The following is a 71,279-nucleotide window of genomic DNA, read 5'->3' on the forward strand; positions in this document are numbered from 1 at the left end:
ACAACAAGATAATAAGTCAATGATATATGTTAAATCATACGGCGGAATGGAATAAATCAAGAGAGTGAATTTAATGGGTTTTCTAGTTGTCATTTTACTTGGAGCACAACATCCCTTGCTAAGAAGCAAGCTAACGCTGCTTTGTAAGATTAACAGTTTGACCAAAGTAATGAATTCCTTCGTCTTTTATTAATATGGGACATTTACTGTGTAGATAAGGGATAAAGCTATACAAATTTTAACAAAAGTAGTACATTGTACTAAGCTACTTACCACCACATATCAAAGTTGTGTTTTAAATGTGTTTTATTAATATATAGTTAGACTATAAACCCAAGTGATACACTATAAAGTGGACTTTCATAACGGATGCAGCCGATGCCGTTTAACAACCACTCAATAAGAATGAGTTCAAATTAGCTATAGCCTATGGGTATAGTATTACATTGAGCACCAAGCCACCAAATCGTCTTCCTGTTGTAACATGATTGAGTCTTCATTACCAATTGTTTTGCTAAAAGCAGTAGTGAGTTACATACGACAAGACTAGAAAAAATTGTTCAAAAACTCAAACTATAGGCTCAAAATTGACGGATATATCAACATCTGAAATTGATTAAAAAAGAAATAAAAGGGGAAAGGGGGGCGGATTTATCAAAATAAATAGGATGGTGCATGTGGCACAACTTAATTGCGCCACTATAACTTTATGGTGAAAAGACAAAGAGGCCATATCTCATGAATTTATGATTGAAGTACTTGGTCATTTAATAACCATTAAAATAACACTACATTCGTGTAATCTTATTATTTTTTTTTTTAAAAAAATAAAAATAAAAATAAAAATTACATACCAGATTATATTAAAAAGTCGTTTATAAAAACGTCCATGTGACACATAAATTCTTTTAAATTACGTCATGTCATCTCACAAATATTTCATGACGCCACATTATATACCCAACATCTCTTTATGCCACATCATTACTGAATTAACCTTAATCATTACGCCACATCACCCATATAAAAAATAAAAGGTTAAGGGAATTTGAGCACCCAATCACGTACACGTATAGCAAAGTTGGGTACTTAACCGTCGTAACCCATTATCAAGTATGTTATAAATGTGAAAAAGAAATGTACATAAGTGTAATAAAAAAAAAATTAAAAAAATTCAATAATGTCGAATTCAGTTTTCAAAATCCTTATAAATAAATACCCTAATTGCACGATTACAAAAGTAGCAACTTGGGAGAATAATACCCGAGCTACATACTCACTAGTTAATTTATTTATTTGTTGCAATCATATATCAATTATATGATTAAGAGTTTAACCACATACATAGTGAGGGAAGTTTTATCCTAGAATTAACCCATCAACAAAGTAACACATTTAAAAATCCTAAACATATACTTTATTCTTATCACTTCTTCCCTCATATGGATTTTTTCCCCCTTAATTAATAGGAAGTATCTTCATGTTTTTAAAATCCTTACGGTTTTTTTAAAAAAAAAACAATTGTACCTCGCTCTTACTTTATCTATCTTTTGGCACTTCGATCTTTTTTACTTAATCATCTTTTTTCTACACTCACTCACTACATCAACATTATCTAGTTTCTCTCTCAATATCGTGAATTTACATGCAAAAATCAACAAGTGTTAAACCTTTTGAAAATGAGAATAGTATTTCATTTTAATTTTTCTTTACATGGGAGTGGCCAATTTTTATGTTGGGATCTGTAATTAATAACACACAAACTTATTAGCGTTTGATAAATCTATTGGGCTATTCACCAGCCCACGTCAGATAAATGTCAGATTACATACAAACTCATCAAAGTTTCATCCTAAAGTCAATTCTTTAATGCGTGAGTTATTTTCTAAACATATCGCGACCTACGTGATCTAAGAATTACCTAGGAAAGAAAAATTAGAAGATTAGGCCCCATTTGTCTTTGGATCGTTTCATACTATTTATTCTATTTTCCAATTTACATTCTATAATATAACTCAGAATTCTTCAACTAGATTCGAAGTCAACATCAAATCACAAGAGATTTGATTTATTTGCTTAACTGGCCTAAGGTGGTGTTGCTTTCATCTTGCAACATTGAAATGAAAAGTGACACAGAAAGCAGCCATGACTTGTGAATGGTCCACACACAGTAATCATAAGGCCCAAAATTTTATTTTAATAAATATAATTCAAGAATTATTATCATGTCATAAGAAGATTTCCATAGATGGGAAAATTAACTTCCCTTGACTTTTTGTTAATTAATGTCAACTTTGTTACTATGACTTATATTCATATGTACTTCTATACTACAAGTATAATTATTGAATGCATGTAATGCATACAAGAAAAACATGTAAAACAACTCAATTTACTTTAACATGTGCTTGAAAACATCAAAAATCTAAGAGGGTAAAAAAAGTGAGTGTTTTAGATCGTTCAAAATTTAGACATCAATAACTTCTTAAGTAATATATACTCCGTACTATGTGTACTTGTACTCTGTAATATACTGTAAATTTAGAGAAATTTAATGAGGACAAGTATAATATTATAAAAATTATATGGTCACAACTATTATACATTTTTAATATTTACAGAAATATAAATTGTCGATTTATTTACAGAAATGTCATGCTGACTGGACAAAATTGTTGATCTATTTGCCATTTAATAAACAAAATTTATTTATCTAAGTGATAAACTGGGACTTCCTCTTATATTCTTGTATTATGATTATCTAATATACAATTAATATTTGTGAAACTACTTAGAGGACCGATCAATTGGCTAGACCATGATATGCTAATATGAGAAATCAATTGGCTAAATAGTTGTGTGTGTTAAGATCTTATTTTTATCCGTCTCACTTTTATGCATATATTTTTAAAACGCATAATATTAGGTATTGACACTCCAAGTTTGCATTGCAAAAAGAAATTCTAAATCAATACTCTTAGTAAGAAAAAGGGATCATATTGAGAAAAAAACAACCTAGCATGTGATAATTTTCAATACTGTGTATATTATTCACATCTTCATCCACTTATCTTGTCAATATGACCCACTCCAAAAGTCCAAATGAACAGTTAAACGCACAATTAGGGATATACATAATAGATTTTCCATTATTATTGCTTGATTAACTTTCCATGTAATTAAATTTGTGTATAATATAGCTAGTCTATTCAATCTCTTAGCATCAACAGTCCAAAAGGCAAACAATGAAATTATTTAATACTTTTAGATCTAGGGGAAACATGATGAACAATTGAAATGACATTCATTAAAGTTTAATTATATCGCCTAAAGTAGGTCATTATGTATATAATCCACCTTCACTATTTTCCCTAAATGAGTGCCGTTGTGTTGTAGGCTATGACAATGAAAACAAGATTAAGACTGCCTTGATGTTCATGATAGGCAAGCCACCCCGATTAGTGATTTTTTAGTTTCACACGAAGTTATAATTTTTAGTAAGAGACTATGAACAACTTCACATGTGAATGACCATAATTTTTCATTATAGATAAGTGAACAATGATTTAAAAGTGGTCAAACTAATATGAACGGGTGTAGTGATTCGTGAAAGAAAAACTTAATCAAACAATTATATTATTCTTGTTTAATAAACATATATGGTGCACACGTCACATATGACATACTATACTTATTAGGTTCACACTTGTATGGTGTACATGAATGTGCTGGTGTACATGAATGTGCTGTATACACACATACACGACTAGTGTGGGTACGGAATATATTGTTTATATGCATCATTCAACTCCGATTACTCTCGAATCTACGACAAAAGTTGAGGAAGAGAGAGTTCATTCGTTGAGAATATGAATTGAGGAAGTAATAAAGTCATCATGATGAATTAGTAAAGAATTAAGAAAGTGTACAATAGAAGAAAGCACAAGATGCCTAGCTAAGAGCTAATACAATAAAAACAAATTTGACCAGCGGCTCAATATATCTTCATACATTATATATAAGTGAACAAAAGTGGAAAAACTTTGCTTTTGTTTTGGTTTCTTTGAATAAGTAAAAAAACTCCAAAAATAAGTTTCTCTAATTAATTATTGTAAGAACTTTCTTACATGAACTTTCATACATACCTTGCTAAAATATTTAATTTGTTCAAACAAATTAAAGTAGTAGGGAGCAAAGATTATCTTGTAAAAATGTACTTTAACTTTTATTTTGTGCGATCTTTTGTAAAAGTATAATCAACCACTAAAAGATATACCTATCATTTTCTCATCAAATTTGTGTTCCCACCAATTTGATTAAATAGTGATTAAATTATTTGAAGATGACTCATACCATGCAAGCTTACTACGTACAATATAACATACTTACATACATAATATTATATGCACCCTAATGTTGTGACCAAGAATAATAGAATATACACATTTATTCATGTAAAGAGAAACATTATGTAAGAAAGAGTCAAATTTATGACTCAGAAAAACACATGTATTCTCAAGAGGGTCAAACACTACATCTTAGCAATGCCTTAATATAAGGAAGAGTGTTGGATACTTGACTAATGGAGTAGATTTGAATATATTGTTAAACAAAATTCATGTTGCAATTCATATCCGTAACTCAAATTATATTGTGCACTCGGGAGTACTAATATGGTGTTATCGATTTGTATTATATAATCACAATCAACCAGTGAGGTTGTTGATGTGTGACAGTGTAAGACATACATTAATTAATTTATATGTGATTGACATGAGTAACCATTTTGAAACCACATTGCCCGTGAACATGAGATTGGGATATAAGCATTGTTGAGGTAAGGACGAAGTACAATAATTTGTATGTCCTATTTGTCTTCCAAGACTTAAGGAGTACTCTTGTGAAATTATATGTATTTATTTATCACTCATTCACTTTTGTGTTTTTCGTTTAAAGGGTAAGTGGTACTTTTCCTCTTTTTGGTGTTATGATTACAATTATTTGATTGGACCACATTATAAGAAATGATATACACTAAAATTTTTAATTCTTTTGATCTTGAAGCTTGAAATATGTAACAAATCGAGAACAATATTTGGTTGAAAAAGATGAGGCAGTGCATCCAAAGCATTGATAGTTGAATAAGGATCAAACCAGCAAAACCCTCTACATATTTGGTCGAAGTATTTCTACATCCAAATTTTCAAACTTCTTAATTATTAAAAAATATAAATAAATAAATAGATAAAAAGTCCCTTTAGTTTAATCTTGATTGAAATAATCTATAATCTCACACTAATTCCGTATTTGTTTTAAATTGAAGGTATTTTCCATGAATCTCTTATTTTATACAATTTCCAAAAGTGCTTTTAATGCTTATACGTAGTATATAGCCCAACCCTAAGGGATATGTATAACATTACCCATTTTATAATAAAGTACGAACTACGAAATGCCCTTTAGGAGTGGAGGGAAGGACTAGAAGAAACCCCCCCTTGAACCTTTTAGTAGGTTTTGATCCTCCAACCTTGAATACTCGTTAATAATAAAAAGATAAGACAATGTACATAGTACAATGTACATAAAATTATATGGTGCAAGTTCAATCTTCTCATTAAATGCAAAAATAAATTTACAGAAATGATAATTAAGGGATTAATCGATTGAATAAAGGTGTGCTGTAATAAGTACCACCAAAAATGACAAACACCTGCTTAAAACAACAAATAATATTTTCAAGGCCCAACAATTACCAAAAAATAATGGGCTGAAACAACTGAGCTGGGCTAAACTTAGGACTAGCCCAGAAAAGAATCACTGGTTCGGAGTAGAAAAGTTGCTTTGCCCTATATAATCCATCTACTCAAGTGTATATTACTAGCTAACAAAGCAAAATTGGAGCATGAGATGAGGGAGTTCCAGAGGTCATCTTTATTTCCACCGTAGAGATTGCCTTATTCCGGTATATACAAGTCCTACAGACCGTCCAATCAAGCTAACGAGGAAGAAAGAGATGGCATTGCGAACCTGAGAAACTATTACTTTCACCATCGGCACTGCAATGTCAGACAACTCGAGTATGAGGCTGAAGTAGTACTTCCTGAAATCAAAAGATTTGTAGGAATATTAACGTCAGGAAAAAAAAAAAATCTCATGCAATCAGTAAAATAAAAGGAAAATTCAAGACTTCTTCTAGTTATTTTGCCCCATAATAAAATGGTTTGCCACAAAGCTATAAGAAAATGTTACAAAGTTGAACAAACCACCCAAGATCCAGCTGAGACAAGAACATATATCACAACTCGAAAACAAGTTTGAAATGTAAATAAGTCCTTTCTAATTAACACCCCCCCCCCCCCTTCCCACCCCACAAAAAAAAAAAAAAAAAAAAAAAAAAAAAAAAAAAAAAACTCCCAAAGGTACAAATCCTATGGCTGGCACAGTTGTAGATGTGCCTTCTCTAAACAGATGGCTCATACAGAAAGCAATGGAACGGCAACACGGCAATAAGGCAAAAGGTTGATACTTGATATTTAAGTTGCACAGTTCAAGACACCTCTGATTCAGCTAAGACCAAAAGAATCAGTGTTTCCCATGCACTTTTACTAGACATCAATCGTCAAAAAGCACATTACAGTCAAAAGCTTCTAGAATAAACTATTGCATATCCTTCATTCCTTCCAGGTATCATAGAGTTACATAATTCAAAGTTTTCTGTGAACCTTTGAAAGGTAATTTCATCTCAGTAGCTGTAAGCTTGTAATCTACTTATCTCCAGAAAGCGATTAAAGAATAAAAGCAACCTAAATCAAAGACCAAAGTCTAGTTTGCAATTCTTTATATGTGTGCATGCTAAGCCAATTCCATGACAGAGCAAGAGCACTTGGCACCAAAAAATTAGTTACTCACCACACTTTTCTAGTTTTCTGTATTACAAATCCACCACAAGCAAATTGCAAAAAAGCACCAGTTTTTATCTTCATACTCCCTCAATATCTGATAGTCAACTTTACACACATGCCAATGCACTAATTTCACTTTATTTTTATATGATTAAATATTAATGAAAACTATTTTAAAAATTATACTTCCTCTATTTTTTTTGGTTGCAACATCTTTTTTCTCACATTCTCTTAGGCAATTTTTGAAGAGGAGAAAGAGAGAGAGAGGAAAAAAAAAAAAAAAAGAAGGAACACGTGTGGTTAGGGGAGACAGGTATAAATGTAAAAAATGAAAAGTGTTGCAACTAATTAACAATTTCTTAAATATGAAAGTGTTGCAACTAAAAAGAAATGGAAGAAGTATTACAAAACTTTATATTAATACCTATCTAACAACATATTTTATGATAAAATATGTTTTTATTATGTTAGTTAAAAAAAATAGTCAAAACTAATACATGAATAGTGAAAAAAGTCTAACATTCCAGACATCTAGGACGAAGGGAATATAATTTTTGTTTGCACATCCAATAGCACTATTAGGCCCTATACTCTTTACTTCAAAAAATAATTTCAGTAAAGTAAAAATAATTTTTAAGCAATAAAAATCAATAACTTTAAAGACCAAATATAATAGAGAGTTAGTAAAAATAAGTTTTAATCAGTATAAAATTAATTTCAGTTCAGCAAAAATAATTTCAATTCAATAAAAATAATTTTATTTCGGCAAAAATAAGGTGAAGAGAATAGGGCCTTACTTTTGTTATTCCATAGTTTACATAGGCATTCATTAATAGGATGAATGGACAGAAGGCTAAACTTTCAAACTGGAGACTGATTACAAAGATACTGCCCTAACTTCAATATATGTGCTTGGTGCAACTTTTAAGCCATTTCATGCAATATTAAGAGTAACATAATTATAGTTTCCACATATCTGGGAGATAAGAACTGGGGGGGAGGGGAACATACCATCCTTTGAGGGCCCTTAGTTCCCTTGTGCGCTTTAAAGTCAAAGAGAAGGTACTGACTACAGAATAGCGTAGTGAGGACTGCACATGTACAGATTTCTTCAGAGTAAGTCTCCTCCACCAACTATGACTTTCCTTGAGTGTCTCAGCCGACTCACGATAAGGTTCAGTCTTTAGTACCCGCAGGTCGAATCGATCCTCATACATTAATACAATTTCTCCAAAGTTCTGGTGAATCCACTCACGCATAGCTACCTTACACCATAAATCCAATTCAAAGAGTCAGAGGGCAGAACTGCTAAATTTATGGAGCAATTGATACATTGCTGCTGTTTTTCAACTTTTCTATTTACTTCCTATTCCAAGACAAATAGACAATGGAGGTCTAGAGACTGAAAGGAACAAAATGTTACTTTGACAGCCATACTAGCATCAATACTAAATATTTGAGGTACTTCACACAAATTGAGTCATAATTCATGAAAGGAGCTGGATAGAAGACAAAATCTACAAAGACAATCAATGAAGGGGAGCAGAAATTAAATACAAGGTTATGAAAAACACTACTTCTAATACTCACATCAGATTTTTAAGGAAAAAATAGAAGAAAGGTAATTTATAGCTTTCAATACTAGATCAGACTAATCACTTTATAGCTTTCAATACTAGATCAAGTTTGGTAAATCAATTTGTGGGAAGATTATATGAAAAGGATATTAAAAACAAAATACATCCTCTGTCCCTAAACCATCCTCATGTATACTCCCTGTCTCTCTCAAACCTTCATCCCATAATTAAGTAAATGCTCAAAGTTTTAAGGTGAGAGGAAAAGGTTGTGAGTCAAAATGATTTTATTTTTTTTTGGAGGGGAAGAGTTAAGAACTTATGAAGTGGGATGTCTCAAAATTTAAGATGTGAACTTGTTATTACATGTTACCTACTTTGGTATTTAGAAAAACCACCCTATGTGTTTTGAGACCAAATAGGGACCAATATTCTCCTGAAACAACATCAATCCTATTTCTCTCAAAATTCCCAAACTATATCTTACTACTTTTTGTACACATTTTACCACTCTTTAGTCCACCCCCAACTAGTGTTCTCAATTTGCATCTAAGAGTGACAAAGCTTAACAAGAGGGCAATTATACGATGGAGAAGGTAGTGTATTATGCCTCAGCTTCTTTATAACGATTACATTTCTACAATGCTACTCACTATGTTGACTTAGATCAACATTACATCACTGGTGGAACAAGAAGAAATAATCTGATTCAGTTTCAGGGGATTCTTAGTTTTACAAGTGATAGATTTAAAAACAGATTAAAGACAATTTTGGTCATAGGCAACAGTGAAAATACGTAGTAATAAGATATACGGAGTACTAATCATCCTTGAGTTGCCTGTTATCTTGCCTAAGCTGAAGACCTGAAGTCCCAGGATATCAAAGTAAAACAAACACATATATGATTGATTATATACATATATTTCAATGTATAGATCTGGAACACAAGAATGTAAAACAGGTGGTCCTTTCTTTGATAAAGGCTGATCACCGAAATGAGTTGCTCCTAATTCTCCTCTTTTGAGACACAGATCATTCCAAGACTGTTAGCAGGGAAAAGGAAATGAAGGAACATGAAGTGGGGGATACCTCATTTCTTAATTTCTGCAAATCTCTGGTCGACAAAGTACACAAGGACAGCCCAAAGTTACTAATCTTTTCAGAAATGTCACTGTCTACAGATATAACCTCCAAATATATACTTGATATTGCATCAGCGAGAGTAATAATTAGATCTTCCAATATAGCACCTCCATGTAAGGGATAAATATTATGATCATAGTAGCTACACTCCCTGCAACAAAAAAGGTAGATCCGTGTCAAGTGATAAAGCTTCAATTTGGGGGGTTATGAGCGTATCGCCATAAAGAAAAATCAACAAAGAGAAGAGAAATGGTAAAAAGACCTGAACACTTATACATTTCTATGTAAGTAAGATTCCTAAACTCTATAAATGTGAGTCACCAGAAGTTTTAGTATAGTTCTTTAAAAAAAAAAGAAGTTAAAGTATAGTAAATGTTAGTTGGCAGTCACTGGTGGGGTATTTTTCTTTATATCTTTTCATTTCCTTCAAATTAAAAATTCTTATTTATTGTAATATGTGAAATGACACCTGTAACCTCGCAGAATGGAATGTTGTTCCCATGACCCACTATAAACTATGAATGAAAAGAGGACCTCTAAGATAAATTCAATCAAAGCTCAAAATACTTAAGTAAAACCTTTTAGAATAAAATATTATCGTTGGAGCGTATTTCAGCCTTTCAGGTAGAGTACGTACATCATGAACAGCAATTTTACTTTTTCAATGCAAATTAGATCTTGAATATTGAGACTGCTTAAAGAGAGGGACAATAAGTATATGGAAAACAAAACATAAAGACTGAAAAGACCAAGTTTCCATAATAGTTTAGAGCAACCTAAATATTAAGAAAGAGAACCCCATTCTCTTAAACAAGACAGGGCAAGAAAAAAACCACATACTCTTCACTGAAGTTGGATTGAAAGGACTTATTCAACCTGATGTGAAATGAGACTTGAACCACAATAAATAAACTATCACAAAGAGCAGTTAAAAGATGAGGCTGACATCAACAGAAGGCAGAAATTTCACTTCAATATTTAGTATGTGTCATCATATAAGAACATGGGAAAATAAAAGGTTGTAACAGCTTATCAGAATTAAGGAGCTCATTTTGACCAAAAAATTATGGGTAAAGGTGATTTAAAAGACTGAGAAAGGATATATCCAAATCCAATAACTAATTCTGTGTACAAATAAACCTGCAGCTGAAGCTTTTAAAAATCTAAGGCAACTGCTAGCATTCACAGAAGGATTACCACATTTAATCTTTAGTACATATAGGCTTACACTAAAGTGCATAAGGTTTTGAACTAATTGGAGAAAAGTGGCACAAAATACCTGTACTTGAATTACTAAACACATATATTGAAAAGTGAAGAATTTTGTTAGACACAGAATAGAGGTATTAAGTTATGTCATAAGTCCTCCAGTTCTTTTCAGCTGACACAATTCTTTAGTTAAGTCCAATACAAAAAATCAACCATTGATATTTTAATTACCAATAAGAAAAAATTATAGAAAGTTGATATACTGAAATCATGTATCAAGACAAATCTTACAAGACCCCGCATGACTATACTTTTCATTATATATAAATCACAAAAGATGGTCAAAGGGGAGTGTGTAATAATGCTAAAGTTGAAATGTATCAACAAAAAAGAAGCGGAATAAGTATAGGCCTTACTCTATATACCTAAGTTGAAATGTATCACAGACTTACAGATATGCTTACAAGAAAACTTTTCAGACCAATATACCTAAGTTCAGGGTTTTTGTCAATTATTTTGTCTTTCGGAAACTATAGGCACTTAGGATGCTAGAAGCTGTTCTATGTGCTCGTTCAAACAGATGGAGAGACTAAGAATCCCATTCCAATTCTACGTGCTTGTTGAAATACATTCTCCCTTCATTTGATTCTAAGTATCCATGTCACCTGTTTTGAAACCCTCTTCCCTCCTCATATAATTTATTACCTTAGCAGCGGAAATCAAAGATATGAACTTAAAAAGAACAGATGGGAATCTTTTTAACCCCAGAACCATCATCAGCACCAATTAAAACACACCTCAGTGACCTCACTATACGACCAACAAATCTGCAGCCCATGACCATCCTTCCCACCCCTAACAACACAGTCCAATAACCATCATGATCAAGGCCAATGTACAAAAAATGAATTATTGCAAGCAAGAAGGGAAGGCAGAAGCAAAGCAGTTAAAGAGAATGAGAGAAGGGCTGAAGGGGGTGGAGCCAAACCCAGTCTAGAAGCACTGGCATTGGGCATTGAGGGGTAATTTAGTAGCCAAATCAAGCCACATTTTGTGCATGGTTTTTCAGTAGAAAAAGAGAGATTGAGAAAGGGGAGGCTGAGGCAAAGTAATACAGGAGGCGAGAAAGATAAGATGTGGGTATAAATAAACATACTTCAGTAAGAATAACAACAATTGTAATCTTACTATTGTTTAAGTTACAACATTTAACTTACTAGTTACTAGAGAAGTAAATAGTAAAATCTGCAAAAGGTGCACATCATCTTCTATTTCCTTTTAGATAAATTTTGAGGGAGCAACATAATAGCCAAAATTGATGTCCATAACATTTTCCAGACTAGCATTTTTAGTAAAAAAAATATATTCACCAAGAACCTATAATAGCAATACAAGATAAAAGCACTTCAAAAACTAGGCCATTATTGAAATTCAATTTCTTGGTCTGTATCTTCCATTATTGGAAACTTATAAAGTTCTTCCGTTAAACCCTGATCAATGAACCTCCAAAATCCTTCAAATTGTATCTGATTAAACCCAGGGATTGTAGACTTTCCCCCATTTCCGTCCCGTAGCATTTGCACGCAATTCCCCATTTGTTGAAAAATCCCATTTTTGGCTCATTCTTTGTTGAATCACCAACTTCTTCCGATTAACTATCCTTCTAGAGTCTCTAGTTGGTGACATTACAAGATAAACTTTGTCTACCTACCTTCTTCCAAATGCCAAACCACCAAAACCCAAGTTAAGTATGTACCCTTATAAAGTGGCAATGCTTACAATTAGCCTGCTGCTTTTTTAGCGCCCTTTCAAGCAGTATAAGAACATCAGCCAGTACCTAGTTTTTTCAATTTGCAAACTTTAAAAGTTTTACAGGTATATTCAAAGGACAGAAATATTTGGCCAGCTACATAAAATGTGGATCCCTAGGATGATCAATACACAAATGTTGACAGACTTGACACAGATGAAAAGGGTAAAGGGGAACTTCAACAATATCAGTGCTTTATAAAACTCAGTACTAAGTTAGAAAACCCTCAAAAGGTACAGGAAGCAAGTCCATAAATCTCAAGCAAGAACAAGTAGTGAATCAACCAGCCCAACCCTTCTAATAATCAGCACCCTGACGTCTAGGTTGTATTACCTCCATTCTAATAATTAGCACCCTGAGGTCTAGGTTGTATTACCTCCATTGGTTATATAATAGCATCAATAATAAAACAATCTATCAACTAGTCTACATTTTTCTTGCTTAAAATGACTTTTTCTATCGATTTCTAGCAATCTACAACTGAATGTCATATTTCTATGAAAATCAGTATTTTGAACATTATATACCTCAAAAGTCAAACAAAGAAATAGTGCATAATAAAAATAGTTTGTTGCAGAAAGATGATTCAGTTTAATTGATCAGAAACCAGATATGAAAAGAGTAAGGTAAAGTCCTTTTTCTCTTTTATTATAGAGAAAGAAAAATATATAGTGAGTGTACACTCCATTCTACCACATGAATCAATTTAGACAAATATAATCAGCTAGAGCACCCCAACAACCATAAACAAACTTACTTAAAGCAACCATATCTGAAAAAACCTATCAAATCTGCAAAAAGATCCATCTTGCTGGATTTTCTAAAATCTCCTAAGATGATATCTTCTCCTCTCAACTTCTCTGACATAGACAGCAAAAGCTCCTACACAAAAACAGAGCAAATAATAATGTTGATTATCTCAAATGTAACTACTTTGACATCATAAGCAATCTGTTCAAAAAATACCTTGTCAGGCTTGCAATTTTCTACACTGAACTCCTTTTCCATCCAAGAAAACAAAGCTGATTGACAAGCCTTCTTTACTGTAGAGGAAAATAAACCCAGCCATTCCTCCCTTTCCATAGCCGTTGATGTGTCTGGAATTTCATTAACCTGTCCAGACAATGGAGAAACTTGAGCAAGAAAGAAGAAACAAAATCAACATGGTTAAAGGTTAACAAAGGAGATTAACTAGGCAAAATCAATTCACTATATGAAACAGTTATCACATGATATCTTTGTAAACATCCACTACCACTCAATACCAACCTCTACAGTGGTAATCGGCAGTCATGGATACTTGTGAAAAAATACAGTGTAATGATATTCTTAGTTTTTAAATTTTCATATTTGGTTTACCCCATGATACCATGTGACCTAGACTTTAATTCATAGTGAAAAACCAACGTTCTTGCCAATTAATTTCAGAAATAAGCCAAGGTAAGATGCCCCTAGGAGCTAAAATCATAACTCATAAGGGATTCGCAAGAAAAATGATTTCTGGAGCAGGAAAAGTATAAAAGAGCTACAGAGGAGTTGTAAACTCACAGCAAAGGGAGGAAAATAGTTTGCTTAGTTGTAAACCTTTATATATATATATAATTTTTTTTTTTTTAATGTTTAGAGAGCCACAAAGGCAGGTGATGAGAATCGATCCCAAGATCTCTTGGAATCGGGAGGGAAGCTCAAACCACTTGAGCTATCCCCCACTCTCACATTCCTCTACATTAGAACATCATGTTTCACGTTTCAAGTGTCCACTGTCTGATAATATATTTCACGACGGAAACTAAACTGAAAACAAGGAAACAAGCTGATAGCACATAAAGAACCTGTGCCCACCATTTTCTCAAGTTGCTCAACCAAAGACAAAAGCAACCTGAATCTGGGACCAATAGCAACGGCATACAAATTAAGAGGCCTCTTTGCACGATCTAATTCATATTCTTTTGTATTTTCTTCCACACTAACACCATTTTCAATAGCAAGAAGAGACTTTGTGATTTTCCCTTTCACTGCATCCCAGGAACAATGACAACCATGCTGATCTTCCTTTTCTGTTGTACTGCAAAATTTAAATATAAATAATTAGAAAAAGGAAGAGCAGAACTAGAACAAGAAAATTTAGCACATATCTTCATAAATTAAGACAGTGCAAACTGCAATTGTACAATAGAAGATGTATGCTAAAGATTATCAAACTTTAAGTACAGTAAGCTTACCTACCAAAAAAGATGGGACTTTCAGGGAGCAGCAGGTCATTTGACTTGTTCTTTTGGGATCTTATATAAGAGCCCCCAGAAGGAATGACTCCAGCCATATAAGCAAAGAATACACTAGCAGTCAGAAGCACTTGGTCAATGACGGGAACCCAGCTAGATACAGCAGCACTCTCAAAGTCTATCATAGTTCCCAAGCAGCTACACCTCATGGGACTTCCACTAGAAACAGGAGTTCTGAAAGTAACTGAAACAGACATAGTACTACGCTTGCTGACTCTCCATAAAGGAAGTGATGCAGACCTAAAATTTCTGCTGAGAAAAATATTAGAAGTTGTCAAAACCTCCATAGAGGTACTTTTGCGGACATATAATCTCTGCAGAGAAAAATATTAAAAGTTGTCACCCCACAAATTAAGTGAATTTGAATTTGTAATTAACATGAAATGCGCAGATCAAATAAGTGCATAGTTGACATACTTCTACAGAATTACACCAGGTCATGCCTATGACAGTCTGTCCTTTAAAATTATACACGAAAACACTAACAACAAATTCCTAGTCCAAAGCAGAAGCCTCGTTAAAGAATGTTTTTTTTCGAGAACGAAACAGCAGAAGGCAGTAAAACATGCGTTGCAAATAACTTCGATCAGTACAACAGAGATGACTTCTAGAAAGTATTAGTGACAACTTTGGAATGAAAGTCAGTAACATCTGGAATATGAAATTATGAAGAGCGAGCCTAAAAGGGGTTGTCATTAACATAAGAAAAATGAAGCTTCAAAACAAAGAATACGAAAATTGTAACTAACAAATTCCTCAAGAGTCTAAATGCCCAAGGTGTTCAACCCCAAGAAACCATCATAATATTCCAATCAAGTAATCAACACATCCAAAAGTCCCTAACATCATTGCTGAAGCTAAACCTCACACTTCCAATAGGCATTTTGGGGAGCTACATATCCATAAAATTAACATTTGGAATATGAAATTATAGAGAGCGAGCCTAAAAGGGGTTGTCATTAACATAAGAAAAATGAAGCTTCAAAACAAAGAATATGAAAATTGTAACTAACAAATTTCTCAAGATGCTAAGTGCCAAAGGTGTTCAACCCCAAGAAACCATCATAATATTCCAATCAACACATCCAAATGTCCCTAACATCATTGCTGAAGCTAAACCTCATACTTTCAATAGGCATTTTTGGGAGCTACATATCCATAAACAGGCAATATTAGAACAATATTAATGGGCATGATTCCACAAAGTTATATTATACACCCATTGCAAATGCTTGCACATCATAAACAGGCATCATTTTGTCAAATGATGAACTGCAATGAACCCACATTATATCAATTACTTCGATTCGACAAAATAACAACACTACACTCTAGCAACCACAGAATAACAACCAAAATAAACAATTTTATTATACCAACATGAAAATTAAAACGAAATTCGGAGGAAGAACAATCACCTTGGGAAATTTTTGGGGTATGAATTCTGGGGTTTGAACCAAGACCCTTTTGTTTGCAATTGCAGCTTAAAATTCGATGGCACAGTCCCACATTCCGCCATTTTTCTACAGTTTCAATCTCACCCAAATGCTCAATTCATTTTATTCTCCCAATCAAATACGAAAAAAAGAGCTTCTTTTATGCTTGAATCTACTGAAAATTAATGATAAACAAACAAAAATCAATATCTAAACAGACAACATATTCATTGATTTTCAAGGAAATGGCATAAAATTCTAAAAAAAAAAAAGGCGTAGCTGAAGTGTGATTTTGGGATTTGAGGGTGAGAAAATGGGAAATTAGATGATACCTGGAAGTTAATTTTCAATAATTCATAGTGTTAGAAGGAGAGAAGGAGAGAAGAAGGAAGGAAGGAATGGGCTGAGTTTTTGACTGGTTTTGCAAAGATGAAGAATGGAAGAGTGAGTGGACCATGATATCTACAATCCTTGGAGGTAAATCATTAGCCCTCTTGGGTCCTCTTGGGTTTTTGGCTTGGCAAGTCGGAATTGGAGTTTGGTGATTACTCTCTCTGTTTTTTATTGGCTAATTACATATAGACCTGTCAATTCAGATTAATGGATTGGATTCGGGTTAAGTTTCGGGTTATTTAGGATGGATTGAGTTCATGTGTCTCTCTTAGAAAAATGGGTTAAAAATCGAGTCGGGTTGGGTCGGATCATGAATTGACAGTTCTAGTTACATATATTTTGACTTCATGTATACATTAATATATAATCAATTTTTTTTTTTCGGAAACCATATATGATCAAAATTGACCAAGTAGCAAATGTGCCCTTTTTAAAAATAAAAAAATAAATAATAAATAAATTCAACCCTATTTGAATAAGTTTTGTTTTCCTAGGAAATACGAAGTATAAAAGAAAACAAGAGAATTGAAATTGATTTTGTTACGTTTTTTTGTGTATATCAAAATATGTGGTGTAAAATGCAACATAAAAGTACTTAAATTTTTGAGGTTGTAAATAAATATTTTTAATTTGTTTTGTGGTAGTAATCTTTATGCCATTAAAATCCATTTTCCACATTCGTTCGCATTTTATTTGCCTTTTATGGAGTACATGGAACAATGAATTAACTTCAAATATAAACTATTTAGTTCATCGTTTGTCTTTCAAAAGGCTTTTGTCGATCATATTATATGGCAATTACAGACTCATATCGATATACGGAGTATGAATATTTATATACAAAACTTTTACCCTTCCTAAAGAGCTAATTTAGGTTATTGAGACTCTCCCTTACCAATAATATTAAATCTAAATTATTATGGGTTTGTTGTTAAGAATTATGCAGTAACAAGTATGATAGTTCGTGATCGTAATGGTGTCATATGGTGTCTTTTATCCATTAAATCATATTTTAGCCTCTTTTCAATGGAAGTTACTATCTTACAAATCTAATTGTATTCGTGTATCTTTTTATTGAGAAAAAAAAACTCAATAAAATGGACCCTTAAAGCCCAATGTTGAATTCATGTTCAATCCAATAGAATTAGACCCGAATTTTGACAAATCGGCCATTTCTCACCAAAATCTCCCCTACTTGTGAATCCATAAACCCTAACCCCTAACCCTTCTCTCTCTGTCTTTCTCACACAGAACGACCGCCATTCTTCCCCTTCATATAACTATTTTTCTCTCTTCAATTTTTTCTCAAAACCAAAAATGGTGAAGAAAAGTAAAAGTAAGCTTAACCCACTAACCATAAACCCCTTTAATTTTCTGGGTTGTTATTGAAAATTCTTAATTTTTCTGGGTTGTTGATAAAAATTCTAACTTTGATTTTGTTTGATTGATTGATTTTTATTGCAGAGAGTAAGAGTAATAGGGTATCATTGAAGAAGAAGTATAAGATTATAAAGAAAGTGAAAGAGCATCACAAGAAGAAAGCTAAGGAAGCAAAAAAACTTGGAATTAATAAGAAGAGTAAGATTGAAAAGGATCCTGGTATTCCTAATGATTGGCCTTTTAAGGAGCAGGAGCTTAAATCTCTCGAGATTAAACGTGCTAAGGTTGTTGAAGAAAAGGAGCAGCAGAAGGCTGCCCGTAAAGAAAGGGTATGTCATTTTAATTTATTTTTGTGACAGTAATTTTCAAGGTTTTCATTGTAATTATACTGTACTTATTTTTATTTAATGTAATGTAATGTCATTGTTATGTTACTCTCGACTCTTCAATTCACCTCAAGTACCCGTGTTGGATACGCGACAATTGGACATGGTTATGACATTTAGACATTTAAATTAAATTTAAGAAACGAAGTTATGCAAAAAGGGTGGTGTTTAGATTCTATAAGTATGCCATGAACTTAGTAAACATTTTATATAAATTCAGATTTTGAAATAGTAGGGAAATTTTGGGGAATGTGTTTGGAACTATGGATGTGATTGGAGAATGGAGACTTATTTCTTACATATTAGTAGTACAGATTTAAATTAATTGATGATGATACTGGAGCAATTGACTCTTTTTTTTCATTGATTGATGGAAATTATGGTTTGGTATTGGAATATTCCATGGATTATATTGTGACACCAAGTGCCATAAGTAGTCAAAATTTGAATTAAGATGTACGCTTTGTTATGGAGTATTGGTTTGAGTACAATAATAGAGTATATATGGTGTAATTTAGTTGATTAGCTTAGCTACTTTGCAATTTTTTTTGGGGTCTCTTGATAGAGCTGATCTTGTTAAAAGTTATTGTTGCTGACTGTGGAGCTATAATATAGGAGTAGTTATTTAATATCTAAGGTGAAGGGGAGAAAAAAGAAGCGCCTTTGAAGAAAGTATACAAGTAAATGGTTTGCAATATAATCCTGATATGTTATTAACAATGCTTAAACACAGGCTAAAACACTAACAGAGTATGAACTATGTAGTGTTATTTAATATGCGCATAGCAGCTTGATTAGACCCAAAGTTCTTGGGGGAGTCATTTCCCCTGCCAACATCATCTCCCATCAGTTCGTGTTTGCGTCTTTGTATTTGGAGCTTTGGAGGATTGGATGGTGAGAATGGGAGGGGGTCATTGCACATCATTTAGCTTGATATTTGCTATTGATACCTTACGTTCTGATGTTGTTGGTTGACCAAAATGTATTGCTTTAGGTAGGTCTAATTCCTATAGTATGCTAGCAGAATTTTCAACTCACCCTTTTTCAAAGGATGTGCTGTATAGAGTACGTTGTTGGTTGATTAGTCTTTATAGAAAATGTTTATAATTTTTGCATGATTACTCTTTTAGTGAAAAGTGGGAGGTATTATGTATCTATAGGCTGTCTAAAATTTAAGCATGGTTCTTTTAGTGAAAACTGGGAGGTATTATGTATATGTAAGCTGATATCTTCTGATGCTTCCATTATGTTTATAGGCTCGGAAAAGAAAGTTAGGATTACTTGAGGACAACACTGAGGAGCAACCTGCTGAGGAGGTTAAAGAAGCAGATCCAGCCAAAGAATTCATTAAAAACCGAGGTATGTGAGGTTTGCAAAACAATAGAGTTTGCTGCAACTGAAATTACAGATATTTACTTACCTGCACTTGTTTTCCTTGTAGTGAACTAATGATTTTGAGATTTCATGCAGATAATTCTGACAGGGCGTTTTACAAGGAGCTAGTCAAGGTTATTGAGGCATCTGATGTTATTTTGGAAGTTCTTGATGCCCGTGATCCCCTTGGTACTAGATGTGTAGATATGGAGAAATTGGTTCTTAACTCAGGTCCCAGTAAGAAGCTTGTTTTGCTGTTGAATAAAATTGGTATGTCTTCCTTTTATCTGTTTGATGTTTTGTTGTAAGACTAGTTGTCCATTATGAAGTCTAAGTCTGCTGCCTTCATGCTAGTCAGATGCCATGAAAACTTTATGCATGTTCAAATTATATCTTCAAGGCAGATAGTCACTGTTTTGGGGGTTGTGGTGGTGGTTGGTAGATGAGCATAAATTTGAACTAAGCTTAGTGCCGATATTATGAATATCATTTTGATTTATTCATTCTTTCACGTGCCTCTGAGATCGAGGGATTGTTTTTGTCCCTAGCCTAGTAACTCATGTTTTGGTAATGGATCACACCATGTTGGTGTCGTTTTATAACAATTTATTATGTGCCTGCTTTTTGATAGATTTTTGCCCTTGTTTTCCCTCAAGTTTAAGCTATTCCATATTGAAGAAAAATATGGTTTGTTTATGGTACTCATCTGCTGTATTCTAAATTGTTGCCTATATATCAGATCTTGTACCTCGTGAAGCAGTTGAAAAATGGCTAAAATATCTTAGAGAAGAACTACCAGCAGTGGCCTTTAAGTGCAGTACCCAAGAGCAAAGATCAAACTTGGGGTGGAAGTCCTCAAAGTCCTCAAAGGCTGCCAAACCTAGCAACATTTTGCAGACCAGTGACTGTCTTGGAGCAGACACTCTAATTAAGTTGCTTAAAAATTACTCAAGGAGTCACGAGGTAAGAGTTTAAAAGTCCGTGAAACTTTTCAGACTTCCATCCATCAACGTATATAAGTTGATGTTACCTATATTAGTACTGTGATTGTTAACAAGTCATCTTATCATTTAATCACTCATTCTCTGTTGATTTGGGGACTTTACAGATAAAAAAGTCAATAACTGTTGGCATTGTGGGGCTACCCAATGTTGGAAAGAGTAGTCTCATCAATAGTTTGAAGAGAAGCCATGTCGCTAATGTTGGTGCAACTCCTGGATTAACAAGGTCTCTGCAAGAAGTTCAGTTGGACAAGAATGTCAAGTTGATGGACTGTCCTGGAGTTGTTATGCTTAAATCTGGGCAGAGTGATGCAACTGTAGCCCTTAGAAATTGCAAACGAATTGAAAAGCTTGAAGATCCTATTGCACCAGGTTACTATTTCCTACCTTCAATCTTCACTTGGTGGTTGTTGTAATTGGTGCATTGTTCATGATCTAACGAGTAGGTTATTTACTGATAGTCTGAAATTCTAAATTTTCTTACAGTCTCTTTTGATGCCGGTTACATATAGCAGTAGTAGAAATGAATTTAAGTGTAATTTAACGAGCAAAGTAAAATCCTATAGTCCATACTCCATAGTAACACAATCTCCCAAATTGATACTCTTTTTTATAATTGTCCGTTAACACCTAATACCACTTCCCAAATGGTTTTGAATGGTAATGAATATTTGTAAGAAACATAAATAATATGGGTTAAACTAGCATTACCATGGGAATGGATGTCAATTTTCTTACGAATTTATATGAAAGTCAATCCCATTACCACATATTATCAACACTTAGCAAATGGGCCAATTTATGAAACCAAACAACAAGACTATCCCAGTCAATCTTGGATTCACAGAGAAGAATTTTCTAATTCTTGTTTTGATTGATCCACATCTTATTCTCTAATTTGCTTTGTTGATGAAGTTACTAAGACATTGCAACATATCCTAGAAGCTTTTGGAAAAAGAGAATAAGAGAATAGGTTATGTTTGGGTGTTGAGTGCATACTTCATTAATTGCTATAATATTGGATATTCAGTTGTTTTTTAACTCTTGTTTGTTTCTTTACTGAAGACAACGCTCTTTGTTACAATTGTTTTTCCGAAAAAAAAAATCCATTACAGGTTAATTTTTGTATCTTGAATTCTATATAAATTGTGTGTACAATCTACCTCTATGCAGTGAAGGAAATCCTAAATCTTTGCCCTGCCCAAGTGCTAGTCACATTATACAAGGTCCCTAGCTTCGATACAGTTGATGACTTTCTGTTCAAGGTGGCCACTGTCAGGGGAAGACTTAAGAAAGGTGGTATTGTAGATATTGATGCAGCTGCAAGGATTGTTTTGTATGATTGGAATGAAGGTATGCTCAAGTTATAAAGATCTTTTGTTCTCTGGTTCTCTCAGTACTCTGTGAAGACATGTAAGGAGCTGTTTTGTGAATATATTTGTCCATTTTCTTTGTTTCAGGTAAAATTCCTTATTATACAATGCCTCCAACAAGGAATCAAGGAGAAGTACCCGATTCCGAAACTAGGATTGTTACCGAACTTGGTAAGGAGTTCAATATAGATGAGGTCTATGGAACTGAAACTTCTTTCATTGGAAGCTTGAAATCGGTTGATGATTTCCAAACTGTTGAGGTTCCACCAAATTGCCCATTGAACTTTGATCAACAGATGATTGAGGTTAGCTCTTTTCCCATTCAGTATTTTCTATCAATCCATTTTAATTTTAGTACTGTTTTTTTCCCAAGCTTGGTAAAAAAAATGGTAGTTAGTTGGATAATACATTGTATGTAACTACATCCCTCATTTTCACCAAACAGGAAGATCAACAGCCGTCAACACAAAACAAAGTAGCCATTGATTTAAATGTAAATGGCGAGGATGAAGTTATGGAAGCTGAAGATGAGGAAACAGGAAAGACCAAGGTAAAAAGCTCAGCAAGCAAGCAAAACGAGAAGCTTTATGATGAAGAAGGAATGCTCAACACAAAAAAGAAGCGAGCAGAAAAGAAAAAACGTAAGAAGGTCAGTAAGCAAGTTGCATCAGAGGATGCTATGGACGGTGATTACGATTTCACAGTGGATTTCAAGCAAGGAGGATCGTCCATGAAAGTTGATGAAGATGACGATGAGGATGAAATCAAAGCCGAGGTGCCAATGGCTGGCATAGAGTTTGACGATGAGTGATAATACGTCAGTTGATCTCTTTGATTCATTGTCTCACCATAAATTTTTGGTAGTAGTTTACATTTTTTCAGAGGAAATTGTTGTAGAAGAATGCAAAATATTCGAAGTTGATATGCATAGTGAAAGTTTGTTCCTTAAAAGTTTGCTTCATTGATATTACTTTCCGCATTCAGCAGTCAAACACCTTGCAGCCACCTTGCTTTTCAAAGTAAAATGATAATCTTTTTGAAAAAGCTTTGAAGGGTCAGTGTTAACTGCGGAGTTAGTAGGGTGATTAGGTTGGACAGTTTTTGGCAGCAGAAAGACGAACGAAAAACTAGGCCTCTCTCCTAACCGTATTGGCTAGGGAGTGGGTTCTAGCCGTCACACGACTAACACATTGACACTAGAAAAATCAAGACAAGAACACTAGTCGCTAAAGACATTTTTCTAAGACTTGATCCGATGGGGTTGGAGTATTAATTTTCCTCGACTATCTTGCATGAAGAGCCCCTTTTCGGCTTGACGGGTTTCTTGATCATTGTCTCTTGGATGCATTGTAATTGCCTTTCTCTTCCTCATTCTAACCAACCATTTTGTTTGTTCTCCTGTATACTTTAGATTTAAGGCTTGTTCTGATTTATTAAACTGAACTGATTAAAGTTGAATTGAACTGATTGGAGATGAACTAAACTGAAATGAAAATAAGATGAAGAGAACAGGCGCTTAGCATTTTGGATTTAGGTTAGATGGTACATCAATTACATACTAATAAAAGCGAATCTAAAGACACACGTGTCAATGTATTATTAAAAAATTTCCCGCCAAAAATACCTTCTAAGAAAAATTATTGTTACTTAAGGAAAATAAAAATTATATCTAAATTATGACATAATTTGTTTTATATAAAATATAAATCTTTTCCTAAAAGATTAAATTATCCATTATAAGTTTATAACTATTACATGTTTTTTAAATTTTTTCTCTTGCATGCTTTTATTTTTAATATAATCTATATTTTTTAATACTTAAGTCATTATATTAAAAAATTTATAATAAAATTGTCAAAATTATTTAACAACCGTGCATTGCACGGGATTTAACATAGTTAGTTTTTAAAGATGAATGAGGAATGAGGACACCTTCAAGTGAAAAAAGCTGGCATATTATAATGATTTATGAATTCATAATAAATGGTAATTTTTGGCTTAAACTTCAATTTAAAAGAATCATCTAATCTTACGCATTGGTACTGACAATTAGGCGTGACATGATTGATAGGCACACTAACATACTTTTTTAATTGTTTATTACAACTTGTAATTTTGTTTTCGCTCTAAATTCAAAGAATGTTGCTTTGAAAAATCTTAAAAAGATACTCTCATGCTTAAACTTGTATTAACAGGAATCAGTTTTCTAGCTAGCTTAGACTGCTGATGCCCCATAGGCTTATACCCTACTCTAATACTCTCCAAATTACCATCGCTATTATAGACATATGCACCTCACACGTCGTTTATAGATGGACAAATGTTGCATGCTAATACAAGCAATCAACTATATAGAGTATAGACACCGTCTCACATTGACATACCGTACTCATAGTAGTTTACCTTCACAAGCAATCATTAGCAAGGACATTAACTTGTTAAGGGCAAATGATGTTAAAAACGAATACGAGTAACAAGATATTCAAAATTTAATACAAAGTATGAATAATAATTTTTTTAAAGAAGAACAGACATCTCAAATAACTAAAAAAATTATGTCGCTAAATTATTTTATGTACAAATATTATTAGAAACGTATGAAGTATAATCTTATATACAACGGATATATTTTATACGACTACGTGTTCAAGTAAGCAAAAGTTCGAGATCGAGACGAGGGCATGTGGGGCGTGGGGTGTCAATGTGTCATGTCACCATAATAATTTGATTATTTGTTGGCAATCTTGGCAATAAAACAGAAACTTTTGAATTTCATACACTTGTGAAAAACCCCACGAAGCTTCTTATAGTAACAATTGCATGCCAAATTGCCAGCCGAACAATAAGTTCCTAACCTTTGAAGAAATTGAACAAATACAAGGTTTTTCATTCTCTCTCCTCTGTAATCTTTCTAAGATTTTCTGGGTTTCTTATTATTTTAAATAGTTTTGCTTAACTGGGTATTATTGCTATTGTGTTTGTGAATTGGAATGTGTGTTTGTTAATTGGAGATATATTTGTTCATACATTTTGAATGTTTGTGTTTTTGCATCCAAATTGTTTGATGAATGTCTAGAATAAGATTGAATTTCATTGTTAGATGAGTATATTTAGTGCATGAATTGTTAAAGTTGAAGGGTTGATGAATTTATTGATGCTTGTTAATTGTTGGGAATTGATAACATGAAGTCATGAAGCTATGTTTTAACTCTACATTTCTATAATAAGTGCTAATCTTGCTCCATTTTTGGGTGAAATTCAAGTATTTTGATGATGATAGAGTACTCCTATAATGCTAATTAAGGAGTTGTGATTGAAGTTTATGGATATCTTTTGAATTGATTATGTTGTTGGATTCAAGATTTGTTAGGTAAGAATCCTTGTTAGAAACCATTTATATCGAAATTCGAAGAAATATAGTTGTGCAACTAATCTAGCTTAGTTACAGGGTCTTGTAATTTGGAAAAGAAGGGTTTGGTTTGAAGTGGTCTTAAATGCATATTCTATAATGTAAAGTGAATTATGTCTTTATCAAAAGACTGATGTTTGCTTTGAAATGATGTGGGGAATGCTCTTCTTGGAAGAACTTGTACAATCTTGGTAGAAATTAGTTAAGCAGATTAAGATATTGTTAGAGATGATATAAGATATCGGAAAATAGATATATTTTCTGATATCTTATATCATCTCTAACAGATATGTAGTACTTACAAACAACCTTAGTTCTATTAAGTCTAATCATCATTAATTTGTAAGGAAAGGGTCATGGCAACTTAAGGTAGAATTGCGATGTTTTACTATTAGAATACAAGCAAGAGCGCAAGAAGGCGCTCTTTAACTTTGTAAGAGGGTTGAATCAACTACCCTTTTTGGTTTATAACTATATATGTAGGCTAACTTATGTAATGTTATGGATGGAATTTTTGAGAAATGGGGAAATGTTTGTCATATTGGGTGCCAAGTCATTGGCATATTTCACGATTAGCTAGAATGGCCTGGGCTACTCTACTGCAGTAGTTTCACTTGAGGCTCAAACTTAATGCTCTTCATGTTTATATGTATAAAATTTGTATCTTGTAACACTTCGTTATACTAATGAAATCGAATGTGGTAGTTAAAGCGTGCTTCGTGTGAGGCAAAATGAGTGCTTATATATCATATATCATGTATTGGAGAATGATGATAGTGCTTTCTTACATTTGTAAGTAATTAAGGAATGCATGTATATGAAAGCTAAGGTGATCTTCCATAGTTCCATGAGAACCCTATCTTTCTGTACTTAGAAGATTTTATCTGCTATGCTAGATCGATATCCATCTGTTCCTCCAAAGATTTTTTAACGCCAACATACACTGACTAAATACAGAATAACATTGTCTTTGATATTTCTTGATAGAAGTTTCTTCTTTATCCTCAATTCTTCAGGATGCAAGTTCTCTCTATTTTCTTTGACTCTGGTCTGTTTCTGATAATGTAGATATCAATCGTGTAGTTGATTTGAGAACCAAATTTTCAACACCTAAGCACATAAGAGATAAACATCATGTTCAAATTCCCAGAGCATCAGGTTGCAGGCCACCTGGCCCTTGGGGGAAAATTAGGCCCGCAGATAGACGAATCAGGGCGCTTTTGCAAGCCTCTCCAGGAGGATGAACGAGGCTCTAGAGAGGTTGCTTTCTATGAAGCACTCTATTCTACCTCAAAAGTCAAGAAGCAAATTCTTCGCTTCTTCCCTGTATTTTACGGTACACATATTATTGAGGCGTCTGATGGATCAGGACTGCATCCTCACCTTGTTTTGCAAGATGTTGTCTCGGATTACATAAAACCGTGCATCATGGACATCAAAATCGGATCCAGAACATGGTATCCTCAAGCATCAGAGGATTATGTTGCGAAGTGCCTCCGTAAAGATAGAGGAACCACCAGCCTTTCTTTGGGTTTCAGGATATCTGGCCTGCAAATATACCAAGGTAAAAAATCTGGTTATTGGAAGCCTGACAGGAAGCAAATTCAGAAGTTTACAGCAGATGATGTCAGATCAGTTTTGAGGAAGTTTGTGTCTTCAAATCAATTAGGTGATTCAGATCACAAACCTGATTCTGCACCAGCATGTTATATGTATGGTGGTTTCTCTGGAATTTATCAACAATTGCTGGAACTAAAATCATGGTTTGAGGAACAAACAGATTTTCACTTTAACTCTTGCTCGATCCTCTTAATTTACGATGGTGAATCAGAAAAGAACGGTGGAAATCCTCAGTCTACGATTAAGCTTATTGATTTTGCACATGTGTTTGACGGCAACAATGTTATTGACCATAACTTCTTGGGTGGTCTTTCCTCATTAATCAAATTCATCTCTGATGCATCTGCCACACAGCTCAGCAAACCCAAATGGTTGGATGCTCCGGCTGCTTAATGTTGTACAACTTTCTCATGCTTTTTCGACTGTCAAAACTGTGGTTCCGATTTCTAGTTCTGAACTATCAGTTTGATGCAATAGTTGCTACTTTTTTGAAAGTTTCAGCTTTGGCATGCTATGGAGGAAATGCTGTTCCTGGTAATTTGCACCTTGTTTAATCAACTAACTGATCATGAAGCCTCGCTCGCATTGGCTACTAATCCTTTTATTTGATCAGAATAGAGTGTGAAGGTGTGAAGTATGTGATTCTCTTGGAAAAACAAGTGGGTTTTAAGGATGTCAGTAGTTGATCAAAGCAGGTTATTGATAGAGTTAGCAAAATCAAAACATAATTGAAGTATAATTTAGCATTTTGTTTTACAACATAAATTTTTTTACATGAAATTTGGTATTACTAAAATTTGTAGCGTACAATTTTCTTAAATTAATTTGTTTTTCAAGTCGTTTAAGTCAAGTTTTGACACCTCTAAACACCAACGTGTTGATAAAAATAGATGGTCCAACTAGAAGATTTGTGTGCAAGTTGTCGTAGATATTCCTTATGGGCGGGGTAAACCCATTGCTTGGAATCCGGGCCTGACGCGGATCCTATAGCACGGTCAGTTGCTCTTACAAGCCAACCAATTTCCCACCCTAATCTACTCAATTGCACTTTATCAAGTCTTTAATTGTTCCATCAATTTAATGCTCCCACTCGAGTCACAAGCTTGCGTTACTAAGCTCAGCAATTAGTATTAGTCTTTTAATGGTATATTAATTAGTACAAAATGGTGTAATTTAATGATATGGGAACTCTTTATTTTGGAAATTCATGAAGAAATTTATCATTATTGAATTTTGTTTCATTATTGGAACTCTTAAGATTGTATCCCATAAAGCTCATGTGTTTTTTTTTTTTTGGTTGTTTGTTTGTTTCCCCGTTCGGTACCGTTGTGGTTTTCTGTTTTTTGTTTTTTTTTTTTTCCAAAATCATATGATACATGTCATATAATGAATAATTAAAATTATGATAATTTTGAAAACAAACAACAGATGAAAAGTGAAAACATCTTATTCTTTTTTTTTTTTTTGAAGCAAAAAAACATCTTATTCTTGTTTCATGTTTTTAGTTTTTGATTAAAAAGAAAAAAAAAAAAAAAAAACAATGCCAAACAAGCACAAATATTTATTTACAGTTTTTTGTTTTGAAATCAATAGCTAGTGGCGTAATAGAATTCATTTTTCTTTCTCAAAAGGTATGCAAGGGACGAAAAATAATGTGTATTATTCAGAATATTCACAATGTTTGATTCATCAACTACCTTGATATTAATCTTTATAATATTCTAGTTCTAATAAATTGTTATGACCTTATTTTGATAGTAAAATTTCTGAAAAATTGATGTAATCATAATGTTGGAATATATATATTTTTAATTATTTTTATCAATGAATTTTTTGAGTAACAGCTAATGTTAAGACCTTAAAAGGAAGAAACAACACTCATAATCTCATACTACGACACCGTACTATGTGTCTATCACTATCGTATTTGTAAACATGATTACAGAACTCAAAACTTTTTCAACTAGTCTTTAAAAAGGATCAAATTGATTGTATTAGAGTTATCAAAACTATAATACATTAGTAATTTGGTGATGTTATGAAATAAATTCAAAAGAAAACCCTACCTAGGGATTGTTGAGGAGAGCCTCTTCTATATGAGCAAAAATTAATGAGTCACCCGAGTATATATAACAAATTTTAATTGTCGAGAAAAATAGAAAGTCCAATTAAGAAGATAATTGTGGAAATTGGAGTTTTCATTTTAGGAGGATACCCGTTGTTACTTGGAACCCTTACCCAACTCTTGGGAAGGAAACCATAGCAAACTTGGGCCTGCTGCTCTCGCAAAGCCAACAGTTGAAACCACCCCTTTCTACCCAATTACACAACTTTCTCAATTCTTTATTGTTCTATCTATTTATTGCTCCCACTCGGGTCACAAGCCCACGTTACTGAGCTCAGCAATTATAATTACCCTTTTCGTGGTATTATTAATTGGTACAAATCCGTGTAATTTAATGGTATGGGAACTCTTTATTTTGAAGATTATATGCAAGAGAGTTTTCTTCTACTCATAAAAAAATTACGATTATTTACATTAAAATCATCTCATTCCGATCCAAGTAATGCTGCTATGTGGCGAACCAACCATAATTATGAATTAATAATTATGAATAACGTGGGCTATTCATAATTTCCATAGCCATAAGGACCGGATCAATCAGTATAGTATATCTTCCTCTGTATTTTATTACTTGTTTCATAACATCATGCACGGAGCATTCTCCAAAAAAATGCTACTATGTGGTGAACCATGCTATTCAAAATTTACATAGCCTTAAGGACCATATCAATCAGTATTGTATAACTTCCTCCGTATGTTATTACTTGTTTGAGTTGTTTCATAATTTCATGCACGGAGGGCCTGTTCTCTTACGTTGAAATTCAGTTCAGTTCAGCTCCTAATTTCCTTCTCTTATAAAATATTCAGTTCAGTTCAGTTCAGTTCAGTTCAGTTCAGTTTAGTTCAGCTCCTAATTTCCTTCTCTTATAAAATATTCAGTTCAACTCAATTCATTTCAGTTCAGTTCAGTTCAGTTCAGTCAATGAGAACAGACCCGGAATAATCTCTAAAAATGCTACTATGTGGCGAACCATGCTATTCAAAAATTTACAGTCTTATTACTCGTTTCATAACTTCAGGTGTGAAGTTTTAGGAGGAATAATAGTGAAAAGTAATAAAAAAAATGCAGTAAAATTTTATTAATAGGTGTAAAATTTTGTTGTAGTGAATAAAAGGAAATTAAAAAATGATGGTCCAATTGGAATATCAGCCAAGTGGGTACTAATGGGCCAAGGAGGCGCAAGCCCGTAATCCTTCCACTGACGAGAGCGGGAGGTTTTCGTTGCTCTGTGAAACCAGCCTCACGCGGTCCCCTCCACTTTAGGGCCCATGAAGATTGGGCTTTCGCCCAACCCACATGGGCCAACTCTTAACTTGGATAGGGCGAGCCAGCATACTGCCAACCTTGACCCGACCCAATTAGCCGAAATCCTGTTCCATCACCTTAGTGCTCCCACTTGGGTTACAAGTCCACGTTACCGAACTCAGCGACATGTTAGTCCCATCTTTGGATATTTAAAATATGAAAATAGTTTGTGAACTTTCGATGTGGGACTTTAAATTGGCTTATGTTAAATTTCTTTCACTAACGTCTTATTTAAAATCGATTGTTCATCTACAAACAATAATGTGAATCAATGTTGGAATTGCGTATTGACAAATAAAAGGTTAAATTCATATGTTGCAACTAATGAATGAGCTTAGTTTAATCTCTTCAATTCGTTAGAAAATTCTTTTGAGAGGATATGAATATCTACTTATCTGATTTTAAGATACAATTTAACCATAAATGTATTTAAATCTGTATATTTCATATAAATCTTCTATTTCATATGTCGCAAACATCATCACAATTTAAAAAAATTTAAAGCTGACTAGCCCACGTAACTTGCTAATATGTTTTAGGGATATAATATATTGTTGCAATGGATGCCTCATCAAGTCATCATGCAACGTTGCTCTAAAATTTCCCACAATTATTAATCATAACATTTAAAAAAAATAATGTTCCAATAACATATTTACAGGTCATTTTTCTGTTGGGTACCTTACAATTATATTAATCCCACTGCAATAATGCATTGAGCAGTGGATACGCTGCTCTGCTTAAGCCAACAACCTAGAGTAAGTACCCCCAACAAGATCAATGCTTGCAATTGTTCCATAACCTTAATGCTCCCACTTGGGTTACAAGCTCTCGTTACTGAGCTCAGCAAACCTTTGAACTCGGTATGCGTATATTAATTACGTAATTAATGTTGTAATTAATAATTATGGGAAATTTAAAATTATGTCGTTCCAAAAAATTGTTTATGTGTCACGTGAACTCCTTACACAGTTACACTAACATCACAACACATCACCAATCAAGATTTTTTATTTTGTCATCATTATTAACATCGAACCTTATTGAATGCAAATCTTACTTATGACCATCTTAGCTAGAAATAATTTATGCACTATTAAACCACACAAATATATAGAAGTATATATACATAATAGAATGTTGAATATAAGCAAAGAAATATGTAAAATAATATATTGCTTTCATCGTAATATAATTACTCATACAATAAAAAAATAAAAAATAATCAATAAATTTCTAAACTCCATGATAAAAATAACTAAAAATTGTTCAGAATAATTCTCGTAGTAAAGCCCGAATCACACATTAGTTATCACATAAAAAAGACAAGCTTTTATAAGGTCTTAAGAGCTTCTGCTATTTTTTCAAATGTGTTAAGTTTTGTTTTAGCCAACATATTGTCATTGTTTTATTGCATACTTTAAGCAATTGTTAACGTATCACGTTATTCACGTACTAATGTTGAAACAATACGTTAACAAATCTTTGTGTTAAAATCAACAAGAATAGTTTATACTCCATAATAATTAATCTCTGTTTAATTTGAGGATGAATGGAGGTGCAATTTTATAACAAAAATGAGAAGAAGAAAAAAAAATTGCTATCAAAATGAACTATTGACTCGTATAAAAGTGGTGGTCCATTAGAAGTTTGTAGTCAGCTGTGCCGGCTTTGTGGGGGGAGATACCGTGTTTCGGGTGTGACCTCGTCCGTCTGTGGGAGTTGTTTTAGGTCTGCCCTACAGCCCTGCGTGTGTGTTAGCCAGCAGCTGTGTTTCATTCGTATTGCCCGAACACAGATGCTCTTAAACTTCAAGATGTTTCACCACTTTAATGCTCCCACTTGGGTCACAAGCTTGCGTTACCAAGCTCAGCAATACTCATTGCATTGTAAACAATATATTAATTTAAAAATATTGGTGTAATTGATTGATATGGGATTTTTGGACTTTTAATGCCTTTTTAGTTACTACTGGAATTAGTTTCCCTTTGTTTAGTCATTTTATACTATAACATTTTGATCTTATTTTCTACAAAAACAAAATCGTGATTGTTTTGGGTGCTTTTGTCCCTTGGGAGAGTTACGTCACGAAGTCTGATCCGGCTGAGCTGCACCTGCAAAATAACGGAGACTCCGGGTGGTTGGAGCTCCGCCTCCGACGGTCAAGTTAGTAACTTGAAACGGAATAAAGAGAACAGAAAATTAGGTAGGGATCTGCTCGGATTCCAAGCTCAGGTCTTTCTCTGAAGTGAGAGAATAAGGGTGTAATAAATGATTCAATGTGTCCCCAAAATGGGGAAATATCTCCCTATTTATAGGGTCGTTGGGAAAAGTGTCATTACCTAGGTCACTTGACCTAGATTTTAGTGGGCTGCGCCGTTTTACGGCGCTCCTAGGAGTTTGGGCCTTTGAAAGCCGCCATTCCAGAAACATATCCGAGGGCGCCAAGTGTCAAGAGGACATTGAGCCACGTGGGCCATCCTGAGCTCGACACGTGGCGACCACTCATTGGTCCACGTGTCTAGGGTAAAAATACCCTAAACATTTGCCCCTCACAGGTCGCACGTGCATGTCACGTGGGGCCTGTGACACGTGCCCACCTTTCATAGGTGAATAGTAACGGGTTAAAATTTTGAATTTCAAATCAAAATTTTCCCCCACTATTTTCCCCCACTTTTACTTTCTATAAATAGAAAGTTACCCCCCCTCCTTTTCACACTTTACATTCGTATTGACATTTTAGAGAGAGAAAGAGAGATTCTAGAGAGACTTTTCTCTGCCCCCACCTGCATAATCAGCGAGTTTTAAGCTTCCGAGTGCTAGCAGTTCATCTCCCGGTTCACCGGCTGTAGCGGTTTTCAGATTTTTCAGAGTCAAAGCAAGGTAACCGCCTGTACCATTTTAGCTTTCCTCCCTTTCGATTTACATACCATTTTTTCCGCATGTATGCCCAGCTTTCTTTAGAAAATAGAAAATATAAATGAGTTCCCAATCCACCCACTCGGCACTGCCTAGGACACTCAGCCGATCCCCCGGAACGGCTGAGTCTAGAACAGGGGGTGCCTCTTCTGGACTGTCGGAACCAATATGCTCATCTCCGAATTCCTCCCTCTCTGTGTCTGTGCAGGACACAATGGCCAGAACGAAACAAACGGCCAGACGGTCTAAAAGCCGGCGCACCATGAGAGTGCCAGCCGATGAGGTTTTCCCGGATGGGGATCAGAGGAATTGGGAGGAGAGCGGATCCGACGAAGAGGCTCCCTCTACCTCCGGGAGCTCTGGAGTAAGAGAGGTAGACGGCGAGGGAGCCGCCTCCTCCAATGAAGCCGACGACGCTGAGGCCGGCCAGGGATCAAGAGCGGAGTCTTCCGGCTCTGACCAGGGAGATTTTGCGGCTGACTATTAGCAGCCGCCCAAAGTAGCTGACAATCCCAACCCTAAAAGAACCCGGATGCTGCCGAGCAACATTGCCCTTCTTAACAGCGGGTTCAGGGCCTTTAAAGAGAAACATCCCTTTGGAAGGGGTTGGGAAGTTATTGTCCCTCCGGCTGATGCTGTGATGGCCTGGGGGGACGACATTGATCATGCGGATGACTACTTCATCTGCTATGAGGCGGTAATAGAAGCCGGCCTCCGGTTCCCCCTCCACCCCGGGATTAGGAAAATCCTTAAGGGGTATGATCTGGGGGTTTGGCAGCTCACCCCTAACTCGTGGGTGAATATCTTAAGTTACATCGCCGCCTGCGAGTTTCAAAACTTGAACCCCAGCTTCTCTGCCTTCGCTCACATGCACTATTTGAGCAAGGCTCCAGGCGGCCATGGGGTATGGTATACTCTGACTACCTTGCCCCAATACTTAATGACTTTTGACAAAGTGTCCAAATGGTCCGGGTGGAAGGACAAGTTTTATCTGATTTCCTCCCCCACCCTAAGACACAACCGAACACTGCGCCGGTACAACACCGAGCCGGCTCTTCTTGGACGCAAATGCCCTCTCCCGGCACTATCTACTAAAGCCCGGGAGCAAATCATGGAGCCGGGATTTTTTGAAACCACAACTGAGCCCATGGGGGATGGGACTCACATTATTGTTCCTAAGAACTGGATCCCCCATCCGGACTTCTTCAAAGATGAATGCTTCTTGTCCGCCTGCGGACTGAGCACAATGTTTCCCAGGGGTAGAATACTTCTCACCCGGAACAATTGTTGTTTTTTTTTTTATTGCAAACTTGCCTTAATTCTTTCTAACTTGAAATTCTTGTTTTTGCAGAAGAAGCCCTGAAGATGGTTGACCAGGACAAGACTCCTGCTAAATCAGCGGCGCTACTGCGCAAGGAGGCGGCACTTGCCAAAAAGGCAGCCGTCGAGGCAAAGGATAACAAGAAAGGCGGGGTAAGACCGCCTGACTTAATGTTTGCATATATATATATATATATATATATATATATATATATATATATATATATTTATATATATATACCGGTTGGGTATACTTATATTTGCTTCTTTCTCAGGAGTCCGCCAAGAGAATCCCTCGATCATTCTCCAAGCTTCTCAAAAGGCAAGGAGATGATCTGGAAAAGACTCCGGCTGCCAAAGCCGCAAGGAAGAACCCCCCCCCCCCCCCCCAAAAAAAAAAACAAAGTTCTGCCCAATCCGGTCGTCCAACGACTGGGGGCAAATCCCCTGCTGTTCTGAAAAAGCTAAGTGAAAGCTCAGAACAGCAGAAGATGCCGGATGTCTCTACAGCATCGAAGGGTGGCGAGCCACCTAAGGTTGCAGACGGTGCTCAAGGTAAGGAAGCTCAAGGTAAGGAAGGAGAACAAGTCGGAGACCCATCCGGAAGCTCAAGGTAAGGAAGGAACTGAAATACCTTGGCCACTTGATTTCATGAGAATCAAGACCAAGGTTGATTCTTCAAAAGGGTCAGTCAGCAACCGGCAACAGATGAATGCCAGCTACGCTGCTTCTATCTTACATAGCACTACTTTTGATGCAGGTCCGACTCCTGACCAGCCGGACCTTCCAAGCTTCGCAAAGCGGATGGTGAGGACCCTCACCCGGTCCGAGAAGGCATCCATACCTGATCTGCAGGTCGTGGACTTTGACCGGATAATGGGCTCTCTGGCTGAGGTACATGATTTTTCTATCTTGATGTCTTTCATCTTTAATTTGACCAAGTAACTCTTTAACCGACTGTTATTGATTCAGGCTATGGTGAGGGTGGACAATCTCCGGGGCCCCTTCAGGCGGAAGCAAGAAGAGATAAATGACGCCAAACGGAGGGCCCTAGAAAACCTCAACTTTGCTGAACATTCTGATTATATGTGTAATTTAAAGATTAAAGCAGTAGAGTTGAAACAGGAGGAGCTGATCCGGAGTTTAACGGCTGCAAACGATGAAGCTAACAGCCGGGCTGATGACCTTGACAAGCAGCTGAAAGATGCCAAATCTGATCTCAAGGCATTAGAAGATGCTGACAAGGAGAATGCCCAACTCCGGATTGACAATGACCGCCTGAAGCTCGAGCTCATGACCCTGCGCAACAAGCAGTCAGATGAGCTGGCCCGGGAGCAGACCCGGCTGACCGAGGAGAACGAGCGGGACAACTTGGCCCGGCTGAAGATCACCTGGGGCCTCCTTTACCCAGAAATAGACTTTGAGGTCTATAAGCTGAGGTATGATTACGCCACTGAGGTGTATGATGCCCAGCAACTGGGTGATGCTCCACCGCCTCGCTTCAAAGACTGGGCTTCTGAGCAGGGATATGAAGTCTCTGATGATGAGGAGCAGGCGGATGATCATCAAGAGGGCCAAGCCAGCCAAACTCAGCCGGAGAAGACTCTGCCTAAGCCTTAGGCGGTCCTCCCACCTTTCTGCGGCAGTATGCCAACCAATGTTATGTACCGGCTTGCATGTCGTGTTTTGTTGTATCTTTTTACCAACCATGGGGTTGGGTTAACATTTCCACTTTCTTTCTTCACCGGATGTGTCCGGTTAACAATTATTCTGGCCTTTGTGCCATTTCAAATATGAATGAAGTATTCCGACTCAGTCGGTTTTTATATATGTCTTTTGAGTTTTTTCAATTTGAATTTTTCATCTGTTTGCAATTCTTTAGTATTTTGCCTAACTTAAAAAAGCATGCGGCCATTTGCAAACCGGGTACTCTTACCCCTGGGCGGCTGTGTGGTTGGTTTAGCGCCAAGCTGATTGATTGGATTGAAAACACTTGATACTTGGAGAAGTATGGAGTGTTTTTAGGCCAATCAATCACAATGGTGATTGCCCCAAACCAAGTGCACAACCGGCCATAAAAGCGGGCGCTTTGAGCTTTTTACCCAGGCGGTTATATTCCGTCTGGGGTTAACGCATAGCCATTACACAATCCTTTGCCCCAATAGGGGAAGTGAGTGCAACTTTGGAATAAATAACCTAAGTAAGAATTTCTACCAATGACCGAATGATGCTTATGGGCATCCGGTTTCTGGAAACTTATTCGTTCTTCATAGGCTATTTTGGTCAGACGGCTATGAGTTGGCCAATTTCGGTCGTTCAATTTTTGTCGTCTGCATTGGTACGTAGAACCGACAAATAGTCTGTTCTCTGCGACGATTGCACCCGGAGGGGTGTCGCCGGACGCCTTTGTCCATGTTGGGACAGGCGATTTTATAAAATGAGCAACCATCCAGCTATTTAGCCTCGGGTCTTGTTTGAGACCGGTTGTGTAGCCACTAAACGTTTTTGTGCTTAGTTTTTAGTAAGTATTAAATTTAAATAAACAAGGGATCCGAGTATTACCCAGGCGGTCCAACAAATGTAACCTTTACTAAGTGTCAAACTTAGTTAGGTAAAGAAAAATCCGTCTGGGTATTACCCGGATGGATAATTAAGCAATAACTCGATTTTGCAAATAAAGTCTGAATCTTCATTAATTGACTTACTGTTTACAAAAAGTTCACAATCTCAAAAGTAGTACTTTTTTAGATTATCTACATTCCAAGTTCTAGGCAGACGCCTGCCGTCTGGGGTTTCCAGGCGATAGGTGCCATCCCTTACTTCTTCATAAATCCGGTAGGGGCCTTCCCAATTTGGAGTTAGCTTTCCCAGCTCATTGGCCCTACCGGTTGCCTTCATTTTCCGTAACACAAAGTCATCCACTTTAAGAGGACGTTTGTGCACTCTCTTGTTATAGGCTCTGGTCATCCTCAGACGGTATATCTCATGGCGCAGGACAGCATTGCCCCTACGTTCCGGGAGGGAGTCCAATGCCAGCCGCATGGCCTTCCAATTTGCCTCTTCATCATAGAGCATAACTCTGAGAGTCGGCTTATAATGCTCAATAGGCAAGACGGCTTCAGCACCGTATACCATGAGAAATGGGGTTTCACCAGTTACCCCTTTAGCAGTAGTCCGGATGGCCCATAGGACATGAATTAACTCTTCTGCCCATAAGCCACCGGCCCGTTCAATTTTCTTTTTAATGCCGTCTGAGATGAGTTTGTTGAAGGCTTCAACTTGACCGTTTGCTTGGGGTCGACCGACTGATGCAAAACAATGTGAGATACCCTGATCTCCTAACCAAGTCTTGAGCTGGGGGGTTTCAAACTGAGGGCCATTGTCAAACACCATAGACATAGGTACCCCAAACCGGGTGATGATATTCTTCCAGATGAAAGAGATGACATCCTTTGTCTTGATGTTTTTAACCGGCTCAGCTTCTACCCATTTGGTGAAATAATCCACAGCCACCAAAATGTAGCACTTTCCGCCTGGAGCAGGCGTGTAAGGACCCAAGATATCCATGCCCCATTTGGCAAATGGGATTGGGCTGTGGATTGTCGTTAGATCAGTAGCCGGACGATGAATAAGTTTACCAAACTTTTGGCACTTGTCACATTTTTTCACCAACTCCTTGGCGTCTGCTTCAAGAGTGGGCCAAAAGTAATGTCGTCTAGCTCTGACGGCTAGGGACCTGCCGTCTATGTGGGAGGCACAGAATCCCGAGTGCAAGTCTTCGAGAACTTCCTTCCCCTTTTCTGGGGTAACACACTTCAATAGGGGTTTAAGAAACCCAGCCTTGAAGAGTTCTCCATTTTTCAACTCGAAGCTTGCATCTCGCTTCTTCAGGACGGCTGCTTCCTGTGGTGAATCAGGAAGTGTTCCGTCTGAAAGATAAGCCTGGATGGCATCCATCCAGGTGGAGCTTTGGTCTAGGGTTCCAATGGGCTCTTCATGTATGCTTCTTTTTTCAAGAACTTCCCAAAAGACCGACCGAGGAGTATCACAGCAGGCGGATGAAGCCAATTTGGACAATGTATCCGCCTGGTTGTTATCTGACCTGGGCACTTGATTCAGACGGAATTCCTCAAGTGCCCCAGTCTCTTCCTTGACTGCCTGAAGATATTTGATCATAGCCGGATGAGTTGCCTCATATGTTCCCTCATACTGGCTAACGACCAACTGTGAATCAGAATAAGCGTCAATCTTCGTTGCCCCTGCTGCCTTACACATGCGGATTCCGGCTAGCAGGGCTTCATATTCCACCTCATTATTTGAGACTTGAAACTTAAACCGCAGTGCATATTCAAATTTGTCCCCCTATGGGGACTCATATATAATTCCTGCACCACAGCCATTCTTTGTTGAGCTTCCGTCTACATACACTTTCCAAACCTGGTCAAGATTATCCGGTTGCACCGGTCGGGTCATTTCAACAATGAAGTCGGCAAACGCCTGACCTTTCACTGCTTTTCTAGGTTCGAAAGTGATTTCAAGACTTTGCATTTCAATAGCCCATTTCAACATTCTTCCGGATGACTCCAAAGTAGACATTGGCCGCTTGAGGGGTTGGTCGGTGTAGATTACCACCGGATGAGCCAGGAAGTATGGCTTCAATTTCTTGAAAGCCATATACAGAGCAAGGCCAAAATTTTCTACCGTGGGGTACCGGAGCTCAGCATTTTTTAAGACATGGCTAATGAAATAGACCGGAAGTTGAACACCGTCTCTCTCAGCAAGGAGAACGGCACTGAGGGCATGATCTGAGACAGCTAAGTACATGTATAACACCTCCCTAGGCAATGGACTAACAAGTCTTGGCAAAGAGTGGAGGTGTTCTTTCAGCCGTTGAAAGGCCGCCTCAGCCTCATCCCCCCATTCAAATCTGGTCTTATTCCTGATTGCTTGGAAGAAGTAAAGGCATTTGTCACCTGACCGGCTGAGGAATCTCCCCAGAGCAGCCAGGCAACCGGTTAGTCTCTGCGCTTCCTTGACAGTGCGGGGTGACTTCATGTCAATCACAGCCTGTATCTTCTCAAGGTTAGCCTCTATCCCCCTTTGATCAATCAGGAATCCGAGAAACTTCCCAGACTCAACACCAAAGACGCATTTCTTAGGATTTAACATGACCTTATGCCGCCTGAGTGTGGTGAAGGTTTCTCGGAGATTGATGAGTCTATTATATATATATTTTTATTCCCTGTCTCACGGTCATATTTATGCTTATTTGAGCTCTACGGAGCTATTTTTATTATTAATATATGTTTTCTAGTGTTTTTGTAGAGTTGGTATATTTTTGTAGGAATTTGCAAATTTATGACAATTTCCCAGATTATTAGCCACTACAAAGATATTAGAGTTGAATCGTGTTTTATGACCGTATATTTAAAGCCCAAAACCGAGTTAAAGAAACTTAGTTCGGTGATTAAGGGCTCGATTAAGTGGAAAAGGTCCATATTTGCAACAATAAATACGGATCAACAAGTGAAGGAACTTGGAATTAGAAACTCTAAGGCCCAAGTGCAAGAGTTGCTTAATCAGGCGGCTATGAGGCTTTCTAATTGCTATTGGGCCTGCGAACTCCTTGGGCTACTTCGTTGGTTTGCTCCAAATTCCCACATCATTGATTTTGAGTGGGAATTAGAAGAAGTTAACTTGGATTAAAAATCCTATTTCTTTTCTTATTTAAGGAGGTAGGAATAGTACGTGGAGGGGTGTGCTGGACTTTAGTTTTAGTTTGTTTAGCTTTTCCTCAATTAGTTTTTAGATTAGTTTAGTTTTAGTTTTAGTTTCTTTTCTTTTTTCTCTCTCTAATTTTTCTTTCTCTCTCCTCTTAATTAAATTCTTAGTATGACCTTTTCTCTTAGACTCTCTCTCTCTACTTAGTATTTTTCTCTCTCTTAAATTCTCTCTAACTCTTGTTCTTAATTCCTTCATTAATTCCAGATTTAGTTTGGTACAATTTCTTCCCTTTTTAATTTCAGCTATTTTAATTGTTTTCTTGTTCATGTTCTTATTTATTTATTTGTTTGGTTTAATTATGATGATTAGTGAGTAGTTTAATTCTAGGGTTTATGGGGATCCATAATTAATATGAAGGGATAGTTTGTTAATATTGATTGTTGATATTGCATGATAATTTCTTATTGAATTGTTTTAATTCTTTGCAATTAGATTATGAATCGAGCAGATGTAATTTAATTGTGAATGCTTAGCAATATTGAATTGATGAATCGAGCAGATGTTGATTTAATATTAAAGGCTATTTTTAATAGGAACTTAGGTCTAATAAATTGCGAGAGCCTGTTAGATCTATGTTGGTTAATAAATTGCGAGAGCCTGTTAATCATATTATCTATGCATTGTTAATTATTAATTACTTCGTTCTATCCCGGAATATTAATTATTGGTGAACCTGTGACCCTAGGTTTCCTTATTATTGATTCTTTTCTCCTTAAACTCATTCTTCGTAGTATAGAATTCACATTCAAAATATTGGTTACTTAGATAATTTAGATTATATTAATTAATTAGAATTAAAAAGACTTGTTTCCCTGTGGAGTTCGACCCTACTTCCCTATCTACCTTAGTTAGTGATTTAGGTAATTATTTTTTATTAGGGGATACGACTTTACCATGTCAGAGATCAGCAAGGTGATCCGTCTGCTGTTTGGTTTTGACTATCATGTCATCAATGTATGCCTCTACATTTCTCCCAATTTGATTAACAAAGACAGTATTAATCATCCGTTGGAACGTAGCCGGCGCATTTTTCAAGCCAAACGGCATCACCGTGTAACAGAATAGCCCCTGATCAGTGACGAAGACCGTCTTCTCTTGATCTTTCTTCCACAGGGGTATCTGATGGAAGCCGGAGTAGGCATCCATAAAACTCATCAAGGCGTGACCGGCTGTAGAGTCGACCAGACTGTCGATCTTTGGAAGCGGATAACTGTCCTTTGGACACGCCTTGTTGAGGTCTGTGTAATCAACACACATGCGCCAGGTCCCATTCGGTTTCTTAACAAGGACCACATTGGCCACCCAGTCGGGAAAATTACAAGGCCGAATGAACCTGGCGTCTAGCAGCTTTTTGACTTCGGCAGCTGCCGCCTGAATTCTTTCCTCGCCGTGGTTTCTTTTCTTTTGCCGGATGGGCTTCTTTTTGGGGTCCACGGCGAGTTTGTGGACAGCGAGATCTGGGCTGACGCCTGACATCTCTTCCACTTCAAAGGCAAAAATGTCTTTGAATTCCTTCAGCAGAAGGTGCAAGCCTGCACCCAAAGTAGCATGAGCAACCGTCCCAACCTTAACAATACGTTCTGGACGGCTGTCATCCAGAACGAGATCAATGCTTTCGCCAGCCGGTTGGGGACGGAGCTCATCTGACCGCTCACCGGTCAGTGATTGCTATTTTTTCTCCTTCTTCACCTCCACCAGCAGAGGTGCCTTTCTTTTCTTACCGGCTGCTGGTGGGGCAGGTGCTGGATCGGCATCCTTGACATTGTCAAGGTCTATTGGTTCCTGGACGCCTGGGGTTACAGTGTCCCTGACAAAAACTTGGTCGGGTCTAAATTTACCGCAAGTGTACGGGTCAATTACAATAAATATAGGGTGAGCAAGGTATCGTATCCACAAGGAGGTCTACTCAAGTACCAAATTAAGAAACTAGAATATTATTTAGACGACAAAAATATGAGAAAAGTAGTACTAAACTATAAACGATTAAGGCTTGCAAACTAATAAAACGATAGACAATAATAAGAAGTAGTTCTAGGTTTCGGGTTTCGCCAATTACTCTATAATGAAATTAAACTAATTGCAGGGTTGAACATATATAATATAACAATGATCGAATTACCAAAAGTATGTAATCTCCTCTTCCAAGGTAGAAAACGCATATTTAAATCAACATTATGTCTACTTCCGTGATCACAACAATTGAAATAAACTCATTAAGAATAGGAATTCAAAAAGACCACCCCAAGTGTATAACTATTCCTAAAATTATACTACTTGACGTTTGATAATCCCACGAATTAGTATTGAAATTTCACTTCCGCTAATAATCCAATACCTTAAACATACAATCAATTGGCCATATTAAGAGTACGAATTAAAACAAGATTATCAAATTGCAATTATATAAATCAAACCCAAACAAAGTAATTCAATTCATTGATAGATTATAATGGACTACATCCCTAACCTAGAACAAAGAGATTTAGCTAGACATGGAGATTAAGAAAACACAACTAATTGATGAAGAATTGATACTAATAAACATATTAAATCAAACCAAAATCAACCAATTGCATAAACTAAAAGGATGAAGAGTAAACTCCAATTGAAGTGGTTGAACGCTGCTCTTCGTCTCCTGCGTGTGTGTGTTCGTGTTGCTGCGCCTTCTCCTCTCCCCTTCTCATCTGCTGCGTGGCTGTGTGATTTATACAGTAGTAGTTCTGAGCTGTGAGGGTTTCATCGTGGGTTTTTTTTTTGCCTCTTGCCGCTGCTGCACTTTTTGGGAGTATTGAGTTTAGTGGGTTTTCAACCCACATTCTCTTAATTGTGGAAGTTTGCTCGTGGGATTATAGTGGGCTTTGCTTTGACTCACGATCACCGCCACTTGAAAATATTTGCTGCCTAATTATAACTTCCACCTAATTAAAAATACAATGGGAACATGTTATATACTTGTATGATAAAAGTGAGTAACAAATATATATGCACATTATAATGAATTGCTTTGTAATATAATAGAATTAGGAAGTAAATACTAGACTTTGCAAATTAGGCCATTCAAATTATATTTTCTTGATTATGCATATAAACTTGTATAAAAAGATACTAAATCATACCCAATTTAGTTATAAAAAGAGATAATAAGTATATAAAATATTGACTTATCAACTCCCCCACACTTGAGATTTGCTAGTCCTCGAGCAAATAATAAGTCATATCAAGAATTTCAAATTCGATTTCATTCCAAAATAAGATTATTGTCACAATCAACGAGATGGATCAAGTTTGATACGAAACAAGAATTAGCACCCTCATTGACCAATCATTCTTACCGCTTCTTTTCCCCAAATTTGAATCCACCCTAGGGATGCTCAACCGTTTAGCTCATGCCTCTCTTCGGTTTGATGACCCTCGTCAGGACTTGCACAAAATCTAACCCTCCACCAATTTGTAGACCAATAGTATATATAGATCAAAAGGACTTTCATATGGTTGTAACGAGGCTAGGGTTAAGGGTGTGAATATTTAGGAATGTGGTGGTAAAAATGCCAAGCTAAAAGAGTAATACACAATCTTTAAAAGTAGAGATCATATTCACTCTTACCAATATATCATCACCGTACTCCAATTTTTAAACTATAACCCTTTTTTCATCATTTTCAACTTATTTCGATTGTATGATATTTTTGCTCTTTTTTTTCAACCCTTCTTTTTAGACTTTTTTTTTTTTTTTTTTTTTTCGAGGCTCAATTTCATTTTTTTTTCTTTTCTTTTCATACTTTCAAATTTTTTTTTTCCCCTTCTATTACAAAACTTAAGACATAACTCAATAATAACATTACTCCTTTTAGCAAGGCATAGGTAAAGGCCATAAGCTTGTAATGTAGGGTTAACCAAAAGATGGATATTACAGCACAACAGGGCTAAGCAACAGGAAAATGTAAAAAAGAAAAAATATGAGTGAGCCTAAATTCTGAAGGTTCTAATCATGAAAGAAAAAAAAATGCCTTTATCATTTCTCATACACCTTGGTCTTTGATCTCAGGAAGCTAAAATGCAAGTCCCAATTTGAGCGATCAAGAAGAAGGATATATATGTTGAAAATTGAGTCTTACGAGGTTCGTGGCCCTCCTTTCGGGATTCATCGCATAAGGGAAAAGCAATCCATCTTACCACAAAGTCACAAAAAATGTCACAACCAATGTCAATGAAGGACTTATGCTATCTTTACATACCATGTATATTTTTTTTATTGATCCAAAACAAGTCAATTAGAAACAATCAAAACGAAACTCTTTTTTTTTCTTGAAAATTCTGCAGAAAATTTGGCAGCACTTCCCCTAAAACAGGCATATATCAAAATTTTTAAGTCATTCAAACCTGCACAAAATCCCAGCCATGCTTCATACATGGCAACACATGACAAAACTAAGTATAACTCAAAATACAGAGGGCATTTGCAGCAATTTCTGACCTCTCCCCCACACTTAAGGACAAACATTGTCCTCAATGTTAATAAACAGAATTGAAAAGCAGAGAATTGGTGTATTTATAGCAACCAAGGACACAAAAACAAAGAAAACTAAGCATAGAAAGAGACAACCTGGTGGAATTTGAGGCTTGGTGTTTGTAGCAGCTACTCTGTTCAACAGCAGGTACACCACATAACAGCCACATCCCTGAAACAGCAGATTCTACCAGGTGCTGGCTATAGCTAGAAAAGCAGTAATTCCCTTCTCTTCATTTAGAAGTGTCCAGATCACCATCTTATTTTCTAATCTGCAAGAAAACAGAACAAATAGATAGAAAAGATAAAACAGGAACGAGAAAAACAAACAAAAACCGAAAAAAAGAAAAGAAAAAGAACTTGGGTTGCCTCCCAAGAAGCGCGTGTTTTAAGTCACGAGCTTGACTATTTTGGTGCTTAATCTTCAGTGGGTTCTTCTAAGGAGTAAGTCACTCCTGTAGGCACCATCTCATCAACCAAGTAAGGTTTAAGTCGCTGACCATTCACCTTGAAAACTTCAGATTTTCCTTGTATTTCAACTGCACCATATGGATAAACTTTCACAACAGTAAATGGACCGGACTATCTAGATCGCAACTTTCCTGGAAACAATTTCAAGCGTGAGTTAAAGAGTAAAACTTTATGTCCCACTTCAAAAGTCTTGTGATTAATGTGCTTATCATGCCAAAGTTTAGTTTTCTCTTTATATGTTTTAGCGCTCTCATAAGCATCTAACGTAAACTCTTCTAATTCACTCAATTGTAGCAATCTCTTAGCCCCAGCAGTCTTAAAGTTCATGTTTAACTCCCTTATAGCCCAAAATGCCTTATGCTCTATTTCTACGGGAAGATGGCAAGATTTTCCATAAACTAGCTTATAAGGAGACATGTCTAAAGGTGTTTTGAAGGCTGTCCTATACGCCCATAGTGAATCATCAATCTTATTAGCCCAATCCTTCCTAGAAATGTTCACAGTTTTCTCTAGAATTTGTTTTAACTCTCTATTAGCAAGCTCTACTTGACCATTGGTTTGAGGATGATAAGCTAATGCAACTTTATGTTTAACCCCATACTTTCTTAAAAGAGAATCAAGCAGCTTATTACAAAAATGAGAGCCTCCATCACTTAAAATCGCTCTAGGAACACCAAATCTAGAAAAAATATTCTTTTTAAGAAATTTCATAACAACTTTAGAATCATCAGTGTGAGTAGCTATAGCTTCTACCCATTTAGAAACATAGTCAACAGCAACTAGAATGTATCTGTTGTTATGGGAAGAAGGAAAGGGGCCCATAAAATCAATTCCCCACACATCAAACAACTCAACTTCAAGCATAATATTCATAGGCATTTCATTTCTTTTAGATATGTTACCTACTCGTTGGCATCTATCACATTTGCTAACATAATCTCTAGCATCTTTATACATAGTAGGCCAATAAAAACCAGATTGCCAAACTTTAGCTACTGTCTTATTCGTACTAAAATGACCACCACACTCTAAAGAGTGACAATGATACAATATGTTATGAAATTCTTCTTCAGGCACACATCGTCTAATGAGACTATCAGCACAAAATTTATATAACAAAGGCTCTTCCCAAAAATAATGTTTAACATCCCACAAAAATTTCTTTTTCTGATGATAGCTTAGATTTGAAGGAATAATACCACTTACTAGATAGTTTACTAAATCAGCATACCAAGGAATACTAGCAATTTCCATCAATTGTTCATCAGGAAATGATTCATTTATAGGTATATCAGAATTATTATCAACTTCCAATCTAGATAAGTGATCTGCAACAGTATTTTCAATGCCTTTTTTATCTTTAATTTCTAAATTAAAATCTTGTAGTAAAAGAATCCAACGAATTAATCTAGGCTTAGGTTCCTCTTTACTTAACAAGTATTTTAAGGCAGAGTGATCTGTGAAGACAATTACTTTAGACCCTATAAGATAAGATCTAAATTTATCCATGGCAAACACAACAACAAGCATTTCTTTTTCAGTAGTTGTGTAATTTAATTGAGCATCATTAAGCATTTTACTAGCATAATAAATTACATGCAGCTTTTTATCTTTTCTCTGCCCTAAAACAGCACCAAGAGTATAATCACTTGCATCACACATTAATTCAAAAGGAAAATTCCAATCTGGAGCTATCACAATAGGTGCTGAAATTAACTCTTGCTTTAATTTGTTAAATGCATGCAAACATTCAGAATTAAAATCAAAGGGAGCATCTTTATTTAACAAATCACATAAGGGTTTAGAAATCTTAGAAAAATCCTTAATGAAACGTCTATAAAAACCCGCATGGCCTAAGAAACTTCTAATTCCCTTAACATTAATTGGAGGTGGGAGTTTTTCAATTACTTCTATTTTCGCACGATCTACCTCAATTCCTTTTGCAGAAATTTTATGCCCAAGCACTATACCTTCTTGTACCATGAAATGACACTTTTCCCAATTTAAAACTAAATTAGTCTCTTCACAACGTTGCAAAATCAGAGAAAGGTTAGCTAAACAATTATCAAAAGATGATCCAAAAACAGAAAAATCATCCATAAACACTTCCATAATTTTCTCTATATAATCAGAAAAAATAGACATCATACAACGCTGAAAGGTAGCTGGAGCATTACATAAACCGAAAGGCATACGACGAAAAGCAAATGTACCATAAGGACAGGTAAAGGTAGTCTTCTCCTGATCATTAGGAGCAACAGGAATTTGATTAAAACCAGAATATCCATCAAGAAAACAATAATAGTCATAACCTGCAACTCTCTCTAACATTTGATCTAAGAATGGCAAAGGGAAGTGATCTTTTCGAGTTACACTATTAAGTTTTCTATAGTCTATGCAAACTCTCCAGCCAGTCACTGTTCTAGTGGGAATTAATTCATTATTATCATTAGGCACAACAGTCATTCCACCTTTTTTAGGTACCACTTGTACAGGACTAATCCAAGGACTATCAGAAATAGGATAAATTATTCCTGCATCTAACCATTTTAAAACTTCTTTCTTAACTACTTCTTGCATGTTAGGGTTTAATCTTCTTTGATTTTGAACAACAGGTTTATAATCTTCTTCTAGCAAAATCTTATGCATACAAACACATGGGCTTATTCCATTAAGATCAGAAATAGTCCAACCAATTGATTTCTTTCTTTCTCTTAAAACACGCAAAAGTTTATCTAATTGTTCATCAGATATTGAAGCATTTACAATCACAGGCAAGGAATCATTTTCACCTAGAAAAGCATATTTAAGATGTGATGGTAGAGGCTTTAACTCTAAAGTAGGTGCTTGCACAGTAGAGGGAGGAGGAAGAGGATTACCTTTCTCGAGTTTCTCAAATTGATTACCTCTTTTCTTCCATGGAGGGCATGCCTCTAAAGCATTGGCCATTTCCAACACCTCAATATCATCATTATGGGATGTACCTGCACTTGTTAGACACACTTCAAGGGTATCTTTAGAAATAGAATCAATCGTTTCTTTATTTAATTCATCAAGCACATCAACTCTAAACACATGGTCTGTAAAAGAAGGATATTTGGCAGATTTAAATAAATTGAATTGCACCTCTTCTTCACCAATTTTAAAAGTTAACTTGCCATTTTTAACATCAATTACAGTACCAGCAGTAGCCAAAAATGGTCTTCCTAGAATAATAGGCACGTCAACATCCTCATCCATATCAAGAATAACGAAATCAACAGGTATAATGAATTTACCAACTTTCATTAGCACATTTTCTACTACACCTAGAGGATATTTAACAGACCTATCAGCAAGTTGCAAAGAAATAGTAGTGCGTTTTAAATCATTTAAACCAAGCTTCTTGTAAATAGACAATGGCATTAGAGATACACTTGCACCTAAGTCACATAAAGCTTTAGAAAAATTAACAGCACCAATAGTGCAAGGAATAGAAAAGCTGCCAGGATCTTTTAATTTAGGAGGAAGCTTATTCTGAATTACAGCACTACATTCTTCACTCAAAGCAATAGTTTCATAATCTTCCAATTTCCTCTTTTTAGACATGATTTCTTTAAGAAATTTAGAATATGAAGGAATTTGCATCAATGCATCAGCAAACGGAATATTAACTTGCAATTGCTTAAACATTTTAAGAAATTTTTCAAATTGATGATCCACTTTATTTTGCTTAAGCCTTTGGGGAAAAGGAATGGGAGGTACATAAGGCTTAACGGGAATAGGGGTAGGATTAGAACCATCACTGCCTAGTTCAGGTTGCCTTTCAGGTTCAACTTCGGCATTTTCATCAATTACTTCTTTAGCCTTGGCTTGAACAGTTACATCATCAAGGGTTTTACCACTTCTTAAGGTTACAACTTTGCATTGCTCTTTAGGGTTAACCTCGGTTTGACTAGGCAGAGTTCCTTGGTTTCTAGAATTAATAGCATTAGCCAATTGGCCTAACTGAACTTCCACATTTTTGTTTGAATTAGCTAATTGATCAACCTTATTTTCCAATTTTATGATTCTCTCAAAAGTAGCATTAGCAAGTTTTTCAATAGCCAATTCCCATGAGGGTCTCTCTTGTTGTGGTTGTTGTCTTTGAGGGAAACCAGGTGGATTTTGTGGTCTAAGGTTATTACCTTGGTTTCCTTGATCTCTCCAAGAAAAATTAGGATGGTTCTTCCAGCCAGGGTTATAAGTATTAGAGTAGGGGTCATTTTGTGATCGATTATAATTAGAAATATATTGAGCTTGTTCAAAATTAAGACAATCACTACTAGCATGTGCACCCCCACAATTATCACAAGACAAATCAGGACTAGAGATAAGACTAACATTACTCATTTTACTGAAAATTTTAGTCAAATTATCAACCTTAGCATTTAACATGTTAATACCATCCACATCATACATCCCTGTACTCTTTTTAGCAACTGATCTTTCACTAGAACAACCATAATTGTTAAAAGCAAGTTCTTCTAATAACTTATTAGCCTCTTCAGTAGTCTTACTCATTAAAGCACCACCTGCTGCATCATCTATAGTACTTCTAATAGAGTGGTTTAAGCCATTATAAAAAGTTTGCACAAGTAGCCAATCAGGTATTCCATGGTGAGGACATTGGTGTTGCAAATCTTTAAACCTTTCCCAAGACTCATATAATGACTCTAATTCATTTTGAGTGAAATTAGTAATATCATTGCGCAATTTAGCCGTTTTAGCAGGTGGGAAAAATTTATTTAGAAAAGCTTGAGATAAAGAAGTCCAAGTGGTAAAAGGATCAGATGATTTAGAGGACAACCATTTTCTTGCCTTATCTCTAAGTGAAAATGAAAACAACCTAAGTCTAATAGCATCTTCACTTACACCATTTATCTTAATGGTATCACATTTTTCAAGAAAATTAGCTAAATGTTCTAATGGACATTCAGCTGGTGACCCACCAAACTGATCTTGCTGAACAATATGAATTAACGCAGGCTTAAGTTCAAAATTATTAGCTTGGACAGAAGGTCTTACTATACTTGCAGAGGTTGAACTAGCATCGGGCATTGCATACTCACGCAACATCTTAGCTGGTGGTTCTACCATGTTTTCAATTTCTGAGAAAAGCGACTCCAAGTTGGGAATGGAAGATTCTTGTTCAGAAATCTGGAGTCTCCTTAACGCGTGCAACGTTCTTTCGATTTCTGGATCAAAAGGGATTAAAGAACGATTAGTACGTGGCATACACTAAAAAATAACCATAAAAAGTAGAGTATAATGCTGAAACAGAATATCGAAAACAGAAACTCAAAATAAAAAAAATAAAAAATAAAAAATAAAAAAAAATTGCAGATTTTTTTTTTCTCCTGTAAACTGCTGCTGTGTGCAGTAGCAGTAACAAAATTTTTTCTTTTTTAACAAACTGCCAACAACACAAAACAGAAACTAAACTAGCAGAAATAAAAATAAAGTCTAAACTAATACGAAAGTTTCTACGGTATGATATTAAATTATTGCCTCCCCGGCAACGGCGCCAAAAACTTGGTCGGGTCTAAATCTACCGCAAGTGTACGGGTCAATTACAGTAAATATAGGGTGAGCAAGGTATCGTATCCACAAGGAGGTCTACTCAAGTACCAAATTAAGAAACTAGAATATTATTTAGACGACAAAAATATGAGAAAAGTAGTACTAAACTATAAACGATTAAGGCTTGCAAACTAATAAAACGATAGACAATAATAAGAAGTAGTTCTAGGTTTCGGGTTTCGCCAATTACTCTATAATGAAATTAAACTAATTGCAGGGTTGAACATATATAATATAACAATGATCGAATTACCAAAAGTATGTAATCTCCTCTTCCAAGGTAGAAAACGCATATTTAAATCAACATTATGTCTACTTCCGTGATCACAACAATTGAAATAAACTCATTAAGAATAGGAATTCAAAAAGACCACCCCAAGTGTATAACTATTCCTAAAATTATACTACTTGACGTTTGATAATCCCACGAATTAGTATTGAAATTTCACTTCCGCTAATAATCCAATACCTTAAACATACAATCAATTGGTCATATTAAGAGTACGAATTAAAACAAGATTATCAAATTGCAATTATATAAATCAAACCCAAACAAAGTAATTCAATTCATTGATAGATTATAATGGACTACATCCCTAACCTAGAACAAAGAGATTTAGCTAGACATGGAGATTAAGAAAACACAACTAATTGATGAAGAATTGATACTAATAAACATATTAAATCAAACCAAAATCAACCAATTGCATAAACTAAAAGGATGAAGAGTAAACTCCAATTGAAGTGGTTGAACACTGCTCTTCGTCTCCTGCGTGTGTGTGTTAGTGTTGCTGCGCCTTCTCCTCTCCCCTTCTCATCTGCTGCGTGGCTGTGTGATTTATACAGTAGTAGTTGTGAGCTGTGAGGGTTTCATCGTGGGTTTTTTTTTGCCTCTTGCCGCTGCTGCACTTTTTGGGAGTATTGAGTTTAGTGGGTTATCAACCCACATTCTCTTAATTGTGGAAGTTTGCTCGTGGGATTATAGTGGGCTTTGCTTTGACTCACGATCACCGCCACTTGAAAATATTTGCTGCCTAATTATAACTTCCACCTAATTAAAAATACAATGGGAACATGTTATATACTTGTATGATAAAAGTGAGTAACAAATATATATGCACATTATAATGAATTGCTTTGTAATATAATAGAATTAGGAAGTAAATACTAGACTTTGCAAATTAGGCCATTCAAATTATATTTTCTTAATTATGCATATAAACTTGTATAAAAAGATACTAAATCATACCCAATTTAGTTATAAAAAGAGATAATAAGTATATAAAATATTGACTTATCAACGACTGAAAGGTAGCACTCCCGAGCCGTCTTCTGATCCCCATTCAGGGAACCAACAGTGCCGTCATCCTTCTCATACTTGATGAGCATGAGAGATGGGATGATTACCGCCTTGGCTACGTTGAGGGTTGGCCTGCCAAGGATAATGTTATAGGCGGTCAACTCCTCAACGACCAAGAACCTGACGACAATATGTCGCCCTTGGCCCTTCTCTCCCAGCCGGATGGGTAAGTCGATTCTTCCGTCTGGGTAGACCATCCCACCCCCAAAACCAACCAAGGGGTGGGTGACCGGATGCATGCTGCTGATATTGTATTTCAGCTTCTGCAGGCACCGGAGGCTGATGATGTTAAATGAGCTGCCGGTGTCAATAAGGATTCGTCCAACCAGCTGGTTGGCAACCTTACATTCAATGACCACCGGGTCATCATGCGGGCGGCGGACGCTGCCCCTGTCCTTCTCAGTGATCAAGACGTCTGGGAAGGAGGAGCTGGCTTCCGCCTGCTCATCATCATCTTTGTCCATCTTTCGAAGATGGCTCTTGGTGCCCCTGATGGTAGGGCCACCACATGAAAACCCGCTTGCTATAGTGTAGACCGGTTCCTTGTCGGTATCCAAACTACTAGCAGGCTGGGGGTTAGTCTTGGAGGACTGACCCTTGTTTTTCTTTTTTGCCCCGGCTGGGGACTTAGAAATATAGGACTTCAGCATCCCCTTGTCAGCCAGATGGTCCAACGTCCGTTGTAGGCTGAAGCAGTCGTTGGTGTCATGGCCAACTTCCTCATGGTATTGACAAAATTTATTTTTGTTCCTGGATTGAACGGAACTTTTCATTGGATTCGGCTTCTCAAGGGACAGTCGGTCCTTTATCTCCATGAGGATGGAGTTGCAGTCCTTGTTAAACTCGTACTTTGGGACGTACGGTTTAAATTCTTTCTTCTTCTTCTGGGACGGCTGGTCAGAATCACTAACTGCCCAGACCTCTTTTCTCTTCTTGCTCTCTTATTTCTTTTTAGTCGGCTGAGCAGGTCGGTTGTCTTTCTGCTTGTCAGACTTCTTAGAGTCCGACTGGCTACCAGGCGAGCAGAGATCGGTAGCTTGAATATAGCTTTCCGCCTCCCTCAGGGCCGCCTGTAGGGTGAAAGCCCCTTTTCTGACTAAGTCGAACTTAAAAGTCGACCCGTCTCTCAGACCTTTGAAAAAGTCTGTAAAAGCTACCTCATCAGACAGCCCCTGAATCTGAATTCTGATCAGGTTGAATCGCCTGACATATGAGCGCAGCCCTTCTCTCTCACCCTGCTTAACAGTGCTCAAATCAAGGCTTGTTTTCTTAGCAGGGATGTTCATTGAGAAGTTGGAAGCAAACAGGAAGGCAAGCTTCCTGAAGCTATCTATGGACCCGGCTGACAGATTGTCAAACCATTGTTGGGCAATGCCCTTCAATGTAGCCGGGAAGCATCGACACCAAGTGGCATCATCCAACCCCTGCAGATACATGAGGTTGGTGTAAGCCATGAGGTGATCTTCCGGATTGGTGGTGTCATCATAGGTACCAACCAACACATTATTAACCTTGGCCGGCTGAGCCGCCTCGGTTATCTCCCGAGTGAACGCAGAAGGTTGTTCACCCAGGCGCAGCAGTCGAAGCTGCCAGTCCAATGGCTGGACATTTGGATATGCCGCCTGACCCCCAAAGAAGGCCGGCTGCATGAAGTGAGGAGGATACTGCCCGTAAGCCTGAGTAGGCACATACGGGGCAGCTCCAATCATATGAGGGCCAGAATGGACGGTATTACCGCCTGTCTGACTCTCATGCAAGGAGGGTGCACTCCCTACAGAAATGTTGTTGAAGCTGTCTGGAAAATTCGACGTTGAAGCCGACTCAGACAGCGATTGGTTTCTCTTCCGGTTGATGATCTCCCGGGCATCAACAATTGATTTTTTACTTCTCACCGGTTGCTGAGTCCGGCGAGTGTTATTGGTGTTCCTCCAGGAAGGAGAATTTTTTACCAATCAATGGTCCCGGCTGCCTTCTCATTTGGATGGGGAGTGGGCTGCCGGTTTCTGACTGACTTCCCCTTCTCTGGAGAAGTCTTCTTCGCCGACTGGCCTTTACTTGGGCCAGCCCGGCTCTTGGTGATCAGCTCTGTAATTTCACCCTTGAAACTTGTCATGAACCTCATGAGTTCGTCTCGAGTGACAGGGGCTGATCCAGCGGCCGTTTGGGTTTCCCCTTCCGGCTGCCCAGAGGGTCGACTTGGACCCGCTTGGGAGGCACCCCGCTCCAGAGTGTCTCTGGGCCGAATACGTTTAGTTTTGAGAGAGCCGTCTTCGGCTGTAAAAGCTTCGACCTGAGGGTCTTCATCCTCCTCATGGTCTGTAAAAACTTCTGGGTCTTCACCCAGACGGTTAGGGGGTGGTACAGACTCTTGAACCATCTTCGAGGTACTCTCCCCACAGACGGCGCCAAATGTTTTGGGTGCTTTTGTCCCTTGGGAGAGTTACGTCACGAAGTCTGATTCGGCTGAGCTGCACCTGCAAAATAACGGAGACTCCGGGTGGTTGGAGCTCCGCCTCCGACGGTCAAGTTAGTAACTTGAAACGGAATAAAGAGAACGGAAAATTAGGTAGGGATCTGCTCGGATTCCAAGCTCAGGTCTTTCTCTGAAGTGAGAGAATAAGGGTGTAATAAATGATTCAATGTGTCCCCAAAATGGGGAAATATCTTCCTATTTATAGGGTCGTTGGGAAAAGTGTCCTTACCTAGGTCACTTAACCTAGATTTTAGTGGGCTGCGCCGTTTTACGGCGCTCCTAGGAGTTTGGGCCTTTGAAAGCCGCCATTCCAGAAACATATCCGAGGGCGCCAAGTGTCAAGAGGACATTGAGCCACGTGGGCCATCCTGAGCTCGACACGTGGCGACCACTCATTGGTCCACGTGTCTAGGGTAAAAATACCCTAAACAGTGATGTTCAGTTGTTCTACAGAAAGTCAATAACTCTAGTATAAATTACTCCATATGTTGTAACACTGTCCATTATTCCCTACCTAGAAAAAATCTAGTATTGAATAAAGTCGTGTTTGTGATGGATCTACATTATTAGTGTACATCGATGGGAACTAACCATTTTCTTTTGTTGTAATTTTGATTATAAAATGTGGGAATTCGAGTTATCAACGAACCAAGACACCAAGATCGGATCCAGAACACCGTATCCTCGTTCTCAAGCATCATTTAGCAACAAGTACATTTAGAAGTTTATAGTACTACGATGGTATCAGATCAGTTTTGATGTCCTTACCTAACACAAATGCTCTTAAATTTGTTACACCACTTTAATGCCCCCACTTAGATCACAAGCTTGCGTTGCCAAATTCAGCAATAGCCCTACACTTAGATCACAAGATTGCGTTGCCAAATAGACCATGCCAGATTCAGCAATAGACTCAACTTAAGAAAATTCTAGTATAGAATAAAGTCGTGCTTGAGATGGATTCACATTATTAGAGTATAATGTACATCGATAGGAACTAACCCTTTTTTTTAGACATCACAAAAAACACGAAACCAAATAAGTTGAGATGTCTATTGAAACCAATAATTACAATTGCAAAAAATTAAAAAAAATATATATTATGTTTCAACAAAGAATTGTCATCGTTAATTCCTTACATCACATAAAGTCAACAAGTACTAAAAAAAAAAAAATCTTTTAAAACGAGCTTGAACGATTACCTTGAAAAGTGTTAATATCTTAATTCAAATCTAGTCTAATATGAAGTATATATTAAAGGAGCTGTTATTCCAACTTTCAATCACAATTTTTAAACCTTCAAATTCTGAGATTTTGAAAGTGTCAAAAAAAAATCTGAGATTTTGATGATAATAATAATATTTATAAAAATTAAAATAAAAATAAAAATGATGGTCCAATTGTTGCAAGTAAATCATTGCATGTAGGATTTAGTTAAGGGTGTATCCCCAAACAGTAGCAAGAGGCCTGCTGCTCTATGAAGCCAGCATTGCCACCCCAACTAAACTCAACTGCAATATTTACTTACCAACTCTTCCAAAACTTTATTGCTCCCACTTAGGTCACAAGCCCACGCTACTGGACCCAGCAAAATTCCTACCTTTAAATTATTATATGAATGTATATAATCTTCTGTAAATGACCAATGTGGGAACTTCTTTGTTAACTCTCACACAGTCACACTCCCCCCTCCCTTTCAAAATTAAGGTTGATCTATTAAGGTTTTCTAGATTACGAGGTTTTGTTTAGAGGATTTTTACATCGACTCCTCAAAGACCATGTCTTTTTTGTTGGCTCATTGGTTGTAGAGTATTAATTATTTTGAATATTGGTTAAAATTTTGTGTTAAGCTTGTATAACAGCACGTGTTAAATGTAAAATTAACTTGAATCCAATAAGTCCTTTCTACAAATATAAGAGGATCGTGAAGGATTATCTATAAAAAAAAATACATCTAGTAGGTTAAAAATACAATTTTGGTATCATTGAAATATTAAGAAAATGATTCACCAGTGTCAGACTGTCAGGTGGATTTACAATACAAAGAGTATGTAGAAGGTGAGTTTGATTGAGTATTGTTAGTATATTGTTATCGAGAGGTAAATAAAACAACAATTTCAATGCATGTCATCATCAAATTATTATAAAAACAAATTATCCATACAAAATTCGAACATGTAACCTCAAATACAAAAATTATATATAGTGCCACCAACTTATGTGTTAATGTGTTATGTCATACTTGCATCAAAAATATCAAAAAAGTGATGGTCCAATTAAGGTCTAAGCCAACTTGGTGCTAATGGTCCTGGGAGGCGCAAGCTCGTAATCCTTCCACTGACAAGAGCGAGAGGTTATCGTTGCTCTGTGAAACCAGCCTGACGCCGTTCCCTCCACTTTAGGGCTCATGAAGATCAGGCATTCGCCCAAGCCACATGAGCCAACTCCCAAACTTGGATAGGGCGAGCCAGCATATTGCCCGACCCGAAGCCCGACCCAGATGGCTAAGACCGTGTCCCGTCACATTAGTGCCCCCCACTTGGGTTACAAGCTCTTGTTAATGAACTCGGCAATGATGTAATGTCCATATGATTATATTAAGTAGTTAAACTTCTTATTGTTTTTCGATGTGGGACATTTAGAATATCTAATTTGTTTGCTTGGGAATGAATCAGAGGGAGCAATTCAATTTTACTCTCTCCATTTTCATTTGCTCTTCTTGAATCTGTTTTCATGCCCAAATGTTGTATTTAGTTTATAAAGGAGAAGAAGATTTGGAAATTGAATATACTTGTAGAAGCTTTTTATTTTTTTTGAAAAGGTAAGAAAAATTAGGAAACTTGTAAAAAATATTAAGTTGGAAAAAATTGAACTAAACAAATATTAATACATGTATTGTCATGATGGTTTGTGTTTTGTTAGAGTAAGTATAGATATCTTAAAAGAAATCCTTCAAATGAGTCTCATGATGTTGATCCTAAACCTCAAGAATATGAGGTGGGAGCGATTTTACTACTATGTTACCTCAACCTAATGACTATGAGTATAATGGGAAAAGGGTAAGTGTGAAAATTATGAAATACGGAGTAATCTATACTCCATATAAATAATATTAAATGCATAGTATTTCATATTAGTTTCGCAATGGATCAAAACAAGTGTAATACTTGTCACAAAAAAAAAAAAGGACTAAGGTCTTGTTCACTTCACCTTACAAAAATAATAGGGAAATTATCAATAGTACACCCGTAGTTTTGACTTTTATCAATGATACACTCGTGTTTTTAATAATTATCAGAGATGCACCTGTGGTTTCGACTTTGTCTCACTCATACACCTCTTCCGTTAATTCCGTTAAAAAAGTGTTAAATTTTTTTTTTTTTAAGGGAAAAGCTTTTATAATAATTTAAGATTAATAAAAAATTATTATAAAAACTTAAAAAAAAAAAAAAAAAAAAAAAAAAACCAGCCACCCTCTCCCCACCCTACTGCCACCCGTCCCCCACCCCTGCTCCCCGTCGCCACCAGTCCCTCCTCCCCCACCCATCCGGCGGCCAGCGCCCAGAGCCGACGACCCCACCCACACCCCCCTTTCCCCCACCAAGGCAACCCACCACCCTCTTTTTCCCCCTTTTTGTTTCCCGAACCCCATCCCAAAACCACCCCTAAACGCCGTCCTCCCCTCGAAACCGCCCCCCTCCTCTTCACCTCCCCCCGGAAACCGCCCCTCCCCCGGAAACCCCCCCTTAATCGACCCCTTAAGGACTCTAACGCCCTAACCCTCCCTTAATTCGCCGACGGTTTTAGGGTTTCAATAAGGTGGTGGTTTAGGGTTAGGACCCATAGGGAGTCAATTAAGGGAGGGGGAAAGGTGAGGGGAGGTTTCCGGGGGAGGGAGGAGAGGAAGGGGGCGTTTTCGACGGGAGAACGGTGGTTAGGGGTGGTTTTGGGATTGGGGTCGGGGAACGAAAAGGGGCTGCCTTAATGGGGGTAGGCTGCCTTAATGGGGGAAAGGGGGGCGTAGGTGGGGTGGCCGGCGCCGGGCGACCCTCTAGGCGTCGGCCGCTGGCTGGGGGGGAGGGGGACCGATGGTGACGAGGAGGAGGGGGTGGCAATGGGGTGGGGAGGGAGGCTGGGTTATTTTTTATTTTTTTTTGTAAAGATTTTAGAATAATTTAGATTTAAAAAAAAAATTAAAATTTTTAACGGTTTTTTAACTTTTCAAACGGTATAGGTGTATTAGTGAGAAAAGTCCAAACGACAGGTGTACCGTTGATAAATAATAAAAACACAGGTGTATCATTGATAAAAGTCAATACCACGGGTGTACCATTGATAATATCCCAAAATAATATTAAGTAGCAATAATTCCAGTTCAAAAAAAAAATAAGGCCCTATTTACTTCACTTTAAAAAAATTACTCCGTAATATTCAGTAAAATTAATTTTAATTCAGTAAAAATAATTTCAGTTCAGTAAAAATAAATTCAAGTCAGCATAAAAATAAGGTATTTTAAAGAAGAAATATAATGGAGAATTAAAAATAATTTAAGTTGAACAAAAATAATTTAAATTCAATTAAAAATAATATAAAGTTCAGATAATAAGGTGGAGACGTGGAGTGAAAGGGGCCCAAAGTCGAGTTTATCCAAGTTTAGCTCCGGCGTCATTCTCACTATCGAAATCCACCGAAACATATCAAAACAACTCCTTTGCTTTAATTCAGGATCTTTGTCAACGACTCAACCTTTCAAACCCATCAAAAGGATCCGCCATTGATACAAGCATAACAAGAAGTCGAAGAAGATGAACGATCAAATCATCTCCCACAAAGCTTACGCCAGAATTGGGCTTCTGGGAAACCCAAGTGATGTGTATTACGGCAATACCATCTCCATTAGTATCACCAATTTCTGGGCTTCTGTTGATTTGGAGCCTTCTGATCATCTTCTTGTTAAACCCCACCATTATCATGATCTTGTTCAGTTTCAATCTCTTCATCATATGGTCTCTTTCTCTCTTTCTGGGTACAATTTATTTATCTCAATTTGTATGGTTTGAATTTGTTGTTTGATGATTTTTCTGGGATTTATTATTAGTAATTGATGCATTGATATATGCTTATTCACAATCTGAGTAGGTTATTAGAGATGTTGAAATTGACCCAACATAAAATTGAATTGATTTGAACCCCAATTTCAACCCGGAATACACTGACCCGACCCGACTAGACTCGAGTTCTATTTGTTAATAGGATCACCTTAATGATTTGTATTGAAATTGTGAGTTAATGGATTGTTAGTGCATTGTGCTGCAATTCTGTTGTTTGCTGTGTTCACTTGACTATGAAAAATGTTAGGGATAGGTAGGATGTACCCTCAAGTGCTGGAATTGGGTTACTAGAAGCTAGTGATGAAGGTACATTGTGTAGTTTTTGGATAAATATACGAAGTTGTTCTAATCTATGGATAATATAGTATTGGTAGTGGTGACTGGTGGTATATTAGATGCTTTGAGGGGGTTTAGCTCTGGTTCGAGGAGATGTCCGGACTAAATTCTATTTTCATATCAGTAATGATCTGTTCAATATCAGTAATCTTGGTGGTTAACTTAATCGTTACACACCACCCATGCCTTTGATGTCAATTGTGCTTTTCTACACTAGAAGTAACTTGATTGTGAACAAGAGCTGGATTGCTGGAAGTTCAAAGTCAACGGTTCTGTCATAAGCTAGTCTAGTTCTTTGAAAGTGTATTCGGAGCTGAATTGCTGCTAGACTATTAGTGAGCAATACCTAAGATCATTTGTAGTGCCAAATAACCTAGTAAATCAAATTCGGTGCAAACTTAGTTTATAGAATGCTTCCATTCTGTTAATCCAATGTATTGTATTGCTTGAATAATGTTACCTCTAGAGACTTCCCTTATTATTTTTAATAGCCAAGATTTCAAGGAGACAATAGGCTGCTAATTGATATTTTTAGGTTTTATAGTCTTACTTTGAGGCTGGATATCTTTTATTCTCTTAATCCATTTATAGTCCTAATTTTTATAAAGTTACTCCTACCTGTAGCATTCATTAGTACCATAGTCAATTAGTCATGTATTTGAGCATTAGGGGATAGTTTCCAACCTAGAGCAACAGATAAATTGGAGTCGTTCCAGATCCTCCCTGTAACTTTTAGAGTGCTGATGGCTAATTTATGTAGGAATGACCTTGGCAACTGGAAGGCAGAAGTTCTACTGGTCCAATTCTTGATCCGTTGACGATTGTGTTTTATATTATTTCTTTTCAATTGGCTATTGTGGTACTTTACAAGTTATAGGTAGAGGGATTTTGTTCCTCTTTCATCAAATGGCAGGAAATGGTTTTAATGAATTTAGCATCTAAGCATTGAACATATATATACCTTTTATTTGTTTCTTCCTCCTAGTTTTTATTTGAGATAGTCGTGAGTTGGAATTATGGATTGATTTTGTTGCATCTTTGAGGCTCATATTGGAGTTGTAAGTCTCTTATTTTAAAGGGCTTTCCAAGCTGCAAATAGTTCAATAGAACCACTAAATATCTTTTAATAGTTTCCAAATGCCCCTTCTTTAGTCAATTACCATGTTTACAACTATTATAAAATTAGTTTCATACAATGACTGATGAACTGCTTGCTCGAAGTTAATGTATTGTGTAATTACAAAAAGAGGGGGGAAATCTATCTTTTTCTGAATTTATGCTATGATTATCATCTTATAGTTATGCTTTGTCTTAGCTTAGAAAATATTTATAAATCTGTCTTCAGGTGGATCGCTTAGAGAATGAGGGTTTCTATGGAGGTGTGCGTTTGCTTATGGCCATCTGCAAAGTATTTTACAGATACTGCAAGAAACATAACATTGATCTTCATGAGAGGAACTTTACCCTATCGTATGATACAAATATTCCCCGGCAGGTGAATTATCTCTCTTTTAAATTTGTTGGATATGTAAATTATGTATGTTATGTGTTTCTTGGTTGGTGCATGAAGTTTAGTTCAATCTACAGCAGTATGTAACTAAATTTTATTTATTTAGGGTTCGTTTGGCATCGCTGTGGTTTTCTGTTTTTTGGTTTTTTGTTTTTTAAAAGTATATTATATATGTCAAATAATGAATAAAAAATTATTTAGACTTATTAAAATCATGATAATTTTGAAAACTAACAACAAAAAAGTGGAAACACCTTTTTCTTGTTTTCTGTTTTTGGGTTTTAGTTTTCAAAAAAACAGGAAATTGAAAACCAAAAATGATGCCAAACAAGCCCATTAATTTATTTTGACTTTTAGACAGGACTTTCAGGTTCTAGTGCCATTGTATGTGCTGCCCTGAATTGTATGCTTGACTTTTACCAAGTCAGGCACCTGGTTAAGGTAGAGGAGAGACCTAATCTTATCTTGGATGCTGAAAAGGAGCTTGGCATTGTGGCTGGTCTCCAAGATCGGGTGGCACAAGTTTATGGGGGACTTGTTTTTATGGTAAAGATTGACGCATTTGGCAAAACTTTCACAATTACTTATTTATATCTTTCTTTTCCTGAGGTGGACTCCTTTTTCCTAGGACTTCAGCAAAAATCACATGGATAAATTGGGGCATGGTATTTATACACCAATGGATATCAATCTGCTTCCTCCTCTCTACCTCATCTATGCTGAAAATCCAAGTGACTCAGGAAAGGTCAGCAGAATATAATCATCTATGTCTAATGTTCATTATCATTACCATTTCTTGTCTTGTATAACATCCTTGTGCATCCTCTTTCCTAATGCTGCTGATGCAAACTGTGATAATGACACCAGGACCTCTGAACAAGTAATGAGTATCTATGCATCACCTTTTGATAAATAGAACCTTTTTGGCTATTCATAATCCCCCTGTCTCTAATTACTTGCTACAAATGCTTTTTACACGGTTTCAAAGAATCATGAAAAAGTATAGAGAAACAAGTAGGTGAGTAGGTGTAGTCGTGTGGGGCTTTTATAGAAAAATAAGAGAGAAAAAAGACTGCCTGAAAAGGTTGTAGCAAGAATCCAAAAGTGGTACATGTAGCAAGTAATTTATGGAGGAGTAAATATCTTTCTTCTTCTTCTTCTTCTTCTTCTTCTTCTTCTTCTTCTTCCTAATCTTTAGGATAATTTGGGATGGTTGGTTATTTTTAAGTAAGAAAAACTCAAAATGGTATCCTTGTACTCTTAGATTTTCCATTTGGTACTCAAGAATATATTATCCTCCTTATGTTATCCTCTAACTTTTACTGTATTGTCATTGAGAAAACCGTTTGACAAAATGTTATATTCTTATTTTTGTTTTATAGATTTCCATTACCACCCAATACCCCGTTTAAAGTGGCAATGGAATTCCTGATGAAAAAGAGACATGGGGTGTGCATCATCATGGACATGTGCATGGGACATTTCCTTCACAAATACCTGTAATTCATTATCATTATTACCATTTATAACCACCACCTACTAAGCAGGCTGTTGAAATGATTTGATATTCTAGCAGTCGTGTTTTACTTGTGATCTAGTTCATTGTATAGCTTGGGGATCTTGCTAATACATCTGTGCAATGCATGACATAGGTTGTAAACCTACATCCTCTGAAGAAACCTCCCAACCATTTTTCTAAGATTGTCTAGACGTAAATTTCAGCCTTCTGTATAAAATGGTACTGAAATTTCTTTGGTTTTATACTTTTATGTATTGAATAGGTGCATAGTACTGTTAGAAAAAGATGGCTAGAAGGTGATGAATTTATAAGATCAACAATGAACGAAGTTGCAAATTTGGCTGTGGAGGGAAGACAAGCATTATTGGAGAAAGACTATGAAAAACTGGCAACTCTAATGAATCATAATTTTGACCTCCGCAGGTGAAGTGCATGCATAAAATTTGTTATATTTGCCACCACATGCATTGCATAATCATTGAAAAGATACTTGTCCATTAAGTTGTTTGTACATAATTAGATCAAAAGCAATATCAAAGTCTACCAAGTGCTGTTGCTATTCTTGAAAAAAAAATGGATTGTATTTCACTGAGTATGCAAATAATCTGATACACTGATACACATAGATATCTGTTAGATATTATTGTGAAAAGGTTTAGTGACAGACGTCATCACCTTGCATATATTTAAGTTATCGAATTCTTATATATTGATTTGATGATCTCTAAAGGGAAGAAACGATTGCATAACAGCTGCTTTTGCACTATGTTTAGCATTCCCAATTCATCATAGGGAATATTGTGGAACGATAAAGTAGATGAAAATCTTATTTTTCTACAGTATTTTAATGTTGTTTTTAACTTCGGAGCTACACTAAGAGAAGAGTTGTTACTCTCCTACTTGGACATGGATATGTGTCCAAGTGCCCCTTTCTCCTATTTTGTGATAATATTGCTTGATTTTGGCACAAGTTGAAGTATCTTAGTATCTATACTCATGTCAGAATATCAAGGATCCAATATGGGTAGTTGTGGTGAAATGAAGAGTCTGAGTAATATAGTTTTTATTACTGTCCTAAGGAGTCATGTTAAAATACCATGGAAATGTTATGCTATTGTATGTAACATCAATTGCATGAATGCTAATTTTGCAGAAGTATGTTTGGAGATGATGCTCTTGGGGATATAAATATAAAGATGGTGGAGGTAGCACGGGAGGTAGGTGCTGCGTCAAAATTTACCGGAAGTGGAGGGGCTGTGGTTACATTTTGCCACGGTGGACCACAGCAAGTTGAGCTTCTACAGGAGGCCTGTCAGAAGGCTGGTTTTATCATGCAGCCTGTTCAAGTTGCCTCGCCAAATTTGAATGACCTAGATTTTGGAAGCTCGCATTCTACATGATGATATAGCTTACCTTTAAAACTGTAGAACACATTCCTTCATCATATTCTTCCTTTAGTTTTTACAGGCATACGTTTACATAAGTTCTAGCATTAGTTAACATGTTCTTAGAGAAAATTCTTGTTTTCCAAGTCTATTGGACAAAATAATTAGGTCTTTTTACAAAGTTATATTTTTATTTTTTGAAACAATTTTTACACAGTTATTATAAGAATGCTATTATTTTTTTAATTTTTTTTTTTTTGGCCGAAAAGAATGCTAATGTTTTATGTCTTTATTTTGGCTTCCTAAACGATTTCTTCCCAGCACCCCCAAAATTGCAAATACGTTTACCAAGACAGGGAAAAAAAAAGAATTAATTTGGGAAAAAAGAATGTTGGGTGTATCATAGTCATTGTAATGAAAAACTTATTTTTATGCACTACTCGTCGTATAAAGAATGATTTTTTTCACGCCCTATATTAGTTTAATGAAAATCCCTATATAAAGCGGCTGAATCTCTTATTGTTTGTCGACATGGGACTTTAAGAATCTCTAGAAGTGGAACCCTAGCTCAACTCTCAAATGGACTGATGAACAAACTAGCAGCTCATAGCCTTATTGAATAATTCTGCAAAACCATATATGATGTACGAAGTAATAGTAACATTAACATATACTTCGTACTTTGTATTATCACAAGTTCTTATGAATCCATTTAATAAGGTGAGTTCAAACATCTTTACACTTTTCTGTTGAACATTCCAAGAAAACTAGTGCATCTTTCTAACATATTTCTCTAGGTAAGCATCAATCATCTATTGTTATACTAGATACAGAATCTGAATCAGTGCTATTTTTTTCATCTCCATTTGATGTAGAGCCATATGGATTAACCACACGTATTGGCATGGCTGGATTCATGGGATCAACGCGTGAAGCTGTAGCACTCAAACTAGCAATATTACTTTCTGCTGAATTTTTTTTATTAGAGTTTGGGAGAAGTCGTCCTTGCTCTTCCAGGGCTTCACGAGCTGCTTTTTCCTTAGCTCTTTTGGCTCTTTCAAACACATCCTCCTACAATGGAAACTAAAAGTGTCACGGGTTTGAGCTCTTTTATGTGTGCAGACTAGTCAAGTACAAAAAAAGACTTGGTTAAAATGATTATTTGCCTCGTCTACCCTCCCAAACAGATGCAAGCATAACTAACATACACAGACATGGAAGAAACTGGCTGTTCAGTCCATTAACTTTTATGTAGTCCTCACCTGAAATTCCTGAACTTGTTTTTGTTGCTCAGCTTGCAACCTGCCGACGGTGCTCAGAATCTCACCAACAGTAGATTCAATTCTTTCAGTTAGAGCTTCACCAAGAGCTTTTCCCAGGAAAAATGCATCAAGGACAGTTTTGCTATCACTTTCACCTGCACAATTTATTACTTCAGGGATCACATAGATCAATAAGGCAGGCAACACATGATGCCACGTCTAAATTACATTTAACATCTTTCATATCTGATTTAAACTGGTAAACTCAATACATGTATTGAACTATAAAACTTTAGACTGATTCTGTGGCCTTGAGATGTCAATACAGTTCACTCGCATGTTAATTGGAATCAGTCAAAAGAAAGCCTAGAAGTAACCCAATATCCAAGCGAATTAAACCCATGCTCCCAAAGCTACAAAGTATGGGACTTGAATACAGTAACATGTTTAGTAATTTACAATTGTAAAACAGGTAAACTGGACAACTAACAGCACATGTGTAAGTTTAAGCAGCTTCCCCTAGCATAGTACGAAGTATATCATAGCCTAGGATGATACAATTTGAGAAAAAATAAATAAAGGTTTCAATTGCAAATCAAATTTTTGCAAATTGGTCCTGTATCATTGCTGTTTAAGACCCCTTAACTCTATCAACGGAAGTAAATTGTGCTTTGCAATCAAGCAACAACAATATACTCCATAAAATATATCTATGAACAACGAATTATCTTATTATATTCAGCATACAGCTTTTCCACACCTCCACAGAACAAGTTTCCACAAGCACAAAGGAAGCAATCCAGTATATCCACTTATTGATATAGGTCTTCATCCATCCTTGAAATTTAGTAAAGGTTTAAACGTAACTATTTCTCTCACCCCCTCTTCTCCAATGACTTAAACTAGTACATACTTCGTATATATTTATTGTTGCATTACCATGGCTGTACAATTATGGGAACCTAGCTTCGTACATACCATTAGAGTTCATAAATGAGAACTAGTCAAACAAACTTCACAAATCATACAATACAAAGTAGTACATAAGCTACATAGGATTGGGGTCGCCTAAAAACTATCCATACAAGCAACCATCCAGCAACATACAAATACAAAGTCAATAAAAAAAACCATCTTTCTATGTACGAGTGAAACTCTTTACTCCTCAAAAACTCATAAACCCCGAGCTTCGGAACTTGATATATTCTCCCAAAAATGTCTTGCGTAACGACTTGCTAACTAAATCAGATCCCGACGGATGATTGAAGCATTGAACCTTTCAATAAATTTCATAGTTCTTTCATACATGGAATGCCAACACCAGGTCCTAGAGCGTAGTTGGGTACATTAACGATGCAAACAACTTGCACTACTACATTACTCAAAAAGGCAAAGGCTAGAGTCTTATTACTCGTAGATTTCAGCAATTCATACTTAATTTAAACAACAATAAAGTTGCAAATAAATCCACCGAAACTAGCCATGAATACTCTAATCCAATTAGTTGATTTCAACAGGGAGAAATTAAAAAATTAAAGTGCAATTTTCAATGAATACCTCAACCCCACTCCATCAATTCCAGCATGAAAAATGATAATTAAAGCACAATTCATTTCAATGATTAATTCAACCCCAAATCATCAATTTCAGCAGAAATTAAAGAAATTAGCTGATCATTGTCCAAAACGAAATCAAAGCACAATTAATTTCAATAAATAATTCAACCCCAATTCATCAATTTCAGCAGAAATTACAGAAAAACAAAATCAAAGTACCAATCAAGTTGATGAATAACTCAACCCCAACAATTTCAGCATAAAAATTAAAAATCAAAGCACAATTCATTATATAGAATAACTAAAACCCAATTCGTTTTTAGTAAAAAATTAACAAATTAAAGCACAACCCATCTCATTGAAAAATCATAGACACAAAATTGAGTGCGAAAAGATTTGAGAAACTAACCAGAACCAGGGGAATTGCTGCAGAAAATGGGTTTAGGAGATTGAGAACGAGAGGAGAGAGAAAGGTGTGGACAATTAGGAAGATGAATGTGTCGGTAATTATGAATCAAAAGAGAAGAAAATTGGGAATTTGAGCAAAATTTACGATTTTGAACAAGAGAATAGAATGATGAACAAGAAGATTGCGAGGAAAGTGAAGATGAAACCCCGCAGTTCATCATTTTTAGAGTCCCACTCTGAAATTGGAGGGAGTTTCTGGGTTTTTAGCTCAACTTCTACAAATTTTATGGTTCTATGTTCTATATCAACAAAATCTAGTAGTACGTGTATTCAGATTAATCACTCGGTTTTGGATTAATTGCGACAGTTTAAAATGTTTAACCGGTACAAGGGTAAATGCGGTAATATTGCACAATTATAGGTTAGGACGGAGTAAAATTTATAAAGGGTGCATACAAAACATAATTACTAAGTATTTTAATAATGAAGACTTCCTTCGTTTTTAATTCCATATTATTATTTGCAAAACTTTCTAAATGAAAATGTCACACTACTCATAAGTCATAACGCACTTATTCAATTTAAAGCTCATGACGTGGTTAAATTATACACCTAAATGTAGAATAATTAAGAGTATGAAGATTATTTTCATGTTTGTTAGATTAACTTGTTTATTAATTAGCAAAGTAATTAGAGCAAGAACAAAGTTAACAAGTGGGAATTTTTTTACGTAGTAATTTCCACCGTACCGTCCATGTCACCAGTTCAATGGGAATTTTTTTTAAAAACGGGTTCATTAGAAAATCGCTACTTCAATTAGCGGTGTGCTACTAAAATCCGCTACTTCAAATAGCAGTTTACTTATTAGAAACCTCTACTTGAAGTGACGGTTTGTATTTACTAAGTATTTTTTTTTTAACAAAATCATTTTTCCCTTGTAAAATAATTCAACAAAATCATAACGCTACTTCAAGTAGCGGTGTTTTGAGGAAAACCGCCACTTTCAAGTAGCGATTTGTTGCTGGATTGAGAAAAAAAAAAAAACGATTTGTTATCCTTAACTGATGTGGACGATACGGTGGGAATTAAAAAAAGATCGGCTGTATTTTGGAAATTGCGTGTTTTCCCAACATTATTTAGGGAAAGGACTCCACATAATTAGCTCTTTGAGTCTTGGTTCACTTAATTAAATTACGCGTTTGTATAATCCTTAATGCTACTTATACCATTTATAAACTCAATTTCCATTTCAAATTCAATTTAGGCAACAATGATCCCAATTATTGACACATCATAAAAACATTCCAAAAATACAAAAAGAATAAAAACCGGTAACGCCTCTTTCTCTCTCCTCCCCACCTCTTCTTTCTCTCTCTAAACAAACCAAAAACACAAACAACAACAACAACATTCCCATTCATTCATTCATAAATATCCTTTTCACTCAACCTCACGCTTTCTTCTTCCTTAAATTCCCTTCTAAAATTTAAAAAAAAAATCTCTCTCAAATGCAAAATTCCGTGTAATTTTTGGCGGTGAATTTGGAAAAAAATGGGGCAACAATCTTTGATCTATAGTTTTGTTGCGCGAGGCACGGTAATTTTGGCTGAATTTACAGAATTTACTGGGAATTTTACATCGGTTGCAACTCAATGCCTTCAGAAATTACCCTCTTCAAGCAGCAAATTTACCTACAATTGTGATGGTCATACTTTCAATTATCTCGTCGACAATGGATTCAGTATATTTCATCTTCTTTTTTTTCAAATCATTTTTTATCGTACCCTTTTATATTTTGGGTTGATGATGATTTAATAGGATGTTGATAACATTAATCGACACGTGATTTTATTATGGGTTCGGAATTTGATTATTACGTGGTGGTGTTATCATCTTAGGAAATGAGTTTGATTGTTTTAGTTTGAACGACACGTGATTTTGTTATGGGTTCTGAATTTGAATAATACATGGTGGTGGGTGATATCGTCTTAGGAAATGTATTAAATCATTTCAGTTTGATCGACACGTGATTTTGTTATAGTTATTGAATTTGATTAATTCATTGTGGTGGTGGTGTTATTGTATTAGGAAATGTATTTAATTTGATCGATATATGATTTACGTGGTGATATCATCTTACTGTGTTAGGAAATGTATTTGATTGTTTATAGTTTGCTTATAGGAGTACGTATTAAATCGGATGATGATAACATTAGTTGACGCGTGATTTTGTTACGAGTTTTGTAAGTGATTTATATGGGATGGTTACTTAGCTTATAGAGTTATTTTTAAACTATTCATGTGGTTTTTTTTTTGTTTGTTTGCTATGATGAATGACGAATTGTTAGAGATACACATATATTTTCCGATATTGATGATATCATATCTCTAACACGAATTTATCTGTTGTTTAATGATTTAGATTTGATTTCTTCATTGGTAAAAAAAAAAAATACAAGTAGTAAGCTTGGTGTTTATGGTGTGTGTATTATATTATTATGGTGTCAGCTATGAAAATAAGCACTATTGCTTACTAAATGGTTGTTTCATGATTGTGACCTTATGGCATCAATGAGACAATTTGAATAATGATAGTCAATTTAATTTTATATGTTTTCTGTAATTGGATGATGGGTATTGTCAGAATGATTGCATTATTTATTTTGTGTGGTGATGGTGATATTTTATTTTGGTGGCTTACGAAAATTTGGATTTTTTTTTTTTATGGCCTTAAGTTTGTGTGAACTGTGAAGCCAAGGAGAAGTATAATAATAGAGATATATCATAGAGTATTGTTTTGTTTTTGACATTTTGTTGATACAACTTATATTGGTTTTTTTTACAGTAATTTAAATGGAATTTTAATTGCGAGTTTTTGTAATGAAATTTGTATTTAGGACATAGACATGTGGCTGGATTGTATATATAATTTAGTTTAACAAATGAAATTCTTGACATAAATTGAGAGGTCATTTGTTTTAGGACAATAGGTTGACTTTAGTTTGTGGTGTTCGCTGATTTGTTTATTGAATTT

At 36.1% G+C, this 71,279-nt stretch overlaps 6 protein-coding genes, 1 non-coding gene and 1 pseudogene across 14 annotated transcripts in view; 5 read left to right on the forward strand and 3 right to left on the reverse strand.

Moving 5' to 3' along the window:
* Positions 1 to 5,641: 5,641 nt before the first annotated feature.
* Positions 5,642 to 16,839, reverse strand: LOC145624178 (uncharacterized). Of its 6 annotated transcripts, none has more exons than XM_081677160.1 (9): positions 16,689 to 16,839; positions 16,339 to 16,531; positions 14,861 to 15,169; positions 14,481 to 14,703; positions 13,605 to 13,751; positions 13,396 to 13,520; positions 9,566 to 9,770; positions 7,914 to 8,167; positions 5,642 to 6,100 (listed from the first exon to the last, which is right to left on the reverse strand). In XM_081677160.1, exons 2-9 carry the CDS (start codon positions 16,437 to 16,439, stop codon positions 5,932 to 5,934), a joined length of 1,533 nt encoding a protein of 510 aa, XP_081533286.1. In that variant the 5' UTR covers positions 16,440 to 16,531; positions 16,689 to 16,839; the 3' UTR covers positions 5,642 to 5,931. The 6 variants fall into 6 exon arrangements, with proteins under 6 accessions (XP_081533286.1, XP_081533283.1, XP_081533284.1 ...); XM_081677157.1 differs by having other exon boundaries at positions 14,861 to 15,172; XM_081677158.1 differs by having other exon boundaries at positions 14,861 to 15,172; positions 16,339 to 16,528; positions 16,689 to 16,786.
* Positions 16,840 to 17,926: 1,087 nt separating this feature from the next.
* On the forward strand, positions 17,927 to 23,214 carry LOC145624182 (guanine nucleotide-binding protein-like NSN1). The gene is made up of 9 exons (XM_081677163.1): positions 17,927 to 18,085; positions 18,214 to 18,458; positions 19,772 to 19,874; positions 19,986 to 20,159; positions 20,629 to 20,852; positions 20,998 to 21,262; positions 22,064 to 22,243; positions 22,351 to 22,568; positions 22,709 to 23,214. The coding sequence occupies exons 1-9, from the start codon at positions 18,067 to 18,069 to the stop codon at positions 23,072 to 23,074; spliced, it is 1,794 nt and encodes a 597-aa protein (XP_081533289.1). The 5' UTR covers positions 17,927 to 18,066; the 3' UTR covers positions 23,075 to 23,214.
* Positions 23,215 to 24,924: 1,710 nt separating this feature from the next.
* Positions 24,925 to 27,792, forward strand: LOC145616633 (inositol polyphosphate multikinase beta pseudogene; annotated as a pseudogene). The gene is made up of 2 exons (XR_014107670.1): positions 24,925 to 25,144; positions 26,741 to 27,792. The product of XR_014107670.1 is annotated as an inositol polyphosphate multikinase beta pseudogene (transcript).
* A 20,903-nt stretch (positions 27,793 to 48,695) lies between these two features.
* On the reverse strand, positions 48,696 to 50,980 carry LOC145625354 (uncharacterized). The gene is made up of 2 exons (XM_081678414.1): positions 48,879 to 50,980; positions 48,696 to 48,708 (listed from the first exon to the last, which is right to left on the reverse strand). Exons 1-2 carry the CDS (start codon positions 50,978 to 50,980, stop codon positions 48,696 to 48,698), a joined length of 2,115 nt encoding a protein of 704 aa, XP_081534540.1.
* Positions 50,355 to 50,461, forward strand: LOC145625857 (small nucleolar RNA R71). The gene has a single exon (XR_014110756.1). It is a non-coding gene; the product is annotated as a small nucleolar RNA R71 (small nucleolar RNA).
* Positions 50,981 to 59,773: 8,793 nt separating the features above from the next.
* Positions 59,774 to 65,265, forward strand: LOC145624183 (glucuronokinase 1-like). Of its 2 annotated transcripts, none has more exons than XM_081677164.1 (6): positions 59,774 to 60,164; positions 61,951 to 62,100; positions 62,473 to 62,661; positions 62,744 to 62,860; positions 63,897 to 64,057; positions 64,788 to 65,265. In XM_081677164.1, exons 1-6 carry the CDS (start codon positions 59,964 to 59,966, stop codon positions 65,032 to 65,034), a joined length of 1,065 nt encoding a protein of 354 aa, XP_081533290.1. In that variant the 5' UTR covers positions 59,774 to 59,963; the 3' UTR covers positions 65,035 to 65,265. The 2 variants fall into 2 exon arrangements, with proteins under 2 accessions (XP_081533290.1, XP_081533292.1); XM_081677166.1 differs by having other exon boundaries at positions 60,088 to 60,184.
* A 412-nt stretch (positions 65,266 to 65,677) lies between these two features.
* On the reverse strand, positions 65,678 to 68,553 carry LOC145616649 (uncharacterized). Its single transcript, XM_081671414.1, has 3 exons — positions 68,247 to 68,553; positions 66,282 to 66,436; positions 65,678 to 66,090 (listed from the first exon to the last, which is right to left on the reverse strand). Exons 1-3 carry the CDS (start codon positions 68,464 to 68,466, stop codon positions 65,824 to 65,826), a joined length of 642 nt encoding a protein of 213 aa, XP_081527540.1. The 5' UTR covers positions 68,467 to 68,553; the 3' UTR covers positions 65,678 to 65,823.
* A 1,007-nt stretch (positions 68,554 to 69,560) lies between these two features.
* Positions 69,561 to 71,279, forward strand: part of LOC145624185 (vesicle-associated membrane protein 722-like) — a 4,399-nt gene continuing 2,680 nt past the window's right edge. Inside the window, exon 1 of the mRNA XM_081677168.1 lies at positions 69,561 to 69,986. Within this exon, the coding sequence (XP_081533294.1) occupies positions 69,797 to 69,986 (190 nt within the window). The 5' untranslated portion in view covers positions 69,561 to 69,796. The remainder of the gene's footprint in view (positions 69,987 to 71,279) is intronic.

Source organism: Chenopodium album, chromosome 3 (assembly GCF_948465745.1).
Source record: "Chenopodium album chromosome 3, dcCheAlbu1.1, whole genome shotgun sequence".
NCBI lineage: Eukaryota > Viridiplantae > Streptophyta > Magnoliopsida > Caryophyllales > Amaranthaceae > Chenopodium > Chenopodium album.

Bases quoted from the DNA above. Each gene is read 5' to 3' on its own strand.
- LOC145624182 (XM_081677163.1), top strand. The intron at 19,875-19,985 runs GTATGTGAGGTT...GATTTCATGCAG, and splicing joins AGAATTCATTAAAAACCGAG to ATAATTCTGACAGGGCGTTT. The intron at 22,244-22,350 runs GTATGCTCAAGT...TCTTTGTTTCAG, and splicing joins TTTGTATGATTGGAATGAAG to GTAAAATTCCTTATTATACA.
- LOC145616649 (XM_081671414.1), bottom strand. From the start codon at position 68,466: ATGATGAACTGCGGGGTTTCATCTTCACTTTCCTCGCAATCTTCTTGT. The intron at 66,437-68,246 runs GTTAGTTTCTCA...TAAATTGTGCAG, and splicing joins CAGCAATTCCCCTGGTTCTG to GTGAAAGTGATAGCAAAACT. The intron at 66,091-66,281 runs GTGAGGACTACA...TTTCCATTGTAG, and splicing joins AACAAGTTCAGGAATTTCAG to GAGGATGTGTTTGAAAGAGC.
- LOC145624178 (XM_081677157.1), bottom strand. From the start codon at position 16,439: ATGGCGGAATGTGGGACTGTGCCATCGAATTTTAAGCTGCAATTGCAA. The intron at 13,752-14,480 runs GTGGGCACAGGT...TTGTCTGGACAG, and splicing joins TTGAGCAACTTGAGAAAATG to GTTAATGAAATTCCAGACAC. The intron at 9,771-13,395 runs GTAAGTTTGTTT...TTTTTGTTGCAG, and splicing joins TTCAGATATGGTTGCTTTAA to GGAGTGTAGCTACTATGATC.
- LOC145625354 (XM_081678414.1), bottom strand. From the start codon at position 50,980: ATGCCACGTACTAATCGTTCTTTAATCCCTTTTGATCCAGAAATCGAA.
- LOC145624183 (XM_081677164.1), top strand. From the start codon at position 59,964: ATGAACGATCAAATCATCTCCCACAAAGCTTACGCCAGAATTGGGCTT. The intron at 62,101-62,472 runs GTGAATTATCTC...TTTGACTTTTAG, and splicing joins ATACAAATATTCCCCGGCAG to ACAGGACTTTCAGGTTCTAG. The intron at 62,861-63,896 runs GTCAGCAGAATA...TGTATTGAATAG, and splicing joins ATCCAAGTGACTCAGGAAAG to GTGCATAGTACTGTTAGAAA.